The 72,089-nt window shown below is 47.8% G+C and overlaps 1 protein-coding gene across 1 annotated transcript; it reads left to right on the top strand.

Moving 5' to 3' along the window:
• The first annotated feature begins 42,171 nt into the window (after nucleotides 1-42,171).
• Nucleotides 42,172-62,954, top strand: LOC149348253 (2-Hydroxyacid oxidase 1-like). Its single transcript, XM_089588035.1, has 9 exons — nucleotides 42,172-42,326; nucleotides 50,855-51,029; nucleotides 53,386-53,537; nucleotides 55,718-55,973; nucleotides 57,412-57,584; nucleotides 58,338-58,429; nucleotides 60,182-60,340; nucleotides 60,860-60,929; nucleotides 62,762-62,954. The coding sequence occupies exons 1-9, from the start codon at nucleotides 42,254-42,256 to the stop codon at nucleotides 62,827-62,829; spliced, it is 1,218 nt and encodes a 405-aa protein (XP_089444161.1). The 5' UTR covers nucleotides 42,172-42,253; the 3' UTR covers nucleotides 62,830-62,954.
• The last annotated feature ends 9,135 nt before the right edge of the window (nucleotides 62,955-72,089 follow it).

The raw sequence follows: 72,089 nt of genomic DNA, 5'->3' as shown, positions 1-72,089 counted from the left end.
TATCGCTATCCGAACAACTGCCATACGAAAAACTGCCATCCGGGAACACTGGATCTGAACACCCGAAAGGAGGTGAAAACCGAATTGTCAGCGCACGCAGTTCTCATTTCGCATAACTGCAGAAATAGGCGATCATATTTTTACTTACAGGCGTCAGAAAAAGAGGAGACAACGGCCCCTGCGGCAGGTCCACCGGCGGGGCCGCACCGCGGCGCTGCTATCTAAAACCGCGCGCTGGACTCGAGCGAGCCAAAGTGACGACAAACTTTGTCCTCGCTGTCATGCGTACGCTTATCACGCCTGATGAATTTCTAGTCCGGCGCTCAGGTACTGCGAAACAAACGAAGGAAAACAGAATGCATCGCGGCGTAGTGATCGCCAGTCAAAACTTAGGGTGTGAATCCTAAAGGCCATTTGAAACACGCTTATCGTTTCATACAGCATGAACGCTTGTTCTGTATCACCTACTGTAATACGCTGTTAGATGAGTTAGACGTCGAAAACATCGTGCAGACGAGCCCCGAAAATGAACGTCTAAGATTTTGGTCACAGGAATGATTAAGTGTCTGAGCATTCCAAGCAGACTAATTCATATCAAACAATATTTCCTTGGTGGGAAAAGTTTATGTGGAAAGCTGTGCAAGAGAGTTTTTGCCGACGACCAAGGTCCCATTTTCATCGTGGTAGCAATATTAGTCGCAGTAGTTCTGGGAGCAGATGTAATAAAGGGAAATAACTTTATCGACACACTGACCAAAGAGCGGAAGCTATCTTGCCTCAGAATCACTTAAGCCAGCCTCGCTACCACCATGCATTTGAGAGGCTAGCCCCTCCCACCGCGTGGGGGATGAGGATATGAATAATGCCAGGACTAAATATAAACGGATCAGGAGAAAATGGAATGTTCCGGGTTATATTGAGGTTTAAGGCAATGAGAATATGCCAGGAAGACAGATATTCTGTAGAGAAAGAAACGGGCAAGGCTTAGCAATATATCGAAGTCGATTTGCCGAAAAACATGTTGCTGGAGTGGAGTGAGAGATTAGTCAGGTACGGCTAGGGTACAACCATTATTCGATTGTTGTACTGGTAGAGCCATCATATATTCAGAAGTTATAATAGTAATAGTACTTGTAGAAGCAGTACAGCAGTAATGCTATTCAAATATTATTGCGCTAGCGGTGGCATGAGCAGTACGCGTGCAGGTATATTTTTTCTGTCCGCAAACTCAATTAGTGCCAATAGTCCGGGATCACTTAATCACGGTCTTATCTCCCGTGACAGTACCGCAGCTTTTGCCATATCCGTGAACTGCAGCGCAAAGTCTTGCAACGTCGTTGTACTAGTCACCGCTCACTTGTGCTAACCTTTATTGACAGCGATCACTCTTACGCGCCCGTCCCTGACTATCTCGTCGAAGAAGTTGTAGCAGACCCCTGGCCCAAGCACGTGGAGGGCGCATGGAGACTGCACGTTTGCGGCACCAACACACTCTACCTTGATCGCAAACTCTACCCCGACCCTCATCCTAATCCTCCTGTGCGAGAGGCTCACATCCTTCGACAGACACAACTTAACACACTTGCACGGCTTGGTCACGGCTGCACGGCTTTGTACAAATTCCGTCGCGATCCTTCATACTCCAACCGCTGTAGCCTTTATGCCAACCTCTCCCACTGATTATTCTCTGGCCCGGTTGCTCTACAATCGGTGCATCTCAACCCCCCCCCATACACACACACATACACAGTGGGGACCTCACTAGGGTGCCGACGAAGAGCGCCTGCTCTTGCAGCGACGTCGACGTCTTAGCCAGCTACGTGTTGTGCCTGAATAAAGTATCATGCTACTCCTACTATAATCTGTGTCTCAAAGAAACATCCTTTTACACATTTTATTTATTTATTTCCAAATACTCTTAGCCCCTGCGTGCTGTTACAGGGTGAGAATGGTATAGTCAGTCAGTACAACATAATTCCAGCTCTTTTACAAAAAGTTTCAAGTGAACAAGCCTTGTTGAATACGTGTCGCTCAAGGTTATTCCGTTCTGTAATTGTTTTAGGGCAGAAACGAAAACTCATAGACATCAACTCTCGGCATGTATGACATAACTGCGAAGGCATTGTTAGTACGCGATGACAGTCTTCCGGGTGGTCGCAAGTACAAGCTGGAATCCAGATTGAACATATTGTGATAAAGCTGATAAAAAATCTTTAGCCTAGCAGTTTTTCTGCGAATAGCCAATGTTGGTAAATGGACTCGTAAAAGAGGTTCTGATACAGACTGCGCTCTTTGGTACGCCGAAAATATAAACCTTCCTGCCAATCTTTGGACACGTTCAACCTTTTATACAAGATATTGCTGTTTCAGATCCCAAATTATGCTTGGTTTGGTTTGGTTTATAGGGTTTAACGTCCCAAAGAGACTAAGGCTATGAGGGACGCCGTAGTGGAGGGCTCCGGAAATTTCGACCACCTGGGGTTCTTTAACGTGCACTGACATCGCACAGTACAAGGGCCTCTAGATTTTCTCCTCCAAAGAAATTCCAGCCGCCGCGGCCGGGATCGAACCCGCGTCTTTCGGGTCAGCAGCCGAGCGCCATAACCGCTGAGCCACCGCGGCGGCCAAATTATGCTTGCGTATTCCAGAGTTGGTCTTCCTATTGATTTATATGATTGTATTTTGACATCCGATGGTGCGTCTTTTAGCTTCCGCCTTAGGAATCCAAGCTTTCGTTGAGTTGCTCCACAGATGTTTTGCACATGATCACTGCAGTTTAGGTCATGAGTTAAAGATGTCATCGTTCGTCAAGCTCTTTGAACGTCTTTTTAGCGCACAGCCTTTCAAATATGAATATGTACCAACCAGCCCGTCAAAAAGCCTTACTTAGGCATGATCCCGAGCAGGTTCGGGATCACGCTTTCCACTTTCTGCTGTCTCATGAGTCATTTATGCTTCGCATCACATATATTACCAAAGTGACACAGCTTTCAGCGCGGCATCGCCGCAGAGCCAAACAAAACAGGATGACCGGCATGGTGAGACCCCAAACATGGAGTTCTGCGGAACCTGCACGGGGCAGACATCAGCATGACTGCTCCGGGGCGAGTCTCCGAATGACGAGCATTGACAGAGGGACGCTACGTGAGCGTCTCTCGTAGTTCAGAGTACGGGTATACTTTTTATAAGCCTGTTCAAGATGGAGGCTAAATTCTGGAGGCCCGCGTACTGTGCGATGTCAGTGGACGTTAATGAACCCCAGGTGGTCGAAATTTCCGGAGCCCTTCACTACGGCGACCCTCATAGCCTGGGTTGCTTCGGGACGTTAAACCCCAATAAACGAAACCAACTTGAATTCGCGCTGATTCATTTTTTTTAATAAAGCAACTGGACAGCATGCAGATAAAGGATGCAATATGGTTATCAGGCAATTTTTTTGGCTTCTTTTAATGCAGGAATGCAACGGCTACATTTCCTCGCCCCTTTCTCCGCAAACGTTTGTCCGTCCGTCCAAATCATGAAAAAACGCTCAGAAATGGCCATCTCCAATGGCTATTTCTGGAACTCTCGGTGTGTACATGTCGCCAACCGGCTTGCCAAATTTGCCTCTCGCTCTCATTTCAGGATAGGTTTGGCACTGCTGAACTTTGCGTTCAGATCTAGCTTTCTATGCTTTTCTTTTTTCCATGTAGCGGTACGTCTAGCGGTCATATCTTTCGCGTGTGCCCAGCTAAGAGCTATGCAGAAATGATTTAACTAAGGTATGGCATTTTAGGTTAAGCGGAAACAAAAACTATAAGAATATGACGCATGTTATTTTCTAAGTCGCAACCGGTTTCGCAAACTCGGCTCTCGCTGTCACCTTTTACATCGATACTTCTCTTTGGGGTAGCTGGTGCATTTTGGATCTAAGAAAAGCAGCGCTAGAGCATGCAACTCAGAAAGCACGAGCGATGGGGCCTTGTTCTTTCTTCTCCGGGGGTTGCATTCTTTCGCGCTGCTATTTTTCTTGGTGTCACCTTCTAGTCAGGTCTGGCACTGCTGAACAATGCGTTCACGTGTAGTTTTCTATGATTTTTTTTTCATGCAGCAGCACGTTTAGCTCTCATATCTTTCGTGCGTGCTCAGTTAAGAGCTAAGTGTAAGCGATTTAACTAAGGTATGACCTTTTAGTTTAAGTCGAAAAAAAACAACTATACGAGTATGGCGCATTTTATTTCTTAAGCCGCCAACCGCCTTCGCAAACTCGTCTCTCACTGTCACCTCCTTCGTCGAAACTTCTCTTAGCGCTAGCTGGTGCATTTTGGATCAAAGTAAAAATACCAGTGCTAAAGCATGCAACCAAGATAGAACGAGCGCTTGTGCTTTGCTCTTTCGTCTTCTGTGGTTGCATGTTTTCTCGTTGCTATTTTTCTTGGTGTCACCATCTAGGTAGGTCTGGCACTGCTGAACAATGCGTTGACATCAAGTTTTCTATACTTTTTTTTTCATGCAACGGCACGTTTAACTCTTATATCCATCGTGTATGCTCAGCTAAGAGCTAAGCAAAGTTGTTTAACTAAGGCTTGACGTCTTAGTTTCTACCGAAAGAAAATAACACTATAAGAGTATGCCGTAGTTTATTTTTACCTATCACCAACCGGCTTGTCAAATTCACCCCTCGCTTTCAGTTTCAAGTTAGGTTTCGAACTGCTGAACAACGCATCAACATCTAGTTTTCAATGCTTTTCTTTTTTCACGCCGCAGCACGTTTTTTTTTTCTGAGAAGTCTGCCATGAGGCATAAGTTGAGAAAGGGGGAGTGGAATGTAGTATAGAAAAATTAAAAGAAGCACGCTTAACTGCTATATCTTTCGTGTGTGCTCAGCTAAGAGCTAAGTAGAACTGATTTAGCTAAGGTATGACGCTTAGACTTAAACCTATAAGAGCTATAAAATTATGCCGCATTTTATTTTACAAACAAACAAGAAGCAGAAGCCAGGGGAGCGGTCAGGCTCTGAAACACCTTCTGAGGAGAGTTTACAAACCACTCAATCAATGTATTCCGTCGTCATGACCACCTGAGCAGAATAATATAGTTCTACACGTAGCAGAGAATCCACAGTCGCGCGCGAAAGTTAGCGAGTCCTTTCCGGCGTGCCCTCCTCCATCGCACGCTGCTGTGCAGTTCTGTTCAAAGGTGGCTATTGGTTATGTTTTTTCAGGCGTCACGCAGCTACCATGGCCGCGGTCAAGCAGCTGATCCGGCGGAAGCTTGCGGGGGAACGACGACCTTTGACCTTTGAAGATGCCAGAACTGAAGTTTTGACTTCTGATAACTGAGCTTCTACAAAACTAATTAAAAAATTCTTGCTAATGGATATTTGCGAAAGTGTCGCTGAAAGATCACTCTGACACCCTTCTCAGACAAAAGCAGTTTGTTCATCCCCTGGTGACCATCACCCCCCTCGACATTCAAAACCCAGTACAAGGTGTCATATCAGAACAAGATCTGATCCGCGAAACACAGTCTGACCTCCTGGACGGCTTCCGAGGTCAAGGTGTCATTGCCCTTCGACGCATTATCATAACGCGGAACCCTAAAGTGGTGACACCTCATACCGTTCTGACATTTGGAGGCCCCGTCTACCAGATGCTGTGAGAGCAGAATTCATCCATTGTAAAGTCCGTCCCTCTATCCCAGACCGTAGAAGATGCTTCACCTGCCAAAAGCACGGACACGGATCCAAAACATGCCATGGAAAACTCACTTGTGCGCAGTGCGGTGCCCATGAGCACCCAACGGATAACTGGAGTGCCGCTCAAGCGGAATGTCCCATTGTCACGGGCCACACGCCACGTACTCACGAACATACCAGTCATTCCAGAACGAGAAAAAAGTAATGCAGATCAAGTAAACACAAACCATAACATTCTTAGAAGCCCGAAAGAAGCTCTCGCTTCTCTCGGCAAGATCCTACGCTGACGCAGGGCGCCGGGGGTCGGGCGGCCTCTAGTCACGGTGGGCACGCAATACAGCATCGGTAATGGCCGCCCGTCCTGGAACCCCACCAAAGAGCCTTCGACTGCGCCAACATTTCATAACCCGAAGGTCAACTTTTCAGATTTATGGCAAAACACAGACAAGCGAGAGGAAGTCGCTCCCTCTTGACAAATCCACATCTGCTTCCGCCCCTCCAGCGGAAGCAATGGAGATGACACCGGAATTCTCGGCGTCGGAGACGCTGAGGGAGTCCTCGAGTCCGGGGGGCGGCCGACGCCATTGGGGTCCCGAACACTGGAACCTCCACCTAGTACTTGTAAAGGCTGACGCCCTCTCGGTCAGCTCATGCATAATTTCCTTAAGTGTATCCGTACATAAATGTTTTCCACCACCCCCACCCCCACCCCAAAGAGAGGCGGAGTTTCTTAGACCGCCTTAAACCGAAAAGACCTCTTGCAGTCAAGGCGACTGATAAAGGCGGCGATATCTGAATAACTGCCAAGTTTTTCTCAGACTACTCCTATCATTCCAGTGTCACTGCACTCAAATCACGGGCTAATCTTACTAATCTTTAAAAGCGACGCTGCATCTTCAGGCTGTGATTTTTCACAAGTTCTATCATACGCTGCTCAGTGTTTCAGCAATCTTACCAGTTCATCGACAATCAAGTCGCACCAGCCATACTAAAGCCGTCTATCCGCCCCCAGCACAGACCACAGCCCATCTTCGTTCGTTTTTTGTTCAGACAGCTCGGGACTGGAACAGATTGCCTGTCGACGCTGTGCACCACTCCGACCCACATTCCTTCAAGACTGCCATTGAACCACTCTTCACTTGAACATTACGCCCATTCCTCATGTAATACCCCACACCAAGGGGCATTTGAGGTACTAATAATAAATAAATAAATAAATAAATAATCAACTCCGACTAGTCTTCACGTTTTCACTTAGAATTATGGCTGTCAGGAACACTATCCACTGGAACTGCCGAGGGCTACTTAAGAACCTGGATGACATATGAAATACTCGCGCAGCATCAATCAAACATGTTTTACCTACAGTAAGCGCACTTAAACCAAAGACATATATAATTTTTTTAAATATGTAGTAAGCCGGAAGAACAGGCAAGAAGTGCCCACTTATCACGGGGCTTTGCTATTGTGGCTCAGAATTCAATTCCTTCTCGATATCTTGCACTGGATACTGATTTAGAGGCTGCGACAATATGTGCCCTAACTTGGGGCTGAGTAATAACCGTATCCTCCCTATATATCCCACCAAATCATCGCTTGTCCATTGACGACCTTGAAAAACTCACTGACCGGCTTCCAGAGCCGTTGCTGTTGGTTGGTAAATAATCCTAGGAAGTTTAAAGAACAGATTTCTAATTGGAAGATCTTCAGGCAACTCCCAGCATTGGCCTATTCATTAATTACAGCGTTAAGTATAGATGAATCTCAATCCTTGATCACACTGCATATTATGGACGCTGCACGCAAATCTATCACACAGACATCACACAATCACAACGCAGGCAATCTCCCGCCTGCGTACGCAAGATGCTTGGGGCGATTACTGCAGCGCACTTAAGCGATGTGCTTCGGGCTTTCTGCCCAGTGATCAAGGCTTCCGTATGGAAGCCGGAATGTCTTCGTCTTCATATTAAACAACAACCTTTTGGTCGGCGTTCCTTCCATTGAATTCATGCATCACACAAACATAAGGTTAAATAGAAAACAGACGATGACCATGGTGGCATGCACAGTGTAAGAAAGGTCATGAGGGCCACAATAATGCATGGCCAAAATTCTGCCGTTATGCTAGGGTTGACAAAATAAATTTTAAGCTTGATAAATCAAATGGCAGGCGTACTCGACGTATTTCCAAATGGGAAAGTTGGCAGCCCTTTCTTTCCTCTGTAAATTCGTATACATATGCGCATAAAGTGTACAATAGATTAAAAGCACCTAAAGGGCATACTTCATCTTCGCATTGCTGGCGATACATTGGAGCACCAAGCAGATGCTGTAGGCAAACACTTCGATTACAGTTTTAGCTCAGCGCGTCATACAGATTCCTTCTTGCGATACAAGCAATCTGAGGAGCGGAAACCTACTCACAATAAAAGGTCATCTGTAGGAGAATACAATAGCCCATTTACTTTACAAGAGTTGAAGCTTGCCTTGTTCCCATGTGGCAACTCAACAACAGCAGGCCCGCCCTGGCAGGGCCACTAATGGAATGCTCAAGCACCTGGATGCAGAAACCCTTGAAACTATCCTGTGCCCGTTTAATAATATATTGGCCGCTGGACACTTTAACAAAGCCTGGAAAGAAGCTATTATTATCCCGATATTAAAGCAAGGCAAGGGATCCACACTTGCGGCCAGTCACCGGACAATTGCCGTAACCAGCTGTTTATGTAAAGTCTTAAAAAGTAATAAATCGTCGCATTGTGATTTTCCTTCCCTTCAGCGCTCTTCTTGACTAGAAACAAGCTGGATTCAGAGCAACAAGCTGGATTTAGGGCTAACCGGGCAACCAGTGACCCCCTCGTTGCCTTCGAATCTTATGCAAGGGACGTTTTTGTCCATAAACAGCACTTTTTATCTGTATTTTTTTTTTATCTAGAGAAAGCGTAAGATACCCCATGGCGCTATCCGTGACCTCTTCGTCTTTGAGATCTCGAAGAATATGCTGATCACCATTCACAGTTATCTGTCTGAACGAGCAGTCAAAGTCCGTGTAGAGAATCGGTTATCTAAAAAGTTTTGACGAGAAAATGGCGTTCCTCAAGGCGGCGTTCTTAGGTGCACGCTTTTCATAGTGAAAACTAGTTCATTAAAGAGCATCCTACCTATATCAATATCCTACTCTGTTTATGTTGACGATGCAGAAATAAGCTACAAGTCATGTAATTTGTCCATCTGTGAGCCGCAAATTCAGCGAGAATAACCAAAGTATCATAGTGGGCAGACTAAAATCGACTTAAGCCCAACGCAGAAAAGGCAGTCAGTGTACTCTTCACAAAACAACATGGTATTTGACCCACACCCGACATCCCACTTAACAGGCAGAGAATTGCTACCCAAAAAGACCACAAATTTCTTGGCACCATAGTGAACGAATAGTTTACATTCATCACACACAATAAGTGAAGACTTAAATGCATGAAGGCACTGATTCTTCTAAAGATCCTGTCCCACCAAACTTGGGGTACAGGTCTAGACTGCCTGCTTACTCTTCTATATAGCATAGTTCTATCGCGTATAGACTGTGGCTCAGTTGTGTACCGGTCAGCACGAAGATTAACCTCAAAAATACTCGATGCAGTGTACAACCAGGGTCTGCGGTTGACTGCTGCTGCTTTCCGTTCAAGCCCAATTGCCAGTTGGTCTGTTGAGGTGGACCGATGGCCATTTAAACGACGGCGGAAGTTCACAAGTATAACATCTGCTACGAAGGTATTATATCATGCTGACCAGCCATGCAACGCGCTATTGCGAAACCCATCCAGTACACTGCTGTTTTCAAACCGACAGTCTGAAACCTCGCCTTTATCTATTAGAACCGCCACATTTTTCTAAGACTTGCACATACCAGTTCCCAGTATCCTGATGACTTGTTCAAAAAAAAAAGAACTACACACATTTAATATGCCAATTCACCTTTCTCCATTTCAGAGGAACACCGCGAAAGACGACAGCACTTCCCAGAACTACACACATTTAATATGCCAGTTAACCTTTCTTCATTTTAGAGGACCACCGCGTGTTTTCATTGTATAGGATTTTAAATTTTTAACTATTGTTGGCCTTAGAAGAGATCACTTATTCCAAGTAACCTCAGGCTGAGCTTACCCGTAGCTGCCAGATGTCTCGCTCTTCTTGCTCAAGCAAGGACCTTGGTTGAGCTCAAGCAAGGACTTGCTCAAGCAAGGACTGCGGTTTAACTGTCGTTGAATGTCGTTAGAGAGAGAAAGAAATGGCGTACCGGGCAACAATACGCGGCTTGGCGTCACTAACGCTGAATGCGTTCCGACACTGTATAGGCAGCACGCCCACCCTGGCATGTGGCAGTTAATGATTGATCGCGAGAGTTTTCTCGCCCACTCAACGCTGCGGCCTATTGCCGCAGTGCATTGTGTCTGTCACAACGTTGTCAGCTCTAACGCATGCAGTATCTTTCACATGGTGTGGGCATGTACTCAGAATCCTCACATTCCCCCTTCCCCCACCCCCCACCCGAGAGGCATGGGAGACTGCCCTCCTCAACTGCTCCACACTGGAGTCCCAAAGGGCTCTAGTAAAGCGGGCGCGAGACGGAGCCTTGTCGTGCGGTGTCCCGGACTAAGGATACCGACCATTTAGCGGGGTCTTCTGATCCCCAAACTCTCTCAGAGTATTAAAAATGTTTTTCACCACCACTACCACCCACATCTCTCTGTCACCATCCAAGTATACCTCAAGCTACAATTCAGGCGTCCACTGACTCAGGAAGCCAGTTATACGCACATCCTTTCCTTAAAATCATCGGACTCTAAAACGTTGTCAACACCAACGCCAATGAACACCGACGAGGAACGCCGACGACCCATGGCTGCAGTGCCGTGTTCCCGCCACAACGTTTTCAGTTCCAACGCATGCAGCGCACATCTGTCACTGCTGCCAAGCATCTTAAAGCACGACTGAGGTGCCCACTGCCCCAGAGGAAAAACCCACTCTATATCACATCACATGGGCCTGCGAAAACATAGACGTGGTCCCCACAATACAAAACCCGAGTGTGGAGCAATGGGAGACTGTGCTATCCAGCGACCGCTTTGAAGACCAACAAGGTCTGGTACAACGAGCTCAACAGGCCCACAGTGGATAGCGGAGCCCTGGACTGAGGGGAACCGACCATTGATTAGAAGTGGACGACTTCGACAGAGAAGTCTCCTGGGGATAGAACCAAGGAGAGAACATTTTTAAAGATGCCCCCAAACCGCAGGAAAAAGCACTAGAGTAAAATAAAGTTTTCTCTTCCTTCCTGACCCAGGGACCAGTTACGCGCCTTTCCTTGGCTTTCGAAGCAAAGGAAAGCAAGGGTGTATAACTGGCCACGCTGGGACAGTGGACACCTTAGCCGCGCTTCAAGCTCCCGCTCTTCATTCGCTTCGTAGTTTGAAGCGCGGCTAAGGTGTCCACTGCCTCTTTTTCCGCCCTCCTCACACTACCTCTCCCTCCAGACACCTCCCCAGAAGCTGCAGAGGAAGCCGCCATTGCACTTGCTATTACCCGCACAGAAGTCCGGTACATTTAAAGTGATTCTAAAACTGCGATTCTAAATTTTGCTCGAGGCCGAGTCCACGTCCCTGCTTTTGGCATACTGGACTCGCCCGATGCACCCCCGCCCCGCCAAGTGGAGCTGATATGGGTGCCCGCGCACTCCGGGAATCCCGGAAACGAGGCCGCCAACCTTTTAGCCCGAGGTTCTTTAAACTGGGCTCAGGTGGCCTCTGATCGGGGATTCACGAAGGAGCGCATGCACTCGTTCAGTGAGCTGACCCAGGCGTACAGAGCCTTAAGCCAGCTCTACCCCCCGCCCCACCCCTCCCTAGATAACTAACACGCAACACTCTGGCGCAGACTACAGACACACACTCTCCCTTCACCTCTTAACCTAGCCCACTATCATCCCTCCTTCCTCACTCCGGCATGCACTCTATGCCCAGAACCCTTCGCCTCTTCCCTCCACATAATTTCCCTCTGCCCGGCGGACCCTCCCCCGCGGGATCTAGAGAACCTCAAGACCTGGGAGGACTGGGAGACCCTGCTGCGCTCGGAGGACCCGGCCGTGCAGACCATCGCCACCAGCCGGGCTGCCAGTGTTATGGACCTCAGGAACATAAACACTTGAGTGCAGTGGGGTCGTGCGGGGACCCTGGGGCGTGCCCCGAATTCCTGTGTAAATAAAGTTTTCTCTCTCGCTCTCTTTCCCAGCGTCGCCAGTTAAACATCCTTCCTTTCCTTTGCTTTATCTGAAGGTCAAATGCGTTGAATCTCTAGACACGATGATCCTGGCTTTACCTAGCGTAGTGAAGGTTTCGCTTCAGAAATGGAATCGACACTTAGGCTCCGCCTTAAGGGTAAGATGCGATAGCGGAAATGGTGAATTTGCATATATGCAGAAGTTCAATTGCTTTACATTCCTAGATCCCTGGGGGCCCTGATACCCTTCCTGGCGCAATGGTGCCGCGTTTAAGCGGTGCACCACAGCCCTGCGTTGACATGCGCTCCCAGCGGTGGCCCTTCTGCGACTCAGGCTGCTCTTTCCAAGCGCCAATAAAAACAATCAACTGCCACCTGCTGTGGTAGGCAGTTTGTTCAATATCTGGTGTGTAGGTTGTGTCGTCGCCACAAGGGCACGTGACACAGGAGGCCCATCTGCCTCATAAGTTGATCTCGGGGCACCACCTGCCACCGTGATGCCCATGCTTTTATTGCGAAAGCAATACTACTTGCACTTTCACGCCTTTGCCGTGCCGCGGCGGTGACGACCATTGACCTTCATTTGCGAAAGCAATACTACTTCCACTTTCACGCCTTTGCCGTGCCGCGACGTTGACCACCATCGTGCCGCGGCGGTGACCACCATTGACCTTCATTTGACCTTGATTGAATTAGATTGGATTAGATTAGATTGGATTGGACTGTATTGGACTAGATTGGATTGGATTGGATTGAATTGGACTTGACTAGACTGGACTGGACTGGATTGGATTTGATTGGTTTAGATTAGATTAGATTACATTTGATTAGATTATATGACATTACATTGGATTGGATAGTAGTGTAGTTGATTTGATTAGATTGGATTGGAGTGGAGTGGAGTGGATTGAATTGGACTGGATTGGAATGGATTGCATTGGATTGGATGGGATTGGATTGGATTTGATTGGTTTGAATTGGATTGGATTGTATAAGCGATGCATCACCACAAGTCTAACCACAAGCACCACCACCAGCTACACTACCAGCTTTATCATGGCGTAGGTACGGATATTGCTTTCGCAATTACCGGGCTTAACCAAGCTAACCCACAGCGAATTTTTTTCGCTCACAACGTCGAAGCCCGATGTGTGTGTGATGGGGCCTTTATCGCTATCGCACTAAAAGTGTTAGCTTTCTAGTGGTTTAGGCCTAGAAGAGACGCTTATGCAACGGCCTCTAAGAGCCTCGCTCTCATCCTTTCATCGAATCGACATATGGAAAATTGCTGGCGCTTTCATACTGCATCGCTATGTTTAGACACCAGCCACCACTGTTTATTTGCTTAAAAAGCATTGTTTCGTGTTCTGCGATGCTGACGGCATTGCACCGCCATTGTTTACGTACGGGCGTGCGAGACGAAGTTGCTCGAGTGCGAGACAGAACGCTTCTGGGCGCCCAGCTGGGCGCCATCTTTGTCAGCTCCTCAGCGGTAACCCCAGCGCTGACGATGTCCGGGCCTACTCCGCAATATACGTAGTGGTATGGCTTCCAGCACTGCAGCGCGCCACAGTACAATCCAGAGGGTCGGTGTAGCTCCAAATGAGCAGTTGTTATTCCGTTTATAACTCTATCTGAAAGATACTTCGAAACGTCCCACTTTTCCCCTCTACATCGCATTAATTAACTCCACTAAAGTTCACACTTGGAAAAAAATTAGCCGCCTTTTTGCAACAGTAATGAACTACCTCCTATCTCTTCTTGAATGGCTGACATTAAGTTCCCACGTCATGTTTGCGCTACACACGAAGTCGTAAATTAAGTACAGCGACGAATATCATTTGCACCCTCAGCGCTTAGTGAATCAAAAGCAGAACACATTCAATACAAGAACTGCTTGCCAATGCACAGCGTACAAGAACATCATCTTTTATTCATAGCGTGTTCGTGCACTCGAAGCGAAGCGTGAATTTTTTCTTGATTCTCCTTGTTTTCTCAGCCGTAGAACCAACTCTATGATTAACTTTGTAAAATAGTTCTAACTAGTGCCCTTACATTTCAAGACGAACGGTTTGTGTTTAAGAAGACTTGCCCTGGCTGGAAAAGAATTCTTATTTCATCTATTAGGGAAGAACGTTTTACCTTTTAAGAGACTACGGCGCAACGACCCTTAACATAAGGTCCCCTAAATGCATCGACTGAGTAAGCTCTTTTCTTTTTTCTTAAGGGCCTAATGGCGAAAGCAACATATTCCGCCAATACTCGCCCTTTCGAAGTGTTTCTTCTTTACGGTCTTAAGTGAGCGCTGGTGCTCTGGCCAAAACCTTCGTCGTTATGAGGAGTTTGGTTCAGCTGCTAGATTGCGTAGCTAGCTTCCCGGCCTGTTGGATTCGATAGAAAGAAGCCACGTTTTCTGCGTGAATAAACTCCCATTTAACGGACTAGGTTTTGCCTGATGACTCACGTTCAAGTGGTAATCCGTAAAGACCAATGATGGCGCGACCACGATGCCTTTCCTAACATGCCTTCCAAAACAATTTATGTTTTAAAGAAGGGGGCGTTTATGGAAATGCTGAAAATCGAGTCGCCTTTATAGGAACAAAAACCACATTTTCTAACAATCTACAGCACCAATCGCTCTTTTCCAGCGGCTTCAAGGATATGAACTTGGCTTTCTCTTATTTAGGGCAGGGCGTGTCTGAAAAAAAAAACGAAACTCGAAATTTATATCTGGACAACATGCTCACTCCGTCTACGCGTTCAGGACTGGAACCCAAAGCATCCATACTCTCGTACACGCCGGTCCGCAATATAATTTTCTACTGCTACTTCATACAGATGAAAGGGCTGTCCAGTTGCGAATATCGCTGTATTTTTTGAAAAAAAAAAGCTGCAAGTTTCTTGTCATGTTCCATGTCATGACAAACTAAGTACACTACTCTGCTGTCCCCAGCCCCTGGCAATGTGCCTTTACATTTTTGCGACCGGCGATATATGTGCGAAGTCACGTAAACGTACTGCTCTATAGTGTTCTAAATCTCATGAAAAGTTTCCTCGTTATGGTAGCCCCTCTATTTTGACGCTCTGTTGGTGATCTGAAGGTTCCGGGTTCGATCCCTACCTCGGGGGCCGTATTTCTATGCTGGCGAAATGCAAAAACGGCCGTTTGCTTTGTAATACTATTCCGTGTAAAAGAAACACAGGTGGTCCAAATTAATCTGTAGCTATCCACTTCAACGTCTCTCGTGGCCTGAGCCACTTTGCTAGGTTAAAGCCCTTATTACATATACATACCAAGAATTGGCAAAACCATGTAAGAATAGTAGGAATAAAATGGGGTGGTATGTCCTATGCATTCGTGATTTTTTCCTTAGTGTGATACATCTCATGCATACCACGACCCAATTTCTGATTGCGCAAATCACATGATGTTGCCACTTTCCAAATTACAAATACTTTCTCAGTATTTGTGAATACTGAGGAACTGAAAGGCTGCTGTTTTTTTTAGCGCTCACGATACTGCAAACAGAATGCAGCCCCATTTATTCCTCGACCTGGAATTTTTAAACCAACAATTTAGTTTCGACCGAATCTAAGAGAATAAGATAGTTAAAAACATCCTAGTGAAACTTTTGTTCACGCTAGTTGCTTCATTGTGAGATCGGTATGAACAAGGCGTGACCAACGAGAGTGTGGGAGACGCGGTTCCTGTCGTTTATCCGTCTTCTCGGTCGCCATTAGTCGCGCCGTCAATATATTACTTTTAAGACATTCAAACCCGAACTCATCATGCCTAACACATCTGAACCGCACCTGTTCCCATAAGGCAGCGTCACTAAACCTACATGTACATAATAAGACTCAGCTAAACGAAGAACCTAGCCACCTTTATGAAAAAAGTTCTATAGACAGTCTGTAGGCTTCTTAAAGACTCTATTGCATTCCTATATATATTTCTCCTTGTCTAATCATAGCCTATTGACCGTGTACTGCCAAACTTCTGCTAAAAGTTCATCACCACAAACCTATAAAGCGTACACAGACTGTATATAACATTTATATTGCCTATATACTGTTCTCTAAGATTTGTCTATAGAGAGTTCATACATTTTGTCGACAGAAGTCTATTGATAGTGTACAGACTGTCTAAAATGTTTTTGTAGGGGAAGACGCGCAGAAAAACTAGACAGCTAATGCATCAAGAAAGTGGAACGTCATTTCTTGCTGCGATTTTATCGCAAATTCAGGCATCTGTTTCTTTTTGTCTTCCAGCAGCGCGCTTCGGCGCCTCGAGTACATTTTTGCAAAATGAAAACAAGGAATGGAGCTCCGTTTGTGGAGAGGCATTGTACAAGTTCAACCAAAACGAACAAATCAATAAAGCTTATTCTTTTTTTAAGCCTGGCGGCTCACTTATAGACCCACACAAAAGCTAACACAAAAAAAAAATCGCGTCTCGCTCTCACTGTTTCTAGCAGCTGCACTTTTGCTGTCTCCATGTCCTGTCTCGAATCAACGTCGCATCCTGGTGCCGCGCTCTTCTGACCTCCACTCGTTTGGCCCACGGGTGCCAACCCCACACTCCCTCTACCATCTACCCCGATCTCATAGACCCCACCTGCAAACACTGCGGTAGCACTGCCACCCTCGATCATATGCTATGGGAGTGCCCGGAGGATCCTCCTCCGGAAGCTCTTATAGAAGCTCTCTCACCAGACTCCTGGGAAGAAGTGCTGTGCAGCTCGGACCCCGCCGTCCAGGCCGGAGTCGTCGAGCGTGCCGAAGAGGTCACCGCCTGTTATCAGCTAACAGCCTCCTGGCCCTTCTGCTAAGAATCCAGGAACCCTTCTTTACCGGCAATAAAGTTTTTTCTTTCTCTCTGCTCTTCCTTAGCACCGGCGCTCAAAAGCCTTGGCTTTGACACAACGTGCCCTCAACGGTAACCGAAGGGATACTCGATTAATCACCACGGCCTCCTTTGCGTGCCCCGATGTCCTGGCTGGTCAAAGGGTTGGGAGGCACCTGCGTTGGCTCTCCCGGCAGTTGTTGAGGTCGGCCGCCGTCTTCACCAGTCCCGACGTCGTCGTCTTCCCAGCAGCCTCCAGCTCAGCCACAGGAGGTCCTGTACGACTGCGACCGTTAAACTCCTGTGTACTCTTTTCCTGGCTCTCGCTTCCTACCTCTGACGGTTTAGCCTCAGAGGGGCAACGGTCTGCTGAGCCGCTCGACTACGGTGATGATCTTCTCACCACACCCGCCCTGCTCGTGAGAGGGTCCGGTGGTCGGTTGGGCTGTGCCTGCTGGCACCCTGGAAGCTATTGCTTTGTTTACTGCATCTCGATCGTCGGTCGCCCACAGCACACCATTAAAGAACGTTCGGAAACAAAGGACACCAATGACACACATGCTCACGCCCTGGGCCGGAATGCTACGTTCCCTTTTCTGTTTCAACGGGACAGCGTTAAGGAACTCGTGACGCGGAAAAGCCAGTGTCGACGTTGTTCGTGTTGTGGACGTTGTCGACGTTGCAACACGAGGACCTCCAAATAAAAAAAAAGTTGTGGAGATACGGGAAATCGAACACCATCCAATAAGCAGACCTCCATTACGGCTACTCTTTCTCTCTCTCTCTCTCTCCCTCTGTCTTTTCTCCTTCACTCCAAACTTCCTCTTTTCCCTCACGGCGTGGTTGACGTGTCCTTCCATAAGTGAGACAGTTACTACTCCTTTCCTTTCCACTAAAGTCACAACAACAACGGAGACCCACAGCGGCCATTTCAGGGAGCAGGATCACTGCAGCCCGCTCATGGTCTTCTCGGGTGGCAGATGGGCATTTTGAGAGGCCTCCTAAAGATCACAGCGAGTTGTCAACCGGGCTAAGCGTCGCGCCGAACGTGCGATCGCGTGCCATGGACTCCCTGGCAGCGCTGCAACACCTTGTCGCGTTCCACTCTGAAAGGCGAAGCTTAAGCGTCCCATAATTCTTAATAGATCGATAGTGCGCATGCCTCTTACACATTTACCTTTGGTGTCCCTAAGCCTTTAATAACTCCTGTCCAATAGTAATATTACATCTTAAGAAGGGGAAATACTAATCCCATGTCTACGCCGTTCCATTTACTAGAGGATTATTCTTAATTTAATCGCGATTTACAAGGCTATAAAACAAAAATGGGAGGTGACACTTAAGCTCCGTCTTTAAGGGTATGATGCGGTAGCGTAATGGGTGAATTCCCATATATGCAGAAGGTCAGTCTCTACTTTACATTCGTAAATCCCTGGGGGCCTCGTACCACTGCTGGCGCCGTGGTGCAGCGTTTTAAGGCGGCGCCACTGCCCTGGGATGACAGGTGCTCCAAGCAGTAAGGTTTGTTCCTCCAAGGCTGCTCTTCCCTAATGACCAATCTAATTTAGGGGCCACCTGTCGCGGTGAGCAGTTTGTTCACTATCCGGTGGACAGGATCTGACGTCCCAACAAGGTCACGTGACCTAGGTGGCCCATAAAGCCACCGCCATATTTTGTGCGTAACTTGCTTTAACGCTACCGCACTGAAAGTGCTAGCCTCTTTTCTCTGGTTAAGGTCTAGAAGAGACGAGTATGCAACAGCCTCCTAGAGCCTCGCTCACAACCCCTCATAGAATTGACATATGGAAAAGTGCTGGCGCTCTCATACAGCATCGCTGTGTTAGACATTAGCCACCATTGCATATTGGCTTGAAGAGCAATGTTTCGTGTTCTGCGATGCTGACGCACCGCCATTGTTTAAGGACAGACGTAGCAGGCGAAGTTGCTCGAGTGCGAGCCAGAACGCATCTGGGCGCCCTGCTCGCCGCCATCTTTCTCAACTCCTCAGCGGTAACCCCAGCGTTGACGAAGCAATAACTATAGTGGCATCGCTTCCAGCGCTGCACCGCGCCACACCAGAATCCAGAGGGTCGGTGTAGCTCCAAATAAAGAGTTGATATTCTGTTTATAACGATATTTCAAAAATAATTCTAAAGATCCATTTTCCTCTCCACGCCGGATTAATCAAATCCACTAAAGTTGAAACTTGCAAAAAAATTGGCCGCGTTTTTGCAACAGTTGTCAACTACTTCCCATTCTCCCTCCACGGCTGACATTATGTTCGTACGTCATGTTTCCGCTGGACACGAAGTCGTAAATTCCTTACAGCGACGATATCATTTCCACACTGAGATCTTCGTGAACCGAAGGCAGAACACACTCAATAAGAAGTGCTTGCCTCAGTACAGCGTACAAGAACAACATCTTTTATTCATAGCGTGTTCGCGCTCTCAAAGCGAGGCGGCAGTTTTTGTCGTTACTCTCCTTGTCTTCTCTACCGGCGAACGACGGCCCGTCGAACCAACTCTATGATTAAATGGGTAAAATAGTTCTAACTACTGCCCTTACTTTTCAAGCGAACGATTTGTTCTTAAGGACATTTACCCTGGCTTGAAAACAATTCACATTTCATCTCTTAGGGAACAATGGTTTATCTTTTAAGAGACTACGGCACAACGACCCTTAACATACGGTCCCCTAAATGCCTCGACTAACTAAGCTCTTTTCTTTTTTCTTAAGGGCCTAATGGTGAAGGCAACATATTCCGCGCATACTCGCCCTTTCAAAGTGTTTCTCCGTTCCGGCTCTAAATAAGTGAGCGCAGGCACTCCGGCCAAAAAACCTTCGTCGTTATCAGGAGCTTGCGACAGCTGGTAGCCTGCGTAGCAAGCCTCGCGGCCAAAGGAACTGCAAAAGAAAGAAGCGAGGTTTTCTGCGTGAATAAACGCACCTAAAACGGAGTATGCTTTCCCTGATGACTCACGATCAACGTGGTCTCCCGTCTGCACTAAACATAGCGCCGCCACGATGCCTCACCTACGATTTCTTCCAAAACAGTACATGTTTTAAAGACGGCGCGTTTATGGAAATGCTAAAAATTTAGCCGCTTTTATAGGAACACCAACCACATTTTCGGTCAATCTATAGCACCAATCGCTGTTTTCCAGTGGCTTCAAAGATATGAACTTGGGTTTCTCTCATTCAGGGCAGCGTGTGTCCATAAAAAAAAAAAAACAACGGAAATCGTTCGAAATTTATATCTCGCGACACGCTCACCTCATCTCACGCTTTTATGACCGCGATCCGAAGCTTCCAAATGCACGGATACGCCTGTGCTGACCAGAATTGTCTGCTGCTACTCCGCACAGATGAAACGATGGTCCAGTTCTGAATTTCTTTGTGCTTCTTTCAACAAAAAAACAAAGGCTGCAAGTTTCTTCTCACGTGAGACGTCAAGACAGAACAAGTGCACTACTCTCCTGTCCCGAAATCCTGGCAATGCGCCTTTACATTTTTACGATCGGCGATATAGGGGCGAACGTATATAACGTTCCGGCGCTCTTTTTCTTATCGGAAGGTTCCGGGTTCGATCCCGTTCTCGGGAGCCGTCTTAATGATGGTTCCACACCTCAAGCACACAGACCGAGAAGTAGACAAGACACACACACCAGCGCTGGTGTGTGCGTCTTGTCTACTTCTCGGTCTGTGTGTATTTGCGTTGTTCAACCATCATTATGAATCTACAACAACTAGCCCAATCTGCAGTTCGGGGGCCGTATTTCGATGCTGGCGAAATGGAAATGCGGCCATTTGCTGTACGATTTTAGTTCATGTTAAAGAACCACAGATGGTCTGAATAAATCTCCCACCCTCCACATCAACATATGAAAAATTACTGGTGCCCTCATACAGCATCGCTGTGTTTAGGCACTCGCCGCGATTGTATATTTGCTTGAAAAGCAATGTTTCGTGTTCTTTAGTGCTGACGGTACTGTTCAGCCATTGTTTATGGACGGGCGTACGAGACGAAGTTACTCGAGTGCGAGACAGAACGCATCTGGGCGCCCAGCTAGGCGCCATCTTTGTCAGCTCCTAAGCGGTAACCCCAGAGTTTTCGGTGTCCGGGCCTACTCAGTAATAAATATAGTGGTATCGCTTCCAGCACTGTACCGCGCTACACCAGAATCCAGAGGGTCGGTTTAGCTCGACATGAAGAATTTATATGTCGTTTATAACGATATCTCCAAAATAGTTCGAAAGGTAGCATTTTTCCCCTCCACATGGCATTAATGAACTCCACTAAAGTTCAAACCTGCAAAAAAATTAACCGTGTTTTGAAACAGTAATGAACTACCTCCCGTTCTCTCCGTGAACGGCTGACATTAAGTTCGTACGTCATGTTAACGCTGCGCAGGAAGTTGTAAATTGCGCACGGCGACGAATATCATTTGCACCCTCAGCTCTTAGTGAATCAAAATCAGATCAACTTTAATACAGCAAATGCTTCCCACAAGACACAGCCCAAGAACATGATCTTTTATTCATAGCCTGTTCGCGCACTCGAAGAGAAGCTCAACTTTCTCTTCACACTTCTGTTTTTCTTAACCGGCGAACAACGACCCGTAGAACCAACTCTGTGATTAACTAGGTAAAATAGCACTAACAACTGACATTACTCTCCAAGACGAACGGTTTGTTCTTACGGGCACTTGCACTGGCTGGAAAGAAATTCATATTTCATCTCTTAGGGAACAACGCTTTATCTTTTGCGAGGCTACTGCACAAGCACCCTGAACCTAATGTTCGCTTAACGCCTAAACTAAGCTCTCTTCTTTTATCTTAAGCGCCTAATGGCGAAGGCAACATATTCCGTCAATACTAGTCCTTTCGAAGTATTTGTCCTCTCCGGCTCTAAGTGAGAGCAGGCGCTCCGCCCAAAACCTTCGTCGTTATCAGGAGTTTGGTTCAGCTGCCAGCTTGCGTAGCTTAGCCTCGTGGCCTAAGAAACTGCGAAGGAAAGAAGCCGTGTTTTCTGCGTGAATTAAATCCCATTTAATGGACTAGGAATTCCTTGATGACTCAAGGTCAAGGTGGTATCCCGGAAACACCACTGAATAGCGCCGACACGATGCCTTCCCTAACATTACTTCCAAAATAATTCATGTTTTAAAGAAGGGGCGTTTATGGAAACACTGAAAATTTAGCCGTCTTTATGGAGAAAAAACTCCACATTTGGAACAATCAAGAGCGCCAATCGCTCTTTTCCAGCGATACACTTGAAGTTGGCTTTTCTTTATTCTGGACAGTGTTTATCCAAAAAAAAAACGAAACTCGTTCTAAAGTTATGTCTCGTCAACACGCTCACCCGATCTTATGCTGTAGGACTGTAATCCAAAGCGTCCATGCCCACGCATACGCCTGTCCGTACCAGAATGGTCGACTTCTGCTTAGCACAGATGAATGGGTTGTCTAGTTACAATTATCCTTGTTTTTTTCGTTAAACGAAAAATAAAACGATGTAAGTTTCTACTCATGTCACCTCTCATGACAAAAGCAAGACCACCACTCTGCAGTCCCGAACTCCTGGCAATGTGCTTTTAAATTTTTACGACCAGCGATATAAGTGTAAACATATGTAAATGTTCCGCAGTGTAGGTTCTAAACCACATGCAATGTTTCCCGCTTCGGTAAGTCCTCGACTTTGGCGCTCTGTTGCTGAGCTGAAGGTTCCAGGTTAGATCCCGGCCCAGCGGGAGCATATTGATGCAGGCTAAATATCAAAACGGCTCTTTGCTTTCAGATGTTATTTCATGTTAAAGAATGGTCCAAATCAACCTGCAGCCCTGCACTTCGACGTCCCTCATGGCCTGAGCCTCTTTTCTACGTCAACGCTGGAATTCCACATCCAGATCAAGTGTTGGCGAGACCATGCCAAAATAATGGCTGTGACTAACTAGTATGTAGTGGTATGCCCTATGCATTCGAGATTCTATTCTATGCGTCATACAGCACATGCACACCACGACCAACTTTCTGATTGATCAGATCACATGATGTTGCCCATGGCGGAACCACAAATGCTTCTTGCCTGACTCAGGAACCGAAAGACTGCTGGTTTTTCTTTTATCGCTCACGATACTGGAGACAAAGGGGAGCACCATTTATTCCTCGACCTCGAATTTTTTAAAACTACGATTGACTTTCGAGCGAATTAAAGAGAAAAGGATAGTTCAGGAAGTACTAGTAAAACTTTTATTCAGGCTAGTTGGTTCATGGTAAGACCAATATGAAGATTCCGCGACCAATGATATTAAGAGACACACTGTTCCTTTCGTTTTGTGTCTTCTCTATCCCCATTGTTCGCGCCGTAAACATAACACTTTCAAAACATTCAAAGCCGTACATATCATGCTTAATGCTTCTCAACCGCGCCTGCTCCCGTTAGGCAGTGGTATTAAACCTACGTCTGCATGCCAAAACTAAGCTAGATCAAGAAGCTTACGAGACACGCAGAAAAAGTAGACAGCTAGTGCGTCAACAGAGAGGAGCGTCATTTCATGTTGCAATTTATCGCAAATTCAGGCATTTTTTTCTTTTGGCTTCCAACCACGGGCTTCAGACTCTAGTGTACATTTAAGCAATATCAAAACAAGGAATGAAACCCCGTTTCTGAATAGGTACTGTACAGACACAGCCAAAACGAATCAATCAATAGAGTTCAATCTTTTTTTGGGCCTAGCGGCTCAGTTCCAGGCGCATCTAAAAGCTAACACAACAAAGAAAAAATTCACGCCTCGCTCTCTCTGTTTCTAGCAACCGCACTTTTGTTCTCCTGCCGGCCTGTGTCGCATCAACGTCGCCCCCGGTGCGGCGCTATTCTGACGTCCGCCCGACTGGCCCGCGGGTGCGAACCCCGCACTACACCTCCCCTCTACCATCTTCCCGCTTTAGCTTAGCATCGTAGCTCAGAAGCCTGGGCTTTGACACAACGTGCCCTCGACAGAAAATAAAGGTCTACTGATTGATCACCAGGACCTCCTATGCCTGGCCCGGTGTCCTGGCTGGTCAAAGAGTGGGAAGGCTCCAGCGTTGGCTCTCCAGGCAGTTGTTGAGGTCGGTCGCCGTCTTCAACAGTCCAGACGTCGTTGTTTTCCCAGCAGTCTCCAGCTCAGTAACAGCAGGTCCTGTACGACTGCGACAGTCAAACACCTCTGTTCTCGCTTCCTTGTTCTCACCCGCCGGGTTCGCCTCGGAGGGGCGCCAGTCTGTTGAGCCGCCCGACTGCGGTGATGTTCTTTGCCCCAACACCCGCCGTGTTGGTCAGAGGGTCGGGTGGTCTTTTGGGCTGCGCCTTCTTGCACCATGGAAGCACAGTGGGAATAGCAGGGTTTTTCTTTGTTTACTGCATCTGGAGCTTCCGTCTCCAAAGCACACAAATAAATAACGTTCCAAAGCAAAGGACACCAACGGCAGGTTGTGATGTTGCGTTGTTTGTTGTGTGTTGTGTTGGGTTTTATGGCACATAGGCAGCTAAGACCATCTTGCGCCAAGCTCAAGATATAGAATGAGTTTTCTGTAGAATTTTCAAAAATGTTAAAAATCATCGCTGGCGTAGATGGCTATAATAAAACTGTAATACCTAGTAATAACGGAAGAAACGAAACTTAGACATGGCTAATGTTAAAAGTCTTAAGAAGGTCAGGTAGTCTCAGCGCCTATCCTTGCCTGGGCAAGGATCTCGAGGCTCCCAACCAGTTAAATAAAAACCTCAGCCTTCTTCTCATGAATGAGAAAGTAAGTAGCTGAGGTGTATCATCTATTAAAGTGAACTAGCGGATCGAAATTTACAGTTTTTGAAGCACGCCTGCTTCTTTTAAAAAGCTAAAAAGAGAAGGTATGTTAACAATGGCATTATCACCTAAAAGCAGCGCTGGGTGAAAAGGAATGCATTCATTACAAAATTCAGTGAAATATTTTTTCTTAGTTTTTCCAGTTTCGCACAAGAGAATAAAATGTGGTTAACGGTAAGTTCATCTCCGCATTCTTCGCAAAAAGGTTTGTTTTGTTTTCTTAGCAGGAAGTTATGTGTAAGGTGAGTGTGGCCTATTGGGAGACGGCAGAGAATCCCTTCCTTGAAGCGTTACTGGTGGTCACATGACCTCCATTCCCCTAAAACCGGCTTTACCAAGTGTAGTTTATTATTGACTTCGCTGTTCCAAGCCGACTGCCATTTCTTCCTTAATTTCCGTTGTACTAACTTTATGCAATCGTTAAAATGTATGTTTACTTTTTTCGTTTCCATCCTACGAGCTTGAGCAGCGCACAAGTGTGCTTTCTCGTTTCCTTTTATTCCGATATGACTCGGGACCCAGCAGAGTTTTATATTTTGTCCTTTAGCTGCGGCTGTTACTATGCTGTGTATAATACCACAAGGTAATGTGACATAGGTGGCCCATAACGCCAACGCCATATTTTGTGCGTAACGGGTCTTTAACGCTCTCACATTGAATGTGATAGCCCCTTTTGGTTTGGTTTATGTGGGTTTAACGTCCCAAAGCAACTCAGCCTATGAGGGACGCCATATTGGAGGGCTCCGGAAATTTCGACCACCTGGGGTTCTTTAACGTGCACTGACATCGCACAGTGCACGGGCCTCTAGAATTTCGCATCCATCGAAATTCGACCGCTGCGGCCGGGCTTAGGCCTAGAAGAAACATTTATGCAACGGCCTCTTAAGCCTCGCTTTCAACCTTTCATAGAATCGACATATGGAAAATTTCTGGTGCTCTCATACAGCATCGGTGTGTTTAGACACGAGCCGCCATTGCAGATTTGCTTGAAAAGCAATGTTTCGTGTTCAGCGATGCTGACGCTATTGTACCGCCATTGTTTTAAGGACAGGCGTAGAAGACGAAGTTGCTCGATTGCGATACAACGCATCTGGGCGCCCAGCTGGGCGCCATCTCTGTCAGCTCCTCCGTGCTAACCCCAGCGTTTACAATGTCCGGGCATACTAAGCAATAAATGTAGTGGTATCACTCCCAACGCGGCACCGCGCCACAGCAGAATCCAGAGGGTCGGTGTAGCTCCAAATGAAGAGTTAAATTTCCTGTGTATAACGATATCTCAAAAATAATTCGAAAGGTCACATTTTCCCCCTCCACATAGCATTAACTCCACTAAAGTTCGAACTCCCAACAAAATTTCCCGCGTTTTTGAAACAGCAATGAACTACCTCCTATTCTCTCCCTGAACGGCTGACATTAAGTTCGTACGTCACATTTACGCTGAGCACGAAGTTGTAAATTCCTTACAGTGGCGATATCATTTGCACACTGAGCTCATAGGGAATGAAAGGCACAACACTTTTAATACATGAACTGCTGGCCCCAATACAAGATACAAGAACATCATCTTTTAATCATAGCTTGTTGGCGCAGTCCAAGTGAAGCGTGAGTTTTCTCTTGACTGTATTTGTTTTCCCTACCAGCGAACAACGACCCGCAGAACCAACTCTGTTTTTAACTGGGTAAAATGGTTCTAACCACTGCCATTACTTTTCAAGACGAACGGATGGTTGTTATGGACACTTGCCCTCGCTGGAAAACAATTCATATTTCATATCTTAGTGAACAACGCTTTATTTTTTGCGAGACTACTGCACAAGGACCCTGAACATAAGGTTCGCTTAATTCCTAAACTAAGCTCTCTTCTTTTTTCTTAAGCACCTAATGGCGAAGGCAACATATTCCGTCAATGCTTGCCCTTTCGAAGTGTTTCTTCTTGACGGCTCTAAGTGAGCGCAGGCGCTCCGGCCAAAACCTTCGTCGTTATCAGGAGTTTATGTCAGCCGTTAGCTTGCGTAGCTGGTCTTGCGGCCTAAGGAACTGTAAAGAAAGAAGCCGCGTTTTCTAAACTAAACGCACATTTAACGGACCAGGTTTTTCTTTGTGACTTGATGACTCAAGGTGGTCTCCCGTAAACACCACTGATATATCGCCGCCACGATGCCTTTTCTAACATTCCTTCCAAAACCATTCATGTTTTAAAGAAGGGGCGTTGATGGAAACGCTGAAAATTGAGTCATCTTTATAGATACAAAAACATCATTCCCGAACAATCTACAGTAAAAATCGCTCCTTTCCAGCGGCTTCAAAGATATCAACCTGACATCGCACAGAACATGGGCCTGTAGAATTTTCCTCCATCGAAATTCGACCGCAGCGGCCGCGATCGAACCCGCGTCTTTCGTGTCAACAGGCGAGCGCCATAACCACTGAGCCACCGCGGCGGCCCATTCTAAGAGGGACTGCCACTGATCCAACACCGAAAAGAATCATTTGGGCTCCTGGCCATCAGGGCTTACGAGGTAATGAGGCCGTTGACGCGGCTGCCCGAGCGCTTATTCACCGGGCTCCTCATCCCAGCTCTTCTGGCTGGGAGATTATAACCAGCCACTGCTGCGATTCAGGGAAATAATAACGCATTATACCGACAACCACCGCCTTTTCCCGGCCCCTGCAAAGGGGCTGAGTAAGACGGAGGAGCGAACTTTAAGGCGCCCGCAGACAGGTACTCTACTCTGTCCTGCATTCTTAAAGCATTACGATCCTAACACGGATGGGCGATGCCCTCACTGTGGGGATACCTGTGATATCTTCCACATGGTGTGGGCATGTACTCAATATCCCCACCTCCCCCCTTCCCCTACCCCTTCCAGAGAGGCATGGGAGACTGCCCTCCTCAACTGCTCCTCGCTTGAGTCCCAAAGGGCTCTGGTGAAACGGGCGAGAGACGGGGCATTGTCATGCGGTGTGCCGTACTAGGGACGCCGACCATGTAGCGGGGCCACTCTGTGGCTCCCAAACTCTATTTCAGAAATTAAAAGTTTTCACCACCACCACCGCACAAACATGGAAGGACCAACGGAAGCAGGGGAGCCGCTGTTCTTGTCGTTTTTGCGTCTTTCCTGTCCCCGTTGCTCACTCCACCAACTTATTACTTTCAAAATGTTCACAGCCGAACTTATGATGTTTAGCACTTCGAAACCGCACTTGCTGCCATTAAGCAGCGCTATGAAACCAACCTCTACATGCTAACATTCAGCTCAACAATGACGCTGTCAAAACACGAAGAAAAAATAGACAGCTAGTGCGTCAAGAGAGAGGAACGCCATTTCGCAATTGTTTCTTTTTGGCTTCCAGCAGCGGCGTTCAGCCTGTGGAGTGCATTTACGCGAGATAAAAACAAGGAGTGGAACCCTGTTTCTTTATACCAAGACGAATCAATCATTAGAGGTCGTTCTTTTTTTATGCCTGGCGGTTCAGTTCTAGCCATATACAAAAGCTAACACGACAAAAAAAAAAAAAAATTCGCGCCTCGCTCTTTCTCCTTCTAGCGCCTGCACTTTTGTACTCACGCTGGCCTGTCACGCATAAACGTCGCCTCACAGTGCGGCGCGATTCTGATGTCCGCCTGTCACGCCCGCAGACGCCTGCTCCACACTTCTCTACCCTCTACTATCTTCGCCTTTCCTTCGCACCGCCGCTGAAAATCCTGGGCTTTGACCCAACGTGCCCTCGACGGAAAACAAAGGGCTACTCGATTGATCCCCAGGGCCTCCTTTGCGCGCTGCCCCTGCGTCTTGGCTGGCCAAAGTTGGCCTCCTTGGTTGTTGTCGGGGCACAACCTGCCACAGCCATGCTCGTCATTTTATTGCGAAAGCAATACTACTTGCACTTTCACGCCTTTGCCGTGCCGCGGCGGTGACCACCATTGACCTTAATTTGACCTTGATTGCATTAGATTGGACTAGATTAGATTGGATTAGATTGGATTGGACTGGAATGGGCTGGATTGGACTGGATTGGACTGGATTAGTTTAGATTAGATGAGATTAGATTAGGTTGCATTGCATTGGATTGGATTGGATAGGAGTGGATTGGAATGTAATGTAATGGATTGGATTGGATGGGATGGGGTTGGATTGGTTTGGATTGAATTGGATTGGATTGTATAACCGATGCATCACCACAAGTATAACCACAAGCACCACCACCAGCTATGCTACCAGCTGAACGATGGCGTAGGTACGGATAATGCTTTCGCAATCACCGGGCTTAACCAAGCTAAGCCACAGCGATTTTTTTTTTCACAATGTCGAGGCCAGATTTTGTGTGTAAAGGGGCCTTTAAAGCTATCGCACTAAAGCGTTGGCTTTCTTTCTGTGTCTTAGGCCTTGAAAAGACGTTTATGCAACGGCCTCGCGGACAACGCGACATTGCCGTCGCGGACAACGGCGACGGCGACGCCGCGAAACGCAAGAATGGTCGCCGAAGAGCTGCACTCCAAATAGTTCGAAAGGTCACATTTTATCCATCCACATCACATTAACTCCACTAAAGTTCAAACTCACAAAAAAGTTAGGCGCGTTTTTGTATCAGTAATAACTAACCTCTACTCTCTCAATGAACGGCTGACATCATGGTCGTAAGCAATGTTAACGCTGCACACGAAGTCCCGTAAGCTCCGTACAGCGACGAATATCATTTGCACCTTCAGCGCTTAGTGAATAAAAGGCAGAACACGTTCAGTAGCAGAAGTGCTTGCCACAACACACCGCACAAGTAAATCATCTAATCATCTTTTATTCATAGCGTACTCACGCACTCGAAGCAAAGCGCGAGCTTTCTCTTTGACTCTCCTTGTTTCGTTAACGGGCGAACGACGACCCGTAGAACCAACTCTATGATTAACTAGGTAAAGAGTTCTAACTACTGCCCTTACTTTTCAAGACGAACGGTTTGTTCTTAAGGACAATTATCGTGGCTGGAAAATTCTTCATAGTTCATCTCTTAAGGAACAATATATTATCTTTTACGAGACTATCGTGCAATGACCCTCAACATAAAGTTCTCCAAATGTTTCAAGTAATTAATTACGCTCTCTTCTTTTTTCTTACGGGCCTCATGGTGATAGCAAAATATTCCGCCTATGCTCGCCCTTTAGAAGTATTTGTCCTTTCGGCCCTAAGTGAGCGCAGGCGCTACGGCACAAACCGTCGTCGTCACCAGGAGTTTAGATCAGCCGTTAGCTAGCGGAGCTAGCCTCACGTCCTAAAGGACTGGAAAGAAAGAAGCCGCGTTTTCTCTATCACTAAACTTACATTTCACGGTCTAGGTTTTCACTGATGATTCAGGTTCAACTTGGTCTCCCGTAAACACCAAAGACTGTGGCGCAACGATGCCTTCTCTAACATTCCTTCCAAAACCATTCATGTTTTAAAGAACGGGCGTTTATGGGAACGTTGTAAATTTAATGGCCTTTATAGAGACAAAAACTAAATTTTCGAACAATCTACAGCACCAATCGTTCTTTTCCAGTGGCTTCAAGGATATGAACTTGGCTTTCCGTCATTCAGAGCCGCGTTTATTAAAAAAAAACGAAACTTGTTCGAAAGTTACATATCGACACCATGCTCTGAATTGGTAAATTGGTTTTTGAGGAAAGAAAATCGCGCAGTATCTGTCTCACATATCACGGCGGACACCTGAACCGCGCCGTAAGGGAAGAGAGGAAGGTGGGAGTGAAAGATGAAAGAGAGAAAGAGGTGCCGTAGTGGAGGTCTCCGGAATATTTTCGACCCCCTGGGGATCTTTAACGTGCACTGGCATCGCACAGCACACGGGCGCCTTTTGCGTTTCGCCTCCATAGAAACGCGGCAGCCGCAGTCGGGATCGACCACGGGTACTCCGGCTCGGTAGACGGGCTCCTTACCACTGAGCCACCGCGGCGGGTGTTCTCTCCATCTGACGGTGTAGGACTGTAACCCAGAGCGTCCATACCCACGTACATGCCGGTCCGTAGCAGAATGTTCAAAAGATGAGAGGGTTTTCCAGTTCTGAATATCGTTTTGTTTTTCAAACAAAAAACACACTGCTGAAAAGTTTCCTCCATGTGCACCGCCATGACAAAACAAGTACAGTACTCTGCTGTCCTGAACTCCTGGCAATGTCCCTTTGCATTTTTACGACCGGCGATATAAGTATGAATGTATGTAAACGTTCCGCTCTGTAGTTTTCTAAATCTCATCAACAGTTCGCCCACTACGGTAGCTCTAGGACTTTGGCGTTCTGGTGGTGATTTCAAGGTTCCGGGTAAGATCCCGGCGTCGGGGGCCGTATTTCAACGCAGGCAAAATGCAAACACGGCCATTTTTTGTGTAAGGCTATTTCATGTTAAAGAAAACAGGTGTTCCATATCGGCCTGCAGCCCTCCACTTTGACGTCCCTCATGGCATGAGCCGCTTTGTTAAGATAAAGCCCACTTTACATAGCCACATCAAGAGTTGGCGAAACCATACCAGAATAGTGGCAGTGTTTGACTAAAATGGAGTGGTATGTCCGATGCATTCGTGATTCTTTCCTTTGTGTGATGCAGCACATACACCCCACGCCCGAATTTCTGATTCCGCAGATCACATGATGTTGCCACTTTCGGGATCACAAATGCTTTTTGCCCCTCTCAGGAACCGGAAGTGTGCAGGTTTTTCTTTTATCGGTCACGATGGTCACGAGGTGAAGGGGAGCTCCATTTATTTCTGAACCTGGAATTTTTAAACCTACAACTGAGTTTCGAGCGAATCTCAAAAAAAATTATTTATTTATTTATTTATTTAACGTACCCCTCAGGGCCAGAGGCATTACAGAGGGAAAGTGGAAAAATCACAAGAACAAGATTACAAAAATACAGCAGAGACACAAATTTAAACAGCACCTCAGTATGCAATGCTAGCTATAGCTTCGCGGCACATCTCGTAATTATTGATGACGGCAATATCTGTGGGAAGGTGATTCCAGTCACGCGAGGTACGCGGCACGAATGACTGAGAAAAATATTTGGTGTTAGAAGAATCGAAACCGACTTTATCATTATGGTCATCCCGATGGGACAAATAAAAAGCTGTGGAATAAGGCGGTCGCGCAGTACAGTATGATGGTACAGCTTGTAAAATAATGTGATACAAGACACTTTTTGACGATAGTGACAGGAATGAAAGAAAGACTAGACTTCATAGTACTTACGCTTGCAGTGCGGTTATAATTAGTGAGGATGAAACGCGCAGACTTACTCTGAACCGTCTCAAGAGCAGTAATATGACTGTTACAAGGAGGATCCAAGACTGATGAAGCATGATCTAGTTTGGAACGAATTAGTGTTTTATATAGCAAAAGTTGCACAGAAGAAAGAACGATGTAAAAATTGCGATGTAAGTAACCTGGCATGCGATTAGCGTTGTTGATCATGTGCTCGGTATGAAGAGACCAGCTTAGGTTCACAGCATCCTGGTGGAACATTTTTTCAGGCTCATTGGTTCGTGGTAAGAGCAATATGAACACGGTGCGACCAACGGGAGTCCCGGTCATTTGCGCGTTTCTCTGTCCCCGTTGGTCGCGCCGCCAACATAATACTTTAAAGACATTCAAAGCCCAACATATCATGTTTAACACGCATGTTTAACACACTTAACATAACAGCGAGAGAAGCCAACAGCCACAGAAACCAAGGGGAACAGGGGATTTTTAATTAATTTATTTATTTTGTGGTGTTGATGAATTTATAATATTACTGAATATGATATCGCTTAAAGCTAATTGATTAGAAAAGCAGAAGAAAAAACAACCACATGCCGCTGGTGGGATCCGAACCCACGACCTCCGAATTACGCGTCCGGTGCTCTACCACTGAGCTACGGCGACGGCTGTCAAACCTTCTGCTTTCGGGGGTATTTATGTTTTACAAATAACCTAACCTTGGGAGTGTTCACCAGCGCCACCCACGTTCTTAAGCGGCGGACGTAGCACGTCCTGAGTTACCGCTGATGTGACGTAGAACTTCATCGAACGGCGAGGGTAGAAGCTGTGTGAGAACCCTCTTATGCTTCCTAAGGCCTCGAGGCTGCCAGAACCGAGGCCCTCGTTAAGCAACAGCGGTATTTAAACCTATTTCTACATGCTAAGACTGAGATCAACGAAGAAGCTAGCGAGACACGCAGAAAAAGAAGATAGCTAATGCGTCAGTATAGAATGACGTCATTTCGTGTTGCCATCAGCGAAAATTCAGGCATCTGTTTCTTCTTGCCTTCCACTAGCTGTCCTCGTGTTCTGCAGTACATTAATGCAAAAAGAAAACCAGTAATGGGGGCCTGCATCTAGAGCACATTTATGCAAAATGAAAACGAGGCATGGAAGCCCCTTTCTAAAGAGGGATTGTGCAAATGGAACAATAAAGAATCAATCAAAAGAGTTTATTTTTCTTTTAGCCTCGCGGCTCGCTTCTAGGCGTATTAAAAAGATGACAGGACAAACAAATAACAGCAGCAAAAGCTGTTGTTAACTTTAATATCGGTCCTATGCTTTTCGCAACACTGCTCTGGCTCTCCCGGCAGTTGTTGAGGTCGGCCGCCGTCTTTACCAGTGCCAACGTAGTTGGAGGAGAAATTCTAGAGGCCCGTGTACTGTGCGATGTCAGTGCACGTTAAAGAACCCCAGGTGGTCGAAATTTCCGGAGCCCTCCACTACGGCCTCTCTCATAGCCTTAGTCGCTTTGGGACCTTAAACCCCATAAACCATAAACCAAACCAGTTGTCGTCCCTGTAGTTTTCAGCCTAGCCACTGCAAGTCCAGTACGACTTCTCCAGTTAAACTTCTCTGTAGTCGCTTCCTAGCTCTCACCCACCCTGATGGCCCAAGATAAGGGCCTGAGTAAAGCTGATCAGTGAACTCTGAGGCGCTTGCAGACCAACTCTCTGTTGTGTCCTGCAATAGTGAAACATTTCGACCCCAAAATTGATGGGCGCTGCCCTCACTGTGGGGAAGTATCCGATACCTTCCACATGGTTTTGGCCTGTAAAAAGAATCCTTCCCTTCCCCCCAATCCTTCCCCTTCCCGAGAGGCATGGGAAGCAGCCCTGCTCAACTGCTCGGGGCTGTAGTCTCAAAGGGCTCTAGTCCAACGGGCGCGAGTAGCGGCCTCGTACAGCGGGGTCCCGGACTAAGCACTCCACCTATCTAAAGGGCCTTTTTGGTCTGCAAACTCTCCTTTTGTTTATTAAAAAGTTTTCACCACCACCACCACCACCCGCCGTGCTGGCCTGGGAGAGATGACGGTCTGTTGAGCCGCTCGACTACACTGATGTTATTTGCCCTCACCCGCCATGCTCGTGAGAAGGTCCGCCGGTCTGTTGAGCTGTGCCACCTTGGAACATGCTGGGACTAGCACATTTTTCTTCGTTCAACGCATCTCGATTAGCGGTCCCCCAAAAGCACATCATTGAATAACGTTCGAAAACAAAAAAAAATTCAGGGGGCACTTTGACTGTCTAAAGTGCGCAGAGGCGAAAGCGTTTTCCGCACCACTTTGACTGCCTCTGTGGCCCTGGTGACGTCACCACTGGATGACGTCACACATAATTGATGAAGAAGTAATCATAAATTACTAATTAATGACTAATTACTGATTAATGACTAAATATTACCTGACTGCTAATTAATGACGCTTAAGCTTCGCCTTTAGGAGTGGAACGCGACAGCGTGTTGTTGCGCTACCAGGGAGTCCACGGAACGCCACCACCCGTCCGGCGCGATGCCTTGCCCTTTGAACGCAACGCTTTTTGAGGAAAGGAAATGGCGCAGTGATTCTCCACCATCTCGGTGGACACCCGAACCGCACCGTACAGGAAGGGAGGAAGTGGGAGTGAAAGAAGAAAGAGGGGCCGTAGTGAAGAAACTGAAAATTGTATTTGAGGAAAAGAAATTACGCAGTAACTGTCTCACATACCTCGGTGGACACCCGTCAAAACGCGGACACATCTGCCGACACGGCTGCCGACACGGCTGCCGACACGGCTGCCGACACGGCTCTTGACACGGCGATCGACACGGCTACTAACGACCGTGTGAGGCATTAAGGGTTTTCTCCTTAATACACCAATGACACACACGCCCACGCCCTAGGGTGGAGTGCTGCGTCCCCCTGTTCTGTTTTAACGCGACAGGGGCCACTTTGTTGACCTAAAGTGCGGTGAGGCGAAAGCCTTTAGCGCAGGGTTGCTGCTTACGCCAGCTCTACCCCCCGCCCCATCCCTCCCTAGATAACAAACACGCAACGCTCTGGCGCAGACTACAGACACACTCTCTTCCATCACCCCTTACCCTAGCCCACTATCATCCCTCCTTCCCCACTCCGGCATGCGCCATATATGCCCAGAACCCTTCGCCTCTTCCCTCCACATCCTTTCCCTCTGCCCGGCGGGCCCTCCCCTGCGGGACCTAGAGAACCTCAAGACCTGGAAGGACTGGGAGACCCTGCTGCGCTCGGAGGACCCGGCCGTACAAACTATCGCAACCGGCCGGGCTGCCAGTGTTATGGACCTTAGAAACATAAACAATTGAGTGCAGCGGGGTCGTGCGGGGACCCTGGGGCGTGCCCCGAATTCCTTGTGCAATAAAGATTTTTTTTCTCTCTCTCTCTCTCTCTCTCTGTCACTGATGTGTCTATAAGATGTTAATTAAGTACACAATTGTTTGAGTCGCAAAAACTCAGGCTGTTGCAAACAACGACTGGAAGAGCGCTGCTGCAGAGGCTCGGATACCGCGAGCAGATGCGAGAAATGTCGAGGACGGCAACGATCCCCGACGAGCTTCGCAAGACCCTGAAGGTAGCTCCAATACCAAAAAACATGGATCCCAACCTCCATCGGGGCAGAAGAGAAGCGAGGGCCGAATTCATTGAGAAAACATATGCTCCTCAAGCCACGACCGTGTATACAGACGCGTCTTGGAGAGGAGGAGATACCAAAATCGCTGTAGCGGCGGTGGTCGATTCGTCTTTACGCGAAATGACCAGCGCGTCTCTCCGAGGCTGCACAGCTGCAGAGTCCGAGGAAGCAGCCGTTGCTCTAGCGGTGGCGGAGGGCTATAGAACCGGGCGGTCACTAACAATACTCACTGACTCTCAAACAGCCTGCCGAAATTACATGAATGGCAGGATAGGTCGTCACGCGCTCCGTATACTCCTCGCAGCGAGCGACAGAATTAAAAACCAGGAAGAACAAAACGACAAGATCCCACACAAAATTGTGTGGGTACCGGGGCACACGGGGGTGGCAGGGAACGAAGAGGCCGACAGGATAGCTCGAGGATACATTACTTTCCGAGCATCCGACGAGACCGCGGAACTCGCGCCAGCACCCAGGGAATATTCGGCCATACTACAAAACTATAGAGGCAGAAGAATGCGATATCCCCCACCGCACAAATCTCTCAGCAGAGAGGAAGCTGTCACTTTGAGACAATTACAAACAGGCTCTTTCCCAAACCTACATATACTAAACAAAATGCCCCCTACGATATACACGGACAAATATCCCTGGTGCGACGAAAAACCTACTCTATACCACATCAGATGGGCCTGCGAAAACATACACGTGGTCCCCAAAATACAAGACCCGAGTGCGGAGCAGTGGGAGACTCTGCTGTCCAGCGACCGCTGTGAAGACCAACAAGGTCTGGTACAGCGAGCTCAACGGGCGGCAGTGGCCAGCGGAGCCCTGGACTGAGGGCAACCGACTACTGATTAGAGGCGGACGACTTCGACAGAGAAGGCTCTTGGGGTAGAACCAAGACCTCTCTGAAGATGCCCCCAAACCGCAGGAAAAACCATTAGTGTAAATAAAGTTTTCCCTTCCTTCCTTGTGAATCTTAAATGCTTGAGGCACTGGAGGGCGCTTTGGAGGCATCCGTCTGATTCGACGCCTTTCTGCAAACACTCTCAAGCGTCCTAGACAAGAAGAACTACATATGCGTTGGAAGTAGCGCAGCCATTAGCAGGCTCGGCTGCGGAACGGAAGGATGGTGGTTCGAATTCATTGTGCACAAAGATTTTTTTTCTGGTCGTAGTAGAAAAGCGCGACACCTCTGCTGACAACCGTCTGTCGAGAACGATGCGGCGTTAAAGGTTTTATTCTTAATACGTATGTTCTACAGATACGGGGAATCGCACCCAGGTGTTTTAGATTGCGAGGAGAGCAATCGCAGAACACGACACGAAGGCTCTTTTTTGTATTATTGCCCCGTTCGACAGTTCACAATAGGTCACAAGCAGATTACGTTCTGCATTGCACTCTCAAATGTCAGGAGCGGACATGCGTTTCACTCACATGAGACACTCAGAACTGCTTCAACGAATGCAGCTGTACCGTCAAACTGATGACTTCCTTTCCAAAATATAGCTGCTTGTACACTTCACGCAGCTTAAATACGTTTGTTTTGATGGTACTATGCATCTTCATCGCAGTGTAGTACAGCCATCCTGCTTCGCCAAATACTGTGCAGGCCAAGAAGGAAGAATAGATTGTAGTTATAGAGATCCGACTCAACGACCAGGAATCGTATCCCATACCGACGATCCTTCAAACCAACGAGCCTTCGAACCAACGAGACTTCGTATCGTATCTTTATTGAAGTGTCGATACGAAGACTCATTGGTTCGAGCTGAATAAAACAGGATCTAGTGAATGCGTAGTGGTCTTTCATTTCGTGAAGTGTCTTTGTGTACGGATGTGTGCATGAGTAATTATGAGTATGAAAATTTTGAAACTTGACGCCGATAACACTCGCGTTCTACTCTATAAAGCATTTCAATTGACTGCCATTAACTGTGGCAAAGCAGCGCCATCTATGCTGTGTTCGGTGTTAGTTTCGGTTCATGGAGTTCTATGTTCCAAAGCAACTCAGGCTATGAGGAAAGCCATAGTGGAGGGATCCGGTAATATCGGTTACCTGGGGTTCTTTAACGTGCACAAACACCGCATACGGATTCTGGATTTGAATTAGGAGGACCGGGAGAGGAAACCTTTGAAGGCGTCAACTGGTCAAAACGCAGATCCCGGTGACAACAAGACGGTTTCACCAATTAGGGAGGCAGCATGTGTGTAGCCCTTCGCGACCTCTTAAGGCCTCAGATGGGCTGACAGCGGCGACCGTACCTGTGTGCGTTATATTTTGTACGGATGCCAACCAATGCGTTGTCATGGAACCCGTACCACCCGAGCGTACGCGTCTGTGTGCTGTTGTGCTCAACGAATGATGCTGTTCTTGTTGCGACTGAAAGCAGGATGAAAAGGAAGTTGTGCATGATGTGGGCCTGCCGCTCCAACCCGGCTATTCTCCCGATCCCCACCCAGCCCGGGAGGACTGGGAGGCTACCCTGCTCGACTGCCACGACTTACAGGCCCAACAAGCCTTAGTCGGGCGCGCCCGGGCGGCGGCCACCGCCACTGGGGTCCTATACTAGTGACCTCCACCTAGTGCTTGTAAGGATCGGTCCCTGACGAGCTCATCCAAACATACCTTCTGTTCCTTCCGAATAAATGTTTTCACCACCACCACCCCCGTTCAGACAAAGGAGAGTTGAAATATGTAAGAGGAAAGATTGAAAGCACAGACGCGCGTTCTTCCACCAACACGCCGCGCTTTGTACTCGCGGCTGTACGTCCCATCAGCAATTTGCAGGTCCCTAGTTTGGGACCCCAGTGGCGGCGGCCGCCGCCCGGGCGCGCCAGACTAAGCCTTGTTGGGCCTGTAAGTCGTGGCAGGCGAGCAGGGTCGCCTCCCAGTTCTCCCTGGTTGGGTTGGTGATGGGGGGAATAGCCGGATTGGAGGGACAGGCCCACGCAATTTGATAGGTGTCAGAAGACACCGCACTACAATGCGGGCAGTTGCCGTTAAAGGAGGCGCCAAAATGTTTTAGTGCTGCCGGGCACAGCAATGCATTCGTAAAAAGGCGGAGAAGGAGACGGTCATCCGCCTTCTTGAGGCCTTTACATGGGCGAGGGTAGAGGCGATGACTATCTTGACAGTAGGTTATAAAATCTTTGAAGCTATAGATCGGATTAGGATCGGGTTCCTGATCGAGTGGGGAGAAGGAAACAGCCTGTGAGAGAGCGCGCGGGCGGCTGCGTCTGCTGCCTCTTTCCTGCAACCCCTGATGAGCAGGGGCCCATATCAGGTAACGATGTGCAGGGTCCGTATCCCGTATGTAATTTTGGTGGATTCGATAGGCTAGGATGGGAGTGCAGCCTTGTGCGACGTTCCGACAGGGCTCTCGCGAGTCGATGATGATGTACTTTGAATTGCAATCTGAGGCCGCGAGAGCAATCGCGACCCCTTCTGCTTGTGCTGCACTACGGGCTCTGAAGGCGAGGCCGTTAACTGTGTTGCTGTTATGAACTACCACGACCGTGTACCATCCCCCATGGTGAGGAGCGGAGGCGTCCACGTAGTATACACCTGATTTGTTGCCATAATGTCGGGCTAGGGCTTCCGCTCGTGCCAGGCGCCGACCAATATGGCATTCGTGTGACATGTTGGCTGGAAGAGGTCGCACGTGGAGGGCACGTCTCCACAGTTCTGGGATGTGAAACCTGTCTTCCATGGGAGGGGTGTGTTAGATATGGAGTCGAGCAAGAGGGCGGCGACCCGACTCCGTTAGCGACAAGCGCGTGTACTGGTGTAAGGTGCGCCTCCCGGAGCTCCCGGAAAGTATTCACCATCCCAAGAGCCGTCAGGCGGCTGTTTGAAGCAGTGATGTGAAGGTCAAGGGCACGCTTAGTAATTTTGCGAAGGATGACCTCAAGCGCATCCTTCTCTTGTTTCCGTAGGTGGAGATAAGGAGTCGAGTAGAGAATTGGACTGGTTACAAAGGCGTTTGCCAGCCGCAAGTCATCCTTACTTCGTGACCCTCCGCGTTTGTTGGAAACCCGGCGGACCATGCGGGCCACCTGGTCCCCCACCTTACGGAGTTTGGCCAATGTGGTGTTTGGCCGTCTGTGTTTGTGGATGTAGAGTCCGAGTACCAGTATCTCATCACTTTCGCGTATGGGACCACTCTCAAGAGAAAGAGATGGGCAGCGATTGTGGCTCAGCTCGAGCCAGCGAGCAGGCCCGTGCACGTTCCTTTCCCTCTTCCTTCGGTCACAACACCAGAGACGCCAGAAGAAGCGCCGTGGAGCCAGAGGAGAGGCGGATGGCCTGGTGTACAATGTGTGTGAGTCGAGTGTTGGGTGTAGTGTACTTGCTATTAGACTGCAGAAGTAGTCGAAGGATGCGGACGGTAGAGATAAGAGGAATGGGTGTGCCATCCAGGTACAGGGTGAGAGAAGGCGACATTCCCAACCGCCACCACGGCATGCGCGAACACGACCTCCGCCGCTTGGTCCAGGACTTTGTTCAAAGCCCCTTCATCTATTCTCTTACACATTTCTTTCTTTCTCGCACCGAGAAGGACAAAGTCAACAGCCTCATTCGCCAGGCGCATAAGTTGTCCCTATCTCTTCCCACATCTACCTCGATGGCTCAGCTATTGTCCATGGGCGTCCACAACTCCTTTACAGAGCTGACGGGGGCCCATTGTACGGCCCAGCTCCACCGTCGTTCCCGCACCCGCCCGGGTCCCGCAGTTCTATCCACCCTTCAGCTTTCCTCTCCTATCCCCCTTCCCACCTCACTGACCATCCCTTCCCACATGTCCTGCCTCCTAACTGTTCATCCCCTCCCTAAGAATATGCATCCTGAACGCCACCCCTCCTGCAGAGCAGCGAGGGTCTCCGCGCTCTGGTGCGAGTACGGACTGAAACCTGCCGTGGTTTATGTGGATTCCACCGCGTACAGCTTCTACCCATCCCACACACTTGCAGTCCCTGACAACTCTCTCCGACCCATTCTTACTGCCTCAGACTACACTTCAACCTCTGTAGACGCTGATTAGGCAGCTATTGCCCCTGCCGTCACGCAGACCTCCGTTGAATACAATTTCAATGACTCTCAGCCTGCGGTCTACAACTACGCGGTTGGACGGGTGGCACCCCGGCCATCGGCATCTTACGTTCAGACAACCTCGCCTCTCACCCCACCAAAATCATCAAGGTGCTCGCTCACGCGGCTAATCCTGGCAACGAGGTGGCTAATTACAACACTCGCGATTCGACCGACCAAGCAAACCTGCCTCGCCGGGCATGACTACGCGCGACGCGCTCCTCACGTACAATGATTTACTTCACACTACCACCTCTTTCGTACCCCCGCGCGTCTTGCCCTCCTCTATCCGGAGCGTGATCGCCGGCCTGCCACTTATGTGACAGCCCAAGAGCCGACTACGCCCATATCTTTTTCTCCTGCTCAGCACATTTGCCCCTGCCTCTTGGCACCTAAACAGTCAGCAGCAGTGGGAGGCTGCTTTGTCCAGCACCGAACCGAATTTCCAACTTCGGCTGGTGACCTGGGCAGAGGACGTCGCGACTAGGCACGGCTTGCGTTAGCGCTGACAACATTGTGTCTGACACGCAGCACTGCAGCAGTAAGCCTCAGCGTTCATTTTGTGAGCAAAGCGATCAGCCACTAGCTGCCACGTGCCAGGGTGGCAGGGTGGCAGGGTGGCAGGGTGGCAGGATGGCAGATTGGGCAAGTTGGTGTCCCATGGCAACAAGAAAAATTCAAACAGCACTCCTCCTCTTTCTGATTTATTTGTCTAGCGCTCTTTGAATTTTTCTTGTCACCTTGGCAGGCTGGCCACGCGGTCTATCCAGTTTTTGGAACGCACTCAACGTTACAAATGCCACGCCGCGTATAATTCAATACGCCATAGCTTTCGGTCTCTAACCGCGTTCAGCAGTGGTTAAAACGCAACTAAATTCTTTTATCGCTGACGATACTGAAGGCGGAGGGGAGCGCCATTTATACCTCAAACTGAAAATTTTTAAAGCTACAATTCAGTTTCGAGAGAATCCAAAATGATAGTTCCGAACATTCTAGTAAACCGTTTGTTCAGGCTAGTTGGTTCATGGTAAGAGCAATATGGACATGGTGCGACCAATGGAAGTAGGGGACGCACTGTTCCTTTCGTTTTGGGTCTTCTCTGTCCCCTTTGGTTGCGCCGTCAACGAACTACTTTGAAAACATTCAAAGCCGAACATGTCATAAGAAACACTTACAAACCGTCCACGTTCTCATTAGGCAACGGTATTAAACATACGTCTACATGATGTCTCAGCTCAATGATGAAGTTAACAAAACACGCAGAAAAAATAGACAGCTAATGCGTCAAGAGAGAGGAACGTCATTTTGTGTTGCCATTTATATGCATCCGTTTCATTTTGGATTTCCCCAGCTGTCTTCAGCCTCTTGAATACATTTATGCAAAATGGAAAAAAAAATAATGGAAACCCGTTTCTGAAGAGGCATTGTACAAACGCTACAAAAACGAATCAGTCAAAATAGCTTTTTTTTTTCAAGCATGGCGGCTTGCTTCAAGCCGTATATAAAAGGTTAACATGGATTCCGGTGCGTTGTTGCTTACCTCTCTTCTCAAAGGGAGCTAGCAAAGAATATCGCAGAATGAAACCATTGCTTTTGCTGTTCATTGCTCTAGCTACGTTCGGCTTCAGCCTAGCCGCGGCAGTGTCCGGAGGTAAGTTGGTTTTTGCGTTGCTTGAGAGACCTAGTCCTTGTGCTATCCCAACCACGGGGCGAGGTTTACGTCACATATAGCTTGGTTCAGTTGCGTTACCTCTTACTGCAGAAGGCTCTAAATTGGCACGCAACCATAAACTCTGGACGTGTGCGTTTTTTTTTTCAACAGGAAGTTGTTTATGAGCTCAGTTTCTTCGCATATCGTAAACTAGCAAAGTAACAGTGAATACATCTGCAAATACCTTCTGACGGCGTTTATAGTTTTCTTCACTTCACTTCAACTATATATTCAACTTTATATATATTCAACTACATATTGTCAAAAAGGCACCCCATTGGCTTCTTATAGCAGCCATAACTGCATACCAGCACAGGAAAAATGTTGCTACTTGTGAGAAGGTTAGACCTTTCCTTTCAACATGTTCATAATAGAGCATTTCAGTACTACCCAGTTGCCTAAGCATTAAAAGTGATGTCCAAGTAAGCGGGACTAGTTTTCATGGTTTAAATACTTCTTAAGTGATCTGTTAAGTTACGTCTTCTTTCTCGTGCCGTTAAGCTACGGAGCAACACGTGCTCTTGTTACTGTAGCCGAGTAGGTTTAAATGAAGCAGTACTACAGCATTATCCCCAATAGCTTCACTGTGATCCAATATACGTTTCCTCATTCTTTCGCGCCAATGACTCTGCTGTAGAGAACATAACTGTTTATTATTTATGCTTTCTGTTTGCATCATATAACTTTCATTCAGAACTTCAGCTGTCTTGAGCTTCTTCCGTGGATTCTCTCTTTCGTTTCACCTTTGCATTAAATGGCTCTGTTATAAACAACGTACACCGCTAATTGGTTAATGTAATGCTGATCTCATTCTGCAAATCCGTTACTGAACAGCTAACATTTCCGTATTCAGCTCCTCAAGTTCTGTTACGAGACTAATACATAATCCATGCTGCCACACATCCTAACGATAAATTCCCGGCACTTATTGTTAGGAGCCTTTCTGTGTTCTACATCTTTTGCGCAATTTTATACTAATAAATAACTTTTTTCACTCAATTTTATCCCACTGTAGATCATTAAATGAGCTTCAGTCAGTATACACGTTAACGTTAAAGGGATGCTGAAAGGTTTCCCCAAAAAATTGAGTGAAGAGATGCACTTTACAGTTTTCCACCCTCGGAATTCGAATTTCTCGTCGAAATTAGGCAGAGGAAAGCGTAAACCTATTTTATTTTGGTGAAAAGTGCAGCAGCAGCCACGGGCCAGCTCGCGCGCCTCGTTGCCGCCTGTGATTGGTTGGGCGCCTCGTGACGTGAACACTGGCGTTGGCTCGGTGAGCCCGGCTCGGTCGCCGCCGATGTAGTACATGAAGCGCGTCGCGCGGTGGTTCGGGCTGTTGGTTTGATACTTATATCACAATGGAACACATCGAAGATTACCAGGAGGATCTTGGCGTCATCCCCTACATGTACGAACCAATCGCAAAGAGCAAACCGCTCCAAGGAAGCAACGATACTGGCGCAAGCGGTGCTTTTGGCTTGAACGAAAGCGAAGTGTCAGCATCTCCACGTGTTGGAGATGTCCTTTCGTAAGCATACTTTTCTAGCCAAACTTCATTCAGAGATACAATAAATTAATTTTGAAGCTGGCAAATGTAGTATAGCACTGCTCCACGAAATTTTCCTAATTCAATGTTAGCGGGATGCGATCGTCGGCACTGTTGTCTTGCCGCTTGTCGGTGCTGCCGCAAATCTGCTTGTAATCCACACAGACCACTGGCATGCGCAAGAAGTTATCAGGCTCTTTTTGCACGCAAATTTTATGCTGGCATCGCTTCACGGTCGCTGCGTGCCGGCTCGGTTCATAACACACGCGTAAAACAGAAGTTCGCGGCGCTTTGCGGCAGAACTCGTCGAGGTGACAAACGTGCGCCTTCCGTTCTGCGTGCCAAGATGGTATCTGGCAGTAAATTAAAATCCTTGTTTAGGCGAGCTGCTTCATACTGCAAGCCCTTGTAGGAATATCTCCATCCGTTTGCGGCCGCCTTTATCGTGCTGTTCTCAGATCAAGCGACAAGTGATTTTTTTCGCTAACTCGATGGCCTCGGGCTGCAACCGAGCAGGCCGAATCGCAAGGCTGGCTGTAGCACACGTGGCGCAATTATATATTATTATTATTGTATGAAGCCATGCTGCACTCGGATATTTTTTACGACTACATGTGTTGTTATAACTGTATTCCTGGCAGAACACTTTACTAGTATTGGCTGCATTAAAACTTGAACAGACTTGTCAGCACTTTTACAAAAGTTCAGTGCAGGGTCCTCAGCAGCATCTGCCAGTGGCGTTCGACTTGTTGCACAGTCCTGATTTGTATTGGTGTTTGGTGTGCATTCTTGACTGTCTGGTGTGCAGCCTCCAGGTGTGATGTCATTTTCCATGCACTCTTGATTTGCACTATCGTCTGGTGTGCAGTCTTGATCTTGCAGCAGTTCGGCAAGAACCTGGAAGGCATAAGCCATACGATGTTATTGTTGCAAACAGAACAAAAGTGTGCTTCAGTATGAGTAAAATCTTCTGGTTTATTTCATAAACCATTTTGTTGATTGGCGAGCTCCGTGCAAAGTGAGGTCATTTATTATATACCAGGTGTTTCTTTAGGAGGTCCAAAATTTATTTTAAAAAATGGGTAACTAACCTTGTATTAAGTTTATCCCTGGGGCTATATTGGGGGATATGGAAGACACCAGTAATAGGCAGAAGGCTTCCATTAGCTCACTAAACTGCATATCTTAATTAAATTTTTATTTTCATATTATGTTGTCTGTGCAGATTTGGAGCACCTCCTGCAAATACTATAGCCAAGCAAAAAATATCTCTTTAAAAACTTACACCCTGGCAGGCAACTTCACGCGCTAACACAGCGCCAGCGGGCGCGTCCGACGTAAATCGCTAAAAAAAAAAGTGCACGCTTTGGGGCCGGAACGCAAGCGCCATGACTGCGCACATTGGGCGCTGACGAGGCGGCTATCAGCCAAGCCCCAGGCGAAACCAAATTGAAAACGAAACGCAGCGCGCCCGTATACCAGAAACATCTGCAAAGAGTTTTCTCGGCGCTTCGAGCACGAAGAAAAATGTGCCGCGTATTACTCCCTATGTTCTCGCCACTGAGGGCTACGCATGAATCCTAGAATATGTGAGCTCCAACATAATTGAGTAAAGAGGCTGCATATAACGTCTTTTCACATGCTCGCATACCGAACGAAGCTCTCTGCTCACGCGCGGTGCGCAGTCTCCGGTTGTGAGGCGCACTTCGCGTCGCTCCAGCTCTTGCAGTATTAGTAGCAGTTTAAGATTTTTATTCAGCCAAAAAATTTATGGCCGTGCTCTGATATGAGTAATGCTGTACGAGATGCATGATGCATGCCTGCAAGCATAAAAGCTAAGCACTTATTTTGTAAGCTGCAGTTTGCTGCCGTCCTGAAGTTCTCATTCCAGCGCCGTTCATCTCACTACTGCCGAAAGTCTTGCATCCACGAAATAACGCGCCATACACTACACAGACCACCGGTTCGCGCAGTCAAATTCTCCTAGAGTTAATACACAAATTCTTACCTCGAGCTTCCTCCTTTTCGCGAAAGCTGGCCACGATGGCGGTGACGAGCTCCTGTGCGCGAAGACAGACTGTATTGCGCCGAGTTTCAGTCGAGCTGACTTTGTTGACAGGCCCAATGAACGCGTTATCGACAGGCTCTGGTTATAGTCTTCATCACGAAAGTGGTCTGAGCATAGCACTGTAGTCTTTGAGGGCTTGAAATCCCTTCGCTTCACAGCAGCTACCCACCTCGCGGAAAGCTTCTTATTTTGCGGGAAATAATGAAAGACCACATCGTCTCGGCCGCTGGTGTTAGTGCACCCGAAGGCTGCGCAGAACGCCGGCATGATGGTTCACCGCTTCACTCGATGCTGCACTCGTTTCTGTACGTCACCACAAACATAAAAACGCACAAAGAAAGAAACACACGGCAACTCGAAGCAGCTTATGATGGCACGCACGCAGAAACAAGCACGGTCGCGAAGGCTGCGAGGCGACGGAACACCAACGTTTACGTCACCACCCCACGGTTTCCGGTTTCGGCTCGCATCGTCAGTGTCATCAGCAGCGCTCGTCGGACAGCGGGGGGCGGAGCTACCGCGAAATTTTAAACGGCGATTACGTCGCTCCTAAGTGATTAATCTGCAAAAAAATTTCACCCGCATGATTTTTAAGGTTCCCACATCCACACGTGAGCATCTTAATGAATTCGAAAATCTCTTCAGCTTCCTTTTAATGCGGCGCAGTGTTTGGCTTGGCCTATGGGATGTGCATATTCGTGTCAGGAAGCGTACACGGATGGTAGCCCATACGAAGCATTGAAAATGATTGCTGCCTTGGCAGCATCAGAATAAGTTCTTAATAAACCTGCATAGTTTTGTATACATCCTGTCGTTGCTCTGCTTCTACAGACTGCTAGCTTCAGAGCCTTGCGTTTTAGGTGTCGTAACAAAACCTTGCGAGATAATTGCTCACGGCCGACTACACCATCCCTAGTGCATACATTTCTTCCAATAGTGGGTGAAGCAGAGACACTGCAGTCTTTTATTGCATTTCCCGTAGAAATACGACGGAGCGCTTTTGTACATTGGTGGCAGTAATTTAGATAATAAGGCTTTTTAAAAGGTGACCTGTGAAAAACTTCATGCATAAGAATTGTATGGCTATGTTTGCGGAGCTTGTCCGCGTGATTACGCCCGAACGCATAGGTTTATGCGAAAAAGAATGGTACCATCAGATAGAGAATCAAAAAATCTCGTAGCGTAAATTAAAAGGGGGGGGGGGGGGGGCTAGAGGTGGGTTAGTTAGTTAATTATAGCCAAAAGCGTCCAAAAAGTTGGCGGGGCAGGAGCAAAAGTGGCGCCAGATTTGAAAACGCCGGAAGTGTGGCACAACGTGACTGGAAGTCTGGGCGGAGCCAACGCGTGGCGCCAAATCTGAAAATGAAGCGTGGCGCTAAGTTTGAAAACTTATGCTCACACATTTCTCCACGCTGGTGTCGCAGTCATCTCTAAGGTTTTTCCTCCATAGAAAATTTTTGCGCAAATATTCATTTCAGGGAGGTATTTCTTATTTCTGAAAGTCCGTCGTTAATGCTATCTGGATGGTAATAGTAATTATCACTAGAAATACTAAGAGCGGCAGTAGTCACGGCGGTAATACCTCAGGCGAAATTAGTGGTGGTAGGCTTCGAAGTTGCGGTACCGGTACCATTTTTCGTTTCGGAAACTGACCGCCTTCATCATTTAAGGACAATGTAATCACCATCCCAGCAATGACGACACACCATTTCGGTATTCACACGCACTTTCTTTTATCGCGTGATCTTTGTCTGTGAGAGTCCCGTAGCGGCGTCTGTTGTAACAGGCGAGGTTTGAATATTGGCCACTTGTGACCACTCTCTGGACTGTTGGGTTAGCCGGTACTACCGGCAGCAAATCAGACTGTAATAACGCCAACAAACCAATGCAGCAATAAAAATTCACAGCAGGGTATGCTGGTAACCTAACACGCTTATTTCAACGAGAAGTTGTTTGCTGCAGCGGCGTTCTAAGCTTAGATATTAACAAACAATAAAATTTCTCAACCACCAATTTCTTATTTTTATCAAAAGCACACTGGCACACGGCCTTCCAAGTGCCTATTTGCTGCGGCGTTTATGATGAACGACCGAGCACAAAGGAGCACTGTTTGGAAACGGATTTATGTTAAGGTGGCTTCCTGCATTAAGTTTTGTATTGAAACTCAAGCCACGTGCCCTTTAGGTCATCGTCCTGCCACACCAAAGGTCATAGAATTCTGCACAGGCGTTCAGTCAAGGTCAATGCGAACAATATTTTCCACAGAGTAAAGCTATTGTATGTACACAGAGCACGTGTATTCCGGGACAGGCAAAAGTTATTAAGTTCCAGATGAACGCACGTGTGGTCTCAAACGACGTGCAAGGGAATGCATTCTTTAACCCAGGCCAGAAGAACTTGCACGCTTACTACTCGGTGGAGGTCAATATTAATAAAAGAATAATTTGTAGTAATATTTAGACGGAGGGAAGATCGAAGTAGCATGCTTACAATAAGTCAACAAGTGACCGAACCGCGCAAGAAGAGATGGGGTGAAGTAGAATCTGGATGCAGAGTGAAACGGTCGCCGTAGCGTAGCATTCCGTATTAATTTCTATTGAAAGTTTCCCTATCCCGAGTTCCATTATTCCATATGTTTCCATAAAAAATTTTACGCAGTCAGTATGGAGCATATGGAGTCTGCATGGACTACATGGAGGTACAGTCTTTGTCAAATGTTCAGAGCCCAAGGGGTTTGCTTCTGCAGTGGGACCAAAAAAATCAAATAAAAAAAAAATCAACTCCTGTAACATTCGTGGTAGTCCTACCCATTGGAGAAGGCAGGGCCAGAAATCTTCTTACCTTGAGCAAATTTGGAGCGCTGGAGATGCATTACGAACCAGACAGTGTGCTTCAGAAGCAAACCCCCTGGGCTCCAAACTTTTGACAAAGGCTGTACGTATGGAAATTTACGTACTCCATATGGCTCCATGCAAAAAGTATGGAAGTCGTATGAAAACAATGTAGAATACTTATAAACGCCGTAAACACAAGATATAGATTTCCATATATTTTCCATATCTTATGGACTCCATATTCCCATAATTTCATACGGCCAGCTTATATGGAACGTTTAAATGAGGGGGCCTGGAGTCATTTAGCGTGCACTACCATTTAACATCACGCGTTTTTTTTTTGTATTCCACCTCCAGCGAAACGCAGCCAAACTATCATGATTCGAACCTGCGACCTCGTCCTCAGCAACCGGAAAACGTTCAAAAAGTTTAAAGTCAGCAGCGTCTTCTCGATGAGGCCCGTACAGAGCTCTGGTAGTAGTAGCGTACATTGCGTTTTGATAATGTATACAATGCCTTGCCTATAAAACAGTGCTCCCGAAACCGCAATACACGCGTGTGACGCGTAAGAAGAATTTTTAAACCAGCATTATCAGCTTTTAGAAAACCCGGCAACCGCTCTGACTATGAAGTCACAGATGTGCTCTCGATTCGCGCTTCCGTTTCGAGCAGCGTTATAGGCGTGAAGGTTTGCTTTCTGCGCAAACTTCGAGCCAGCGTGCGAGACATGGAATCAGTCTGCTAATTGAACCCAAGCAAAAATAGACCTCGCATTATAAAATATACATGCTATTCTTGTGAAGCGCGTGTAAAGAGCAGCGCGTGTGAGTTGAAAGTCCTCCATTTTGTATAGCGTGCAAGAGATGCATTTAGCGCCGCACACATAAGTGAATAGTTCAAAATGTGCTATAAAAACACGTCATATTAAACACTGCTAATTCACACAAACAGTACATATGCGCATATCGAATCTCACCTAGTTCATTGTATTGCCTTGCATATGTCGGCGCTTCTCGAACTTTGTCCACTCTGTGTAGCTGCGCCCGCTTCATTTATGAAGTTTTTGTTGTTGTTGTATTTTTTTTTTCTCAAGAAACTTCTACACTGAGCGACGCACGCAAACCCCACTCTGCTTCTCTTTGGCTCTGTTCTAGCACCTGTTTGGCTAGTACCTGCAACCGACATCGCCCCAATTATCGCTGGCTCCATAACGGGGCTCCTTCGCCCGTTTTTTTTTTGTCAAATTCTTGCTTTGTGATGCATCTGGTGAGGAGCTGCCACTTACGTCATAGCGCGAGCCGCTAGTATGGCTGGTGAATGCTCCTCTCCGAAGCATTGACTTGGGAACAAGGAGGAGGGAAAGAATGCAGGAGAGGCCGTTACGTCACATTTTTCGAAGCCTCCCTTATTAAAAATGGTCTATAGACAGTCTATAGACTTCTTATAGACTCTATTGCCTTCATATATATATTTGTTTTCTCTACTCATAGTCTATAGATAGTGTATAGACTTTCTATAGACAAGAGTTCACTAAAAGTGCATCATCATAAATGTATAGATTGTCTATAGACTGTTTATAGCATTTGTGTTGCCTATGGACTACTCTAGATGATTTGTCTATAGAGACAGAGTTTAAGACAGATGTCTATAGAGATTCTACAGACTGTCTAAAAAATTTTGTAAGTGTATGCGCCCCTTTGGCCGCCGTCTCAGCTCGCTTGCGCGTGCGCAGAAGACAATGCAGCAGACAACGCCGCTGCACCCAACGCTGCTATAGGACGCGCCGTCGGCGAAAGACTTAGACGGACAGATTTTTCCGACATTGGCTTTCTAACGCTGAAACATAAAAACAGGTGATGTAGGGCACAGAAGAGGTACTAATCAAGCCCATCCCAAGGGCCCCGAGGCACTGTGCTTTAGAGAAAGGGGGACTCTTGGAGTTAGGCTGTGTTCTGACGCGCTACCATCAATACTGTGTCCGAGCCGGTTTAAGATTGGTCTCGTTCTTTGCTCTCAGCGGATGGCTCCGGCGATGGCACTGAAACGCCAAAGAACGGCAGCGATATGGTTGTGACCGTGGATGACCTACAGCGGCTTGGACTGCCTAAACTCAACAAAACAGTGCGAGACTACTACGAGAGCGGGGCCGACCAAGAACAGACATTGTATGAGAACACCGCAGCATTCAAAAGGTAGGATATAAGCAGAAGTTTCATGAAAATATTGAAACAAGTGGCTGTTTGTTTTCACTTTTAGCAGAGTAAAACAAAAAGAAAAAGTATTGAGTATGATAAAGCAGTCTTTCCGACTCACAAGTCATTAGGCATACTTTTAAGCGCAGAAATGACGCCCATTGACCTCAGGACACACGCATACCTCAAACACTATTCGCCGAATATGGGTGCAGATATAGGTATAGCGAAACTAGGGCTATATCTATATCTATAGTGTGAAACTACAGCCAAAAAAAAAAACAATTTAGCATCTAATGGCAAGCATTAATTAGTTTCCATGAGCAAACAGCAGAAATGACTTAAGTTCTTTGATGCAGTAGAAGTAGTTACGAAAATTCTCTTTATAGTGCACTTCACTCAGTCATGAATGAGATAGCTGAATTAACTAAGACTTTTTTCGTTCACATTTAAAAGCAGTGAGGGATTTGTTCAAGTCGATGGCCATTTCGCATCTCTTCAATAGTTTAGTGGGCTGAAAAGCTAGCGTTAGGCGGTCTGCTCTTCATCATTATCAGCCTGGCTACGCCCACTGCAGGGCAAAGGCCTCTCCCATGTAACTCCAATTAACGCTGTCCTTTGCCAGCTGCACCCCTGTATCCCCGTAAACTTCTGAATCTTATCCTCCCACCTAACTTTCTGCCTCCCCCTGCTACGCTTGCCTTCTCTTGGAATCCACTCCGTTACCCTTAAGGACCAGCGGTTATCTTGCCTTCGCATTACATGCCCTGCCCAAGCCCATTTCTTCCTCTTGATTTCAACTAAGATGTCATTAACCCGCGTTAGTTTCCTCACCCACTCCGCCCACTTGCGGTGTCTTAACGTTACACCTATCATTTTTCTTTCCATAGCTCGCTGCCTTGTCCCTAACTTAAGCTGAACTATTTTCGTTAGATTCCACGTTTCTGCCCCGTAGGGGAGGACCGGTAAGATACAGCTGTTGTATACTTTCTCTTGAGGGATATTGGTAAACTGTCATTCATGATCTGAGAGAATCTGCCATATGCGCTCCACCCCATTCTTATTTTTCTAGTTATTTCCGTCTCGTAATCCGGATCAGCGGTCACTACCAGCGCTAAGCAGACGTATTCCTTTACCATTTCCAGCACGTCGCTACCAGTTGTGGACTGCTGTTCCCTTGCGAAACTGTTGGACATTACTTTGGTCTTGTGCATGTTAATTTTAAGACCTACCGTTCTGCTCTGCATGTCTAACTCATTGATCATGCTTTGCAGCTCATCTCCTCTTAGGGTCAGGAATCTTGTGTGTCCCACGTTCAATTGGAGGGACAAGCAGTTTGGTTCTATAAATACATTGGTGGAATCTGAAGTAACTGACCTAATTTGCTTTCAGTATTTCGTATTTCATGAAATGTGGCCCGGTACGGGAGTTCAGTCTGTAGCCTCTTTCATTCTCACACAGCCGCCTTAATACTTAGTTTGGTTTTGCATGGCAACCTAGCAAGTTTGAGCGCAAATCTCTTTTTGTTAACAGTTTTGGGAAGTGTTAAGAAATTCGGATTGCGAAAACTGGAATGCCTAAGTAGGAAAAGTACAATTTAATGCAAGCGTGTGTTCACTTTTAGCGCTTTTTGAAACAGAAACAAGGATCTTAGTCGTCTGAAGAATATTGTGGAAGTTTTCGTAGATCTGCGTTTCAGTAATCTCTGTGCATGAAACCAATATTTCTAGAAGTGCAAGTACTTTTCGTCTGTGCCAAGTGGTCGTTTTCAGCCCAAGAGCTTGTCCGGAGCGGTAATGGATGCAGTATTTCGCCCCAAATAAGCAAACAATTCCTTTGTCCTGTACTTTTCATAACTTCTTATCCACTACTAATCAGCTCCTGTTTACTTACTGAGACACTCATTTCGTGTTGTTGCTCAGCCTTAAAAGAAGCAAAGCGAACACGAAGAAAAGTAGAAAAATGCTTGATCTTTTATTTAAGCTTAAGTATCACTTACTTGCGTCTACTCCCTGGCCACCCTGTCCTCTTCCGGTCCCTTAGCGTTGCCCCTATCATTTTCCTTTCTGTAAGCTTCCCTCACGTGAAGTTCGGTCCTTTTCGAATTAGCTTCCAGGTTTCTGTCGCATATGCGAGTACTCGCAAGCTACAGTCATTATATATTTCACGCTTGAAAGTTGTTTACGACCCCGCTATTACTCCCCCGCTATTTCAGGCTCTTGGCTCGGATCTGTGTATAGATTTGCTTTCCCTCCCAATTGTAAAATCGTCTTTGCTACCTAGTGGGTTGAACATCCCTTCAGTGCACCTATGCAGAAGCAAGCACCTCTGAGAGTTCCGATGTACGCACACGCAGGTGGCGGCTGCTGTATCGTGTCCTTGTCAACGTAGTCAACAGGAAAACGACTACCACCATGCTGGGTAAAGAGGTTACCATGCCCCTCGGGATCGCACCGTCAGCCATGCAGAAGATGGCGAACCCTGATGGAGAAATTGGCACTGCCACAGGTGAGGCATCGAAGGCGAGAGCACAGTATGTACTTGTCATGCTGCAGTAACACCCCTGCTGCATCTTTTACCAATGTCGCAGTCATCGCCGAACAACTGTGCACAACGTAATGCAATAAGACGTCACCAGAGCGCACAGCTGCTAATTAAGCAGCTGAACCAGATTACCGAGCAGTTGAGAACTGCTTGTTCCAGCAGTGGCCTGACCGCTCTGTGCACTGGTTAGAGCCAGCCACTCCGGTGGGTTGTCTGTTGCAACCCAGCAGGCTGCGATAATCTACATAAGAAGACCTTTGTAGTTTGCTCAGGAGTACGTGCAAATGACCAGGACAGCGAAAAATTGCGTGATTCAGGCAGTGGCCTGCCTACTTCTGACACAAAAGTTGTGAAGTGCAAAGCAAAATACATAGGAAAAGCGAGGCCCCTCAAATAATTAAGAGAATGTAGAGCAGAAAGTACTGATTCCTAGAAGATTTGAGCCATTTCTCTTCCTTTTAGTGCGCTACCACTCATTGTGACAGCGCGTTGTCCGTCCGTCCGTCTGTCTGTCTGTCTGTATGTCTGTCTGTCTGTCTGTCTGTCTGTCTGTCTGTCTGTCCGTCTGTCCGTCTGTCCGTCTGTCCGTCCGTCCGTCCGTCCGTCCGTCCGTCCGTCCGTCCGTCCGTCCGTCTGTCCGTCTGTCCGTCTGTCTGTCCGTCCGTCCGTCCGTCCGTCCGTCCGTCCGTCCGTCCGTCTGTCTGTCCGTCCGTCTGTCTGTCTGTCTGTCTGTCTGTCTGTCTGTCTGTCTGTCTGTCTGTCTGTCTGTCTGTCCGTCTGTCCGTCTGTCCGTCTGTCCGTCTTTCCGTCTGTCCGTCCGTCTGTCCGTCCGTCCGTCCGTCCGTCCGTCCGTCCGTCCGTCCGTCTGTCCGTCTGTCTGTCTGTCTGTCTGTCTGTCTGTCTGTCTGTCTGTCTGTCTGTCTGTCTGTCTGTCTGTCTGTCTGTCTCTGGCTGGCTGGCTGTGGCTGTCTGTCTGTCTGTCTGTCTGTCTCTGGCTGGCTGGCTGTGGCTGGCTGGCTGTGGCTGGCTGGCTGTGGCTGGCTGGCTGTGGCTGTCTGTCTGTCTGTCTGTCTGTCTGTCTGTCTGTCTGTCTGTCTGTCTGTCTGTCTGTCCGTCCGTCCGTCCGTCCGTCCGTCCGTCCGTCCGTCCGTCCGTCCGTCCGTCCGTCCGTCCGTCCGTCCGTCCGTCCGTCCGTCCGTCTGTCTGTCTGTCTGTCTGTCTGTCTGTCTGTCTTCTGTCTGTCTGTCTGTCTGTCTCTGGCTGGCTGGCTGTGGCTGTCTGTGGCTGGCTGGCTACAAATCGATTGACCTTTTTCTCCCTCCTTTTTCTTAAGGAAATACGTACAGTTCGTCCAGTTTCAGTTTTGAGCTGAACATTTCTTGCACTACTTTAGCACCGCAGACGGCTAGAATGCGCGCTTCTAGCTATTTAAGATGAGAAAAAGCTTTTACGCAAACTGCAGTACCTTCAATCGTGCTATATCAGGACCCACCAGCACTTACAGCCTAATCAATGAGCTTAGCCCGTCATGCTTGTCAACTGTTCAATTTAAAAACTGCTTAGACTAGACGAATCTATAGACGTACGGATCTATAGATAGCGTTTAAAAAGTCTGTTCGATAATTCTTCGGCAGTCTAGTGCAGAGTTCGAGTGCTGAATGCCGTAGTTCTTCATAACTAGACACATTAAGGACGAATTATATTTTCGAGCTTCTTCACACAAATAAGGACCCACATAGTCCACAAACAGAATGCACATGCACGCACTATTAAATAATGCATGGCCGCCGAGATACTTTCAGGAGAAGACCATAGAGAGTACCACTTGCGTGCAGGTTAGAACAACGTGTCTTCTCGGTCTCAAATAGTATAAGATGCGCTCCCGCTTTCCCTCGCGCCATGGAGCAAGAAATCTAGGCTACGATGATCATTTCACCAAGTCCTCTTTTTTCAAGAGACTCGGAAATTAATCGCAAATACAGTCACTGTAAAACCAAGCGTATTCTCCCCCAGGGATCACGGTCCAGCCTTCGCGACTGTCATATGGTAATTCTTTCAATGTTGACGCCAGGGGGGAATTATTGCTCCTTCCCTTAGGGGTTGAAGTTTACGCTGACACTTGTTGCAATATTCTTTTCATGCAGCTTCCCAAGACGCAGGAACTGTGATGATATTGAGTACTCTCAGCTCCACATCCATCGAAGATCTGAGGAAAGCGGCGCCGAATGCTACCCTCTGGTTGCAACTGTACGTGTTCAAGAACCGCACAGTGACGGAAGAACTGCTCTACCGGGCTTTCTGCGCAAATTTCTCGGCCGTCGTGCTGACAGTCGATGCCCCAAGCTGGGGTCAGCGCATAGTAGACGTCCGCAATGCTTTCAAGATACCGGAGGGTATCACGTAAGTATTTCTGACTCATCATGTAGAGCATGAAAAGATGGTTTTTCATGCTCATTTTTTCTCGATATTTTCCACTCGTTAAGAAGGGGCTGATGCGCTGACGGGAGAGCAACATTTTCGGTTGTTCGGTTACAGTGCATTAATGACCTACAACAAGACCCAGCCTGATTAACTAGGCAGCATGATATAAGACTAGAAGAAGACTCAGTTTCATTCAGCGAAATAAATACACAAGTTCTGTAACAGCATTCAGAACCACCGAATACTCACAGATAAGATTGTCCAAGAGGTTCAAAAATGTACCTCATTTTTTCTAGACTGCTGTTTAACAAAACTTGATTAAATGGACAAGAAAAACAGCCACATCTCGGCCGGATAAATATTACACTATAACTAAGTTGAAGGTGCAACTAAGTGAAGGGTAGGATCAGCAAGCCAGCTTTCCAAATCCTGCGGCAAAGCCCGGCGGCCGACATCGCTGAGCACCTTGTTATATGGACACCAGGGCATGCCGTCTTGGCTGGGAACTGCACTGCGGGTAGTTTATCTCGAGGACACACTAACCGAGGATAAAACTTAGACTACTGGTTCCGACGTATAGTGGCATCTTGGAACAACATCGAGGGTGGAGGATAGTCCTACCTCCACCTCACAGCAAGCTCACAAAAGAACAGACAGCCGCTTGGAGGCGGCTCCACACAAGCATTTACCCTAGTTTAAAAGATAGCCTATAGGGCATCCTGTCCGCTCTGAGGGGAATTGGCCACACTATATCAGTCTTCATGGCGCTGCCTATGCATCAGGGCATTCCACAACGCAGTCGAACGCCTCGACAACGAACGCTTCAACAATGAAACGATCTGTATAACGAAGGATTTCTTATGTCCTGGCTGAATTCCTTTCTTTCATATGTATTCTGAAAGCCTGAAAGCCAAGACCATTACAACAAATTTGCTTTTACAACGAACGAATGTAGGGGTCCCTATGGCTTATTCGTTGCTATACAGCTAACGCACATACCGAAGCCTCCATTCCCCTGCGCAGTCGACCCTGACCTGCGACAAGCATATGTCGCTCATCGGTGACCAAATCTGGTCAATAACCACTTCTATCATTGCGGCATTTGCATCTCGCCCGTACCGTATCCCATATGCGAGAACCAACAGCTGTAACTGCGTCCTCCCCGGCGTATGTGCATTCCTCCAAGACACCATCGTATTTATTTAACACATCCGCTACCTTGGCATCTAATAACGGTTTCCTCGTTAGTTCTAAGAACTCCGATGGATATTTGCAATCGGTAATAATATATTTATTAAGCACTAAAAAGTCAAGCAAGTTCGGCCGGGCAAAATTAAAAAAAAAAACCATATGCGTTCTATACACGATCTGCATCAACGCATATTATACAGAGCGTGCTCACTTTACCCTTTTGCAGCCTAGGAAATTTCGACCAGTCGGTTTACAGCAACTTCGACAGCACATCCAAGAGTGGCTCCGGCCTCACCAAGTACACCAACGACTTCTTCGACCAGTCCCTGACCTGGGAGTCCGTGCAGTGGCTCAAGAATGCCACGTCCCTTCCAATCGTCCTCAAAGGGATAATTACACGTAAGACACACCCATACGACTCAGTAGTGCATTCGAAACTTTGTACAATTTCTCTAAAGGAAGCAGAAATTCAGTGATAGTTTTCATGCTAGCTTAGGCCTTCTTCCGCCTCCCCCTCTATACAGAGTTACATGAAAGACTTTTTCCAGCTTTCAAGACGTAGTTGTCGATACTAGTTAGAAGAAAACGCCGAAGTCATCGTGTCCCGTAGACGCCTTATTAAAGGTTGTTCTATTAGCAAACTTCCTTCGGCACAGAATTAGAGATTTTTCATTTGCAAACAATATCGGCTAGATATTGTTCCACGAACACGTTATAAGTCTAGACATGCAGCCCGGCCTCACTCTATGAGCGTCTCTGGGCTAGGACCGCTACAGGACAACGTAGCTGATTTTCAATGTAGACAAGAGCAGCCGAGAAAAACGGGGATTTACTATTACTCTATCGCTTTCGATCTGACACCTACTCCACGCAACAGCGATATTATGCATGCTCTCAGACCCTAGTGGTGAACTTATTATTATTAAGCTTTCACAAAGTTTGTTACTCACAACACGTTCTATGCCATGTGGCAACTTTCGCGTCTCAAATAATAATAATCATAATGTTGCTTAACGAACGCTGTGTTGTACTTTATCTGTTTTACGCCGTCTGTTAAATGATCTACGTTCTATTCTGCTTAGTATATAGTTTACTCAGTTTAAAGTTGTGCCTTGCAAAGCTTTTAGAGCTCTGTCAATTTTGACTTCGCAGCCGAAGACGCGGAACTGGCGGCGCACTACGGGGTCAAAGCGATCATTGTTTCCAACCACGGGGGACGGCAGCTGGATGGATCTCCCGCAACGGTAAGTGCGTGACACATCGTACTAAAACACGCCTGTCTGATACAAGAAGCTCGCTTTTCTGATACGATCGTCGCGCAACGTTCGAACTTTCTCATCTGATCGGCGGGAAGAAAGTTCACAAGTATCCACAAAGTACGGTGCTAAGAAGTAATCTGATTTCTCTTAAGTTTAAAAGTGTGCTGGTGCACTGCGCTCAAACGCTGTTTACGATCTGTAATAGAACTTCCAGAACTACTCGTGACGTCGAATTTCTATGCTGCGAAAGTGAAATAGGGCAGTGCTCAAACCTTGTAAAGTGTTCAGTTTTTTACACGTCCAACTAAATGTGGCTGTTTCACCATTCGCGCGATTCAAGTGCGACGTACAGTGAGAGCGTCTTAGTCTCTTACTGGGCACCTGTCAGCAAGATTCACTGAAGTAATCATTCTTCACTGAGACGACAGGGGCGCTGTTGAAAGAGGACCACGTATTTTGTTTTGTCTCCAGCTTCCACGCAGTAGTTTCTGGTATAGCGTCCGCACTCGGCGTAGTGCCTGCAGAGCTCAATTTTGGCTGCAATTTTTTTTTTAATTTACTAGACTGTCCGCATCTGGTACATAGTCCTCACGTGCCGCGGATGCTGCCATCGCAGTAAAGCCATCTTTAGCGAAGCTATTCACAATCACTTTCCAGGATTTCGCCACCCATTTCCACACTTCTGTATAGAATCATGACCTTCGCAATTGAGATAGCAACTACCCCGGTAGCCCAGCTAATTAACCCAGTATTGGAAGAGCATCGGCAATGGCCGGTCCAGCAAAGGACCTCAGTGAAACCATCTATTTGCTGTATTGAACCGATTACTTGGGCTTTTTGGGTAGTGGCAATAAGGACGTGTGCGACCTGTGAGCCTCGCGATGGCCACATAAACGCAGCCTAAGTACCATAAAGATTCGTGACAAATCGTGTTGGGCATTTCAAGCTAGATTGGACAATACTGCGGACTCCATAGCAAAAATTACAGTAAATGACGCAGCGTATACGTAGTTTACCTCGGAAGCACTCACGCCAATGCTACTGCTAATAAAATTGATTTATTTTCACATGCCAGGCCCCTCGCAATTCATTTTCCGCCTTCCTATCACCACTGCAATGTTCCGCATTAAAAACTGAATTCTTTTATTGCCTAATATGAAATAGGTGTGTTCTGAGCCTACAACCACCAGACTTTCTGCTTTTTTTGTATAAATATAATTACTGCTACCGCGCCCTCTTCTGCCTTCCTCATCTTGTACTCCTTTTTTTTTATTTTAAAACAGAAATGAATACAGCAAGCTATGTACAATGGTACTGGACCCATAGCCAAGGCTAGTGTCGGGTCCAACACAGTGATAAATTGCAAAAATGCGGCAGGTGGAGAGAACACTTCTCACATAAATAATTTCAAAATATTAAAATCACAACATACATAGCTAATATATACACTTGTTATCATGCATACATTCTTTGTACGCAGTAACCTTAAATATTAACAAATTTTGCAGTCATTTGGGTACAGAATTTACAGCTCAACCGGCGGAAACTTACAGATTCAGTACAAATATTTTAAGAGATTGTGAAAAATTAATTTTTATTTTTACATCATTAGGGATGCCATTCCATATTCTCCTTGGCACAGTCGTTTAACAGTGGGTTTAAACATTCTCGCAGTTTTTCTTTTTTTTTATTTCATTCTTCTCTCGGTGTTCTGGAGATCCCATTCGCTTCTTGCAGATCGAGGCTCTGCCGGCAGTGGTGAAAGCGGTGCGGGAGCGCCTGGAGGTCTACCTGGACGGTGGTGTTCGTACAGGTACTGACGTCATCAAAGCGCTCGCCCTCGGCGCCAAGGCGGTTTTTGTCGGCAGGCCTGCGCTTTGGGGACTGGCCTACAACGTAAGTGGCTATGCTGTAAAAATTAAGCTCTTCGATTATCAACCTGTCAAAGCAGCTGGTGCAGTGCACATGAGGCAAATAGTAGTAGGAGGCTTCTGATTAATTTCGATTTCCCTTGGCTCTTTTATGCGCAACAGAATCTTAGTACACGAGCGTCTCTACATTGGATCACACCGAAACGCAGCCGTATCAGCTCGGCTCATATCCGCAAACTGGTCATTACGGCCACTGAGCAACCGCTACACGCATACGCGTGTGATGAGGCGAAACAATGCAGTTTAGACCAGGAGGTGTGGCAGAAAAACCCAGGCCTAACAACTGACGTATATCTTTCTATTGCTTGCTCAGCTTTTTTCCAAATTATGTCACCTTGAATTTCCTAATTAGGAAGCATTTAGATCGTAGCAAATTTTCACGCAAGTGTGAGCATAAGAGAACACAACTGAAAGTAGAAATATTTAAACACTGTAGCACTTTTATCAACGCCCATTAAGCAACCAGTACTGACCTGTCTTTCAGGGAACTGACGGTGTTAGAAAGATGCTGGACATCTTCCGGACAGAAATTAACAGGACTCTGGCATTGATGGGTAAGAAGCAAGAAATTCACTCTTTCCCTTGCATAGCAACAACACGCGTCAGTGTTTCTCACAGTGTCGCGAATCGCAATGTCGCGAACCAAACGGCACAAAATCAACACATGCCAATAAAGCTGCGTAGTTGTCTCAGAGAAGTTGGTATTGGGGCATGCAGTAAAATATCTGTATTTAGCAGGCTCACGGATGACACAATTTTTCGACACGGAATGCTTTATAATGGTAAGCTGCGGGGGTGCTAACGCGCTCAAAGGACGAGAGCTAATCCTCAACGTCTTAGTTATCGCTACCGCTAAAGACTGAGAGGTACTGCTAGCGACGCGCCCGGGAGCAGACAACAGAAGGGGCAGGAGACGCGACGTCCTGACTCGTAGTGCCATGGAGGGCTGCGGAGCTCGAGACTGAGTATCTAGGATCGAATCCCATCACAGGCATCAGGTTGAAGGCAAGGTTTATGGCTGCTGTTGTCTGTCGGAAATCGGAGCGACAGCTAATTTGTTTGGCCAGGCCGAGCTCTTAGCCTTCCATGTGAGTCTGCTTGTCTTCGTCTGCTATGAGGTTGCCGGCCTAAGTTCTGTATGCCGAAAAGTACAATTAAGTTTAAGTTATCAGGCTCGATTAGACGTTTTGCAATTTACCCGTTCGAAAGACCTTTGCCATAGAACTGCAGGTATGGGGGTAGCAAAATGCTCTAACAGGAAACTGCAGTCTTCAATACCTGGGCAAAATAAAGGTTGCATACGTCGAACATGGCCGACGGAGAGTGGGCGCTTTGGACCATATGCCTCGAGTGGTAGCGTGACCGAGGCAGGCTAGACTACGTCCACTCATTGTGCGGCGTGTGAATTAAGGCTTACCTAGCAATGGGCACCAGCACAGTGAAATTCGAAAAGTACGATGCTTTTGTCTCATCATCCATTCTCAAACCATGCAGAAGGCGAGTCTTCTGCCCCCTTTCTCTCGAAAACGCAGAAAACGCATGGTGAATTTCATAGTAATGTTTGGGCACCACAAATGGCCAGGTGCGAATGACCCGCAAAATGAAAAGGTGTTAATATTTTGTTTCCCACGGTGCAAAAGGCACTGAAAGCTTCATAGGTCGAAAGGACAAATATGTTGCGAAAATCGGTCACAGGCCCCCTGCTCGCGCAGAACTGCGCAATATGTGGGACACAAAGAATTATGTATGGCTAAGAAGCTTGGTTTTTAATGCGTCATCTGGCTGCTTCCTAGACTGTGACTCGTATGAATGGTACAGGCTGCTACTCGGCAGAAGCGGCCGTTGTTTCAGTGCAACAATGGCCTCATCAAATGCCCCCGTTCTTTTAAAAGTGCACGCCCATAGCAGTGCACCGATGAAAGAAGTGTATGCCACCCTTTATGCAATACCGCGCCCCGGGGGCCTTTAAGGTAATAAAGTGAAGTGAACTGATGGACACTGGAGGGTGTTCCTGAAAAATAGCCTATCCAAAGCTTTACGTTGAATGATACGCACCTTGGAGTCCACTCCTTTAGTAAAAGTTACAGCTCTAAAGTTAAAGCTCGTAGAAAACACCTCGTTCCAAGAGTCGTGAAAAACTCTTGGGGTTTTGGCTCCTGCATCCTAAACCTGTATAAGGTGTGAACCGGTAGTATGCACGAGAGCTTGTACTTGGTTGCCCTAAGAATAATTTTTCTATGGCAACCAGAGCAAAAAGGCGTAACGCTTTAACTAGACCTTCCATAGGCGGAAAGGTTAAATCACGAAGTATTCCGGCCTCATTGAAAATCGGTACGAACTTTTTACGGCATTCACATTTCTAAAGTAAGGTAATTGATCCTCGCAGGTCACTCATCAGTGTTTACCTTGAGGCCGCAAGATGTGATTCGCCAAGAACGCTACGGGCTCATGTGAAATCCTTACATCTTGAACCATCGACCTGCCGTTCAGTCTGCGAAGATGATTATCTCAACAACTGGGCGCGATAAAGTATTCTTAGCGCATCTTCAATAAACATTCCTTCATGTTGCTGTCCCTCACAGAGTTTTCGGTGTTTTCTTGCTCTCTGTTTCTACTGCACTCCTCGTTTCGCAGTACGCAACAGTAGCTTTTGGCAGCGAGTGAAGGGACCTTCATTTACGGCGCGTTGCTGCATATCTGCGAAAGAGGCCGGTAATCCCAGCAAGTGGCGGTTACTGAGGCTCGTAGAAGACTGTGAATAGTGCGTAGTAAACTGTGGAGATATCTTCAGAATCTCGAACGTGCAAGCTTTAGTGCTTGTATAATAACCAAGTTAATGAAAACGAAGGTAGTTAGAGTGGTAAATCATGCCTAACGAGTCTCCTCAAGTTCGGTACATTGTCGCCTTTGGTGACTAATTCCTGCTCCTGGGTGCAGCATTTCGTCCAGCTGCAACACGTTAGGCAAAATGCAGTAATTGTGTCTGCTCGTTTGGTTTGGTGTATTCGGGTTTAACGTCCCAAAGCGACTCAGGCTATGAGGGACGCCGTAGTGAAGGGCTCCGGAAATTTCGACCACCTGGGGTTCTTTAGCGTGCACTGACAACGCACAGCACACGGGCCTCTAGAATTTCGCCTCCATCGAAATTCAGCCACCGCGGCCGGGATCGAACCCGCGTCTTTCGGGTCAGCAGCCGAGCGCCGTAACTGCTGAGCCACCGCGGCGGGGCGCATCTGCTTGCGATCACCCAAGAAGGAAATCATCGACGTTTTCGCCTTTATGGCTGCACAACTCCTAGGGCATGTCATTGAGACACAGTGTACCGTAAAGATATGGGCACGAACAAGCGGTGGATGTATAGTCGCTCCCACCTATCACGGCCGCAGTTATAACGAACGCTCGCTTATTACGAACGAGGGTGGTGCTGCCGCCAAAGCATCTATTAGGGCAATGGCACTGCGTCTCAGATGCAACGAACACAAGTGGCTGCACAACTCGGGTACAGAAAATGAGCAGACGCTCTGCACTCGTCCCTCAGCGAAAGTCACACAGAAAGTGGCGTGTGTTTAATAGCGAACGTATCACACCCTCCTCCTTCCTTTGAAAATCACATGGCGGCGAAAAAAAATATCGATAAAATTAAATACCAAACAAGAAATACGGGGCGTATAGAATGCCGACAAAATTTTTTACCAGATGCAGCCGTCAAAAACGCTTGCCCTGGAAGGCGACGCGCAGCGCATGGTAGAGAACGCATAGGCTACGAGTCAGTGGCGTTCTGTGCACGAACAAGCACAGCAGTCACTTGTGGTCACAGTGTGCTAACGGGAGGACTCACAAGGCGCAGCGCTTTGATCGTAGCGGGACGTGGTAAAACCATCATTACACCGCCCCGTAGAAACCTGAATGCAGCCTGTGATATAGTGCACAATAAGCTTCACAAAACTTGAACTAAGTATTTGTTTGCAACCACGTTTCGTTCATGAGGAAAAAAAAACACTGCTTGCTCTTCTAGGAATATCATGGCACTCGATCTTATCGTCCTACCAAGAAAACCAGAAACACCTCCTGGATATCTAAAGTAAGCAGGGACAGGACATGAGGCATGTCTCCAGGATACCAGACTTGCTCAGCGGCAGTGTATGAATATGCAGTAGGTAGTCAAAACGTCCTTTGAAACAATAATGTTAAACGTACCAAGCGCTTCGTTCGTGGACGTTTCCTCTATCTATAATAGGCATCCAGTTTGTCAGATGTTCCTCGGCCGCTCTAATGTTGACACCTGCGGCAAGAACGTGCCTTCTTTAACACCACCCTGAAGTCTGCAATAATGGACAGAGTTACGCTGCTGACAACCCCGTTGTGCGAAAACAGTGCTGCTTGAAGGCAAAAAACAACTCCAGCACTGTATTAATTAAAGACTGGCACGAGTAGATGAAGTGTGAACACTGGAGTCAAAATCTCTAATTATCACGTTTCTAAGCAAATACATTGTGCCTGCGCCATGAATAAGTGGGTCGGCTTCGATTAAATAGATTGCCTTCGCAATAATCGGCATTCGTTGATCAATGATTACTGCGCTAAGCTACAAAGTTGACTCAAATTCTCTTCCCCCGCTCCGGCACCTCGGTGCGTTTCCCTTTTCCGTCCGCGTGGTTCTCCCAAAGCACTGAAGCTGCTAGCTCGTCGCGTGCCGTTCGCGGTTTGTGCTTTGAAGCCTCCTCACCCGCGAGGCTGCCGCTTGGAGCCTCCACTGCTGCGCTTCGTACCTTCATGGATGCTTCGGAGGCCATGATCATATTGGAGCAGTTTTCGTCTACAATCCGGACAATATGCACGCAAGGAGCAGTTGATAAAACTGCGAAAATATGGTGAAAGTAGTGATTCCCACATTTCTGCTACTTTTTTAGAGTCTCTTGGTATTGCTAAATAAATTATCTCTCGCTGTTCAGATTAACAAGCTTCTACTGCACAGTCATTATCCTTTGACGGTGAGGCTGGGCAATTCTCTAAAGTTCTTTCTCTGCCCATCCTACTCTTTGTGCAGCTGATGCTAAAAACAGAAAACTTGCTCATCACCTAAAAGTCTGCCAGATTTTCTGTACACTGAGGAGCAACTCAAGGTGGCCTGTATCATACTATGCTATTCTAACGACAGACACCACTCTCGCTGAAAACGGAGTTTTATAAGTTAAACAAGATCACAAAAAGCAAAATACACCTGCCACCATCTTTGGCCAATTTCGCAAGAGAGAGACAAACTTTTATTTAGCCAAAAGAAGAATTTGTAGGAGTGGGAAGTTGACTTGCTGGATGATACAAGCTTACTTTCAATGATCAGGGCCACCTTCCACGGCTCGTGTGACGTGAATGGCAGTGTTAACCATATCTCAGTAATCCATGGCTTCTCTTCTAGTTCAGTCGATTGCCACCATGTGCCGTATGGCTATGAACTACAACGCTGACGTCACTCAAAAAACTACAACGCTGACGTCACACATAACGTTAGAAGAAAAGAGGAGGACTGAGTGGCTGCAGGAAAGGAGATTGTAGTCGATGTGAAAGAAATAAACAAACCGAAGAAATTATCAAGACATTCACGCAGGTGGCCTGAAATGTGGCACTATTTTGCCACATGTTTTGCATGTTTGTTTTGTTGTGCTCGCGCCCACATTTCGCTGCCTGGCCTCTCTGGAAACCAGCGCTGCGCGCTCGCCGTCGCGCAAAGCAAGCCCAGACTCTCTCGTACATGTCGCGGCTTGCAGCGTGAATCACCTGCCTCGCCGGCGCCTTGCACGGACCCTTCCTCCTTCCCCTCCTCTCCGTCTGTTCGAACACCTGCGGCGCTTCGCCGGCCACCCGTTCCTGACTGCAAGCCTTCAACGGCCGGGCGCCTCTTGACCATTAGTCTAATTTGAACAGTGGCCAGTGCCGTGACCTGATTGGAGGATTTGAACGGCTGGCTGCCTCAACGGACAACGGCGGCTTTAAAAACGGAGCCGCGCTGAACCCGCGCAGCAGACGGGCAGCAGAAGAGCCATCACGCCCGAACTACACTCGCCGCCGGGGCCGCCCTTCTTTGCGCTAGCCCGTGGTGCTCTTGGCCCTTGTATCATGTAAAAGCCCTTGTACATAGTGTACATAAAAGCCCTTTGACTCACCGTCACCTCGACCGTTTCCTGGCTCGGACACTCAGTCCCAACAGTGGTGGCAGCGGTGGGATGCCAAGACCCAACAGTGGATGGCAGCTGCGGGATCGACCGGCGTCAGCTACCTCGGCGCGGTGAATGCCTGATGTTTTCCCCTCAATTCGCCAGACTGCTCTAGCACACGTGATTGTAGTCTAGAGTAGGGCTGTGTGTGTAGCACTGTGGAGAGCTTTGCTGTTTCGAGCCAAGTCGGAGCGCTTTGAAACGAAAGCTGGTTCAGAGGGAGTAAACGAGGCGTTGTTGGAAAGAATTACTTGCGCGTGTCGTACTAGTAGCGCTATAGTAGTGAACTCCAAGGCAATTCTAAGAAAAGGGCAAAGTACAAGAGACTATTGTACGCGATGGAGAACTTGAAAGTGAAGGAACTCATCGAAATTTGTGAAGAGTTGCGCATTGATTTGGGCCCCGCAAAACGAAAGCATGCGATTCTTGAGATCATGCGGAAGGAGAATGTAACGCCTGAGGGAGCCAATGAAGCCTGGGAGGAGATCAAAGAATGCCGTGAGCGCGAGGCAGAAGAGGCAGGAAAACAGAGACAGCTTCAGATAAAACGGCGTGCTCGCGCTAAGAAACTGATGGACCTGGAGCTTGAAGCGCACGAGATCGGATTCGAGAGATATAGAACATTGTCCGCTCTGCATGAGACCAACGGTCAGCAGCTGAGAGACAGGCCGCGGCCCTTCGTGATCGCTGAAGATATGGCGAAATATTTGGCGCAGTTCGAGCGCGTCTGCGAGAGAAAGCGCGTTGAGCGGAATGGTTGGGCACAGAAGTTGGTATCCCTGCTTTCCAGCGAAGCGTATGACGTTGTCAAGCGCCTGTTGGACGGTGGCTTGGCGGACTACGATGAGCTAAAAAGCTTGTTACTGACGAGATATAACGTGTCACCGCTGGACCTTCGCCAAAGGTACCTGCGAGAGAATAGCACCCCATCGTATTACGATTTTCACTACCAGTTTAAAGCCGACATTTTAGAATGGCTCGAAAAGGCGGAAGGTTCGGAAGATCGTCACACAGAGGTAGAGTGCGTCGCGGTGGAGCAGCACTGCCAGTGAGGCACAGAGGAAGGTAGTCCGTACGTGGCAGATGTAACTGCGGCTGTAACAGTGGAAGGTGCCTCAAATTCGCGAACGGAGGGAACTTCTCTACCATCAGATAACGTAGTCACAGCATCGGACGATGCACTTACAGAGGTCTCGCCCATTCAGATTGTGGCGGAGTTACCAGAAAGCGGATCTCCTAGCGAGTCAAAAGCAGGAGAAGTTGCAGAGTACGGCAGAGAGGACCTCCGTCATGTGGACATTAATGAAAAAGCCTGTGCCGACGCAAGCGAAGTAAACGAGCATGGCGCACCGTGTTGTGCATCGCGTTCGGCAGAGCCATCCGCGTTCTGGGTATGTTAACACAGAACAACACGCAAAACTTGGAGGCTATTCAGCGCCTCCGCACCACAGCCAATCAGATCAACGGCCTTATCCGCCGCATCAGTACCCGCCGCAGAAGTATGAAGGAGGATGACCTCTGTCGGCTCACGCAAGCTTTCCTCATTAGCAGGATAGTCTACTCCTACCCCTACTATCACCTCCGCCGGAAGGACGAGGAAGCTGTGAACAGCATTATACGTTCAGCGTACAAAGCGGCACTGGGGCTACCTCAGTACGCCAGCACACAGCACCTCCTCCAACTCGGCATCTACAACACGCTCACAGAACTCATAGAGGCACACAAGACCGCCCAAATCCACCGCCTCTCCCGCACTAAACACGGGGGGCTCATACTTGACCGTCTCAAAATCAACCCCATAGGCGACGTCCACCCCACGACGCCCATTCCGATAGGGGTCTATAGCCGCCTAGTTACAAAACCAATCCCCAAAAACATGCTACCTGGCCGCCATGATACGCGCCGTCACCTGAAAGCCCAAGCACTAGATGCTACCTTGTCGACGAACACGCAATATACGTAGATGCTGCACGGCAAAATGCAAACACATACGTGGCTTGTGCAACCACGCCACAATCTACCCTCGTCACCGCCGCCACAGTAGTAACTCAATCTCCGACAGCGGCAGAAGAAACCGCCATCGCGCTGGCCATCGCTGACCCACGTACGCGCACAGTTCTCAGCGACTCCAAAAGAGCGAAACAAAATTACTCGGCAGGTTTTATCTGCCACCTCGCTGCACGAATCCTTCGCGGCTGCACTCCCGACCATAAGATCAACCTGGTCTGGGTACCCGCCCACGCGGGAAACTCTGGAAACGAAAGGGTCGACCGACTAGCCCGAGGACTAACCAACTGGGAGGCCGGCCCCACGGACCCAGACGCTCTTGCCGAAGCTCCTCAGACCTTTGCCGAAATTACGAACCTCTACAGAGAGATTAGACGCCAGTTCCCGCCTCCACACCCCGACTAGAATCGAGCGCAAGCCACCTTGCTCCGCAGGTTGCAGACACACTCCATCCTTAGCCATTCTAGACTTTCACTCATCACAGACGGGGAATACGACCCCGTCTGCCAAAATTGTTACCAGGGAGAAATCGCCACCCAGGCTCACATCCTCTGGGGTTGCGCGGGAAATCCGCCCCCTCGAACCTTACTGCTAGTTCCCTCCGAAGACGGATGGAACCAACTCCTCAGAAGGCCAGACAAGAGCATCCAACTGGCACTAATTTCGTGGGCCCAGGAAGTCGCCCCCACCTGGGGGCCACACCAAGCCCACCTGCCCAAAATCCCGCCAATCTATGGCGATAAGGTTGTTTCTCTCTCTCTCTCTCTCTCTGCAGAAACCCAACACTTACCATAAACAGAAGCGGGCGCATGTAGAGTTTGCGGACGCTGAGTTGTGCGTTGGTGTCTCTGGCGAGCGATGCGAAACAAGTCCCGTGCTTTCGCACTGCTCTGAGCTTTGCGACATTCCAGAAAGCAGCTGCAGTAGCGGGAACATCGCGACTGAGTGCAGAGCCGACCCTCATCCGAAATTGGCTGAAACGTGTCAGGAGCACGACGAGAGATGCATGTCAGCAGTAATGTCAGTAGAACACACTGGTTCTTCTGCGCCTGAAGAAACTAAGGTGCTGGACGACAGTGGAGAACAGAACGTTCCAGACGACATAGGGGCGGTAGACGTCAGCCCGTCCGAGAAAGATGAGGACGAATGCGCACTCAGAGACGCTGAGCAGGAAGACCGCAGCTTTGAGGAACTTAGTAAAGGCGCCAAAGACAGGCCTGATCTAGGTAGCACATGTGCATCGTCTGACAATCAGAGCAGTATTGTCAGACAGCAGGAACCTAGGCTACGAAAGCAGCATGTTCTTTCGAAGAACCAGCTAGCGAAACAGTATTGCCATCGAAAAATGAAAGGCAAACATAAGAAAGAAAGCTGCAACCGGAAGTAAAGTAACAGCGTGTTCCGAAAAGAGAGCTATCACAACAAGGTTATAGACAAGCAGTGCTGCCGCCGAAAGGACAGTAAAGGCAAGCTCAAGAGAGAGAGCTGTCACCGAAAGACGGTGAAAGGTGGGCAAAAGAAAGAGTGGTACCGCCGAAAGATGAAAGGCAGGGATAAGAAAGACGGGCGCCGTCGAAAAGAGAAATACGGAAAACGCGCGAAAACGGGTTGCCACCATCGGAAGCATCAGCTTCAACGGCACATGGATAGCAACAAAGTCAATCACTTCGACAGCCCAGAAACTAGTGTCGGAATCAGAGCTAAAGAAATGTGCCAGGCATCACTGCCGCGCAAAGCGAGGGTGCCGAGGCAATGCATCTGTGCAGTAGAATAAATTGAAAAAAGAAATCATGTAAACCTTCGCGCGGGAAAGTGCACAAAGGCTGCAAAGCGAGATTCAAGAGAGCGCTGCCCGGGAGGCGAAAAATTAAGGAGCGGGTCAAGAGAGAATCTTGCCGCCAGCACAAAGAGAGCAAGACGCGCATGAAGTCTATCGCTTTCCGCTGCAGTCAGGGAAGAAACCGCGATCTCACAGAAACCGGCACGCGCGCGCAGGGAAAACGCGAGTACGGCTCAAAGAGCGAAAGATTGTATGAGGCTGCAGTGATAGGAGCAAGAAAATTGGCAAGAAGAAACTGCCTAAGCGCTCGGCCAAGCATAGGTACCGCGATGGAAAGCCGCGATTCGAGAAGACGCCACTTAGTAGGCGTAAAATCAAAAGGCCGTGTAGATGCGAACCTGACATCGAGCGGAGAGGCAAAAGGGTGCGCGAGAAAGTCAAGACTCGTGGAAGGTCTGACTTGCCCCCACGAACAGAGAGAAAGAAAGAACGGTCCCATCGGAAGCATTGCGCACTTGATATGGGACGTCGCGACAGGCGCGGGAAGCGCAAAGAAAGGGACAAGTCGCTAGTCAGTGAAAGCGAATCGCTCTCGTACTGTACCTCCCGTAGAAACTGGAAGAAGAAGTACAGAGAGAGAGAAAAAAAAGCGCAGCCAGAGTGAAAGAAGCAGACACTTTAGCTTCCACGTTAGCGAGTATTATTTAACGTCCGTTGGAAGCGAGGTAAACGCGAACGCAGACGCACTAAGCTGTGCGTTCTAAGCAAGGCTGTCTTCGCCTCCTAATGACTATTTTGTCACTTCGCGTGCGGTTATCAAGTCCGCTCGTAAATTGGGGCAAAATTGATGTCCTCATTTGTGGCCTCAGCTGAGTGTTTTCCTGGTCGAGTGATCTCAGGAGAGCAAATTTACTTTGCATTCCTTTTATTCTGTGTGTTACATGTGTTTGACACTTTGAGTTATTACTTTAGAGTTCTTGTATCCCACATGTGTCTCTTGTTGAAGAGGGGGCGAAAAGGGGACAGAACTATTGCTAGCGGAGTTTTTATGACCTTTAAGTCTGATGTTTTGACGGGTGACAGAGGGCAATTACTCGTGTTGGGTGTTGCCCGTTGTCGGTCGGTTCTTGGCAAGATGCAGAACGATCGACGACCGATGCTGAGAAGCAAGCTCTTCGGAAGGACCGAGCGAAGCTGATCCAGCCACCTGGGCGACAAAGCTGCGGAGCAGTGATCCTGTCCTGACGAGCGGGACCTGTTCACGGAAAGGAGCCTGGAGCTACCTGCGGCTGAACACCGGACGAGAACTTGGAGGAGCCTGGCGTACGAGCGCGCCCCGCATCCGAGCCACGCGGAAGTAGCTCGTCTTCGTGGCGCATTGTCTGGCGGCGGTGGGGCTGTTGTGCTGCCGCCCACATTTCGCTGGCTGGAATCTCTGGAAACCAGCGCTGCGCGCCCGCCGCCGCTCAAAGCAGGCCCAGACTCCGTCGGACATGTCACGGCTTGCAGCGTGAATCATCCCGCCTCGCCAGCGCCTGGCGTGGACCCTTCCTCCTCCCCCTCCTCTCCGTCGGCTCGAACACCTGCGGCGCTTCGCCGGCCGCCCGTTCCTGACTGCAAGCCTTCAACGGCCGGGCGCCTCTTGACCATTTGTCTAATTTGAACGGTGGCCAGTGCCGTGACCTGATTGGAGGATTTGAACGGCTGGCTGCCTC

Source organism: Amblyomma mixtum, chromosome 4, assembly GCF_055824585.1.
Source record: "Amblyomma mixtum isolate Tamu chromosome 4, ASM5582458v1, whole genome shotgun sequence".
Taxonomy (NCBI): Eukaryota; Metazoa; Arthropoda; class Arachnida; order Ixodida; family Ixodidae; genus Amblyomma; species Amblyomma mixtum.
Note: the sequence above shows the minus strand (reverse complement) of the source record. Positions and strands in the feature narration are given on the sequence as shown.

Coding starts and splice junctions, on each gene's coding strand:
- LOC149348253 (XM_089588035.1), top strand. CDS start 42,254: ATGAAACCATTGCTTTTGCTGTTCATTGCTCTAGCTACGTTCGGCTTC. Junction 53,538..55,717: donor AGAAATTGGCACTGCCACAG/GTGAGGCATCGA, acceptor CTTTTCATGCAG/CTTCCCAAGACGCAGGAACT. Junction 57,585..58,337: donor CCTCAAAGGGATAATTACAC/GTAAGACACACC, acceptor TTGACTTCGCAG/CCGAAGACGCGGAACTGGCG.